Below are 69884 nucleotides of genomic sequence, written 5' to 3' on the forward strand. Positions count from 1 at the left end.
GGGTGTTATCCTTGTGCACTGCCCCACAGACCCCCTCACTTGGACCCCACATTTGCTCAGCCCTGCCTCCCACCAAGAACATGCTGTGCAGGGGGGCAGGGACAGGCCCAGCCGATGGCTGGCTCCATGCTGGTTTTGTGGGCCCCTGGGCTGGAGCAGGCTGCAGCTGCCCCTTGCCGGGTCTGAGTTTTGTTTGTGAAGAGCAGCTGAGCCCCGACTTGTGGCCTCCTGCGTGAATCCATGTGGTCCGGGGCCAGCTGGGCAAAGCTGTGGCAGGAGCGACCGCTGGGCTCTGGCACTAACCCCATGAGCTCTGGGCAGACGCATGCACTGGGCTGGCTGCTCGCTGCCCTCGGCTCCTGGACGCCCACTGTGGGGGGCAGGCGGGTAGCTGAGGATCTGGGACGCACAGACGCAGCCTCAGCCGGTGTAAATGCCTACCCTCACCTCTGTGTCACCAAAGCCCTGCATCAGCTGGACCCAGGCTCTCGCTGAGTGGGCGCAGGCCTGGCCAGGCACCTGGCTGCCAGAACCCCCTGCGAGGCACGGGGCCCACTAGGGTGATCCAGTTCCGCCGAGGGTGCAGCCCAGGTGGGTTGTTTTACCGCAGGACTCGGCCTTTGTGTCAGTTCAAACCCAAGAGCTGGCCTGGCGGAGAGGCCACTTTGGCCAATGCTGAAGCTTCTCCCCTGCCCGGGGAGGGCGCAGCCCGGCAGCCCCTGGAAGGGCCAGAGCAAAGGCAGGGTCCTTGGGTTCTGTTCCCAGCTCTGCAGGGAAGTGGGGTCCAGAGGGTTGAGTTTGGGGCAGGGTCTTAGGAGCCAGGACTCCTGGGTTCTGTTCCCCCCTCTGCTACTGGCTTGCTGGGTGACCTTGGGAGTGTCACACTAGGTCTGATACAGATCACTGACTCCCATGGAAAGACCCCACTGGCCCTGCTCAGGGCCCCGCTGCCTGGCTCCCCATGGGGCTGTGTGCAGAGCACCTGGAGGCCCCGAGCTGCCCCGAGATCACGTCAGGGTGTGGGCAGGGAGCTGGAGCAGCAGCGCCCCCAAGGCTCAGGAGGGTTCCTAGAACCTGCTGGGGGCCTAAGCTCATCGGGCTTGAACTTGCTTCCCTGCCCGGGCTGGCAGGCAACAGTCACACAGGAGCTGCTCTGCTCGCGGGAGCACGTGTGCCAGGTGACCAGCCCCAGGGTTCAGCGCAGCCCCAGCAGCTCCCTTCCTGCAGTAATGCCCTGGGCCCGACTCTCCCAGGCCTGCAGAGGGCGGTTACGCTGCAAGGAAAGGGAGCCAGAGCCCAGCTCCCACACCTGGCTGGCCAGGAAGGGCCTCTCCATGGGGCTGGACTCTGCTTGCCAGGGCCCTGCTCAGCTTGTGTGTTCTCGCCCTGCCGCTGCCTTGTAGGAAAGAGACCAGCAGCCGCCCCGTTTGTTTAAAAATAGTGTATGAGAGAGAGTCGGGTACAGAGCCGACCCCTCCGGCAAGGGTTCGTGTTTCAATGCCCACAAACAGAGTACAAAAACAGCTCCTCTTAACAACACTAATGCCAGGGAGCTGGGTCCAGCTGCCCCACAGGGCTCAGTTCACAGCATTTCAGTGCCACACCAAGGCCAGCTTTTGCAGACCCACCTGAAGCATGGGGGAGGGGAAAGGGGAGATTATCTGAACCGCTGGGAACCTGCAGCCCCTCTGAAGATCGGGCCCCAGGTGGCTCCAGCTGGCTCCCAAGAACAGCTGCTTTCAGCTCAGATACTACCTCCTGGGGCCTCTCCGAGGCTCAGGCCCCACTTACAGAGCCTGGGGGGTGCTGCTGCGCCGCCCAAGAGGGTCTTGTCTAACACAAGATCCTAGTCCCCCCCCCAAGAATCCAGAGCAGAGCAAAGGGACATTCCCAGCTGTGCTGCCCTCTGGGGACGGGGGAAGGAGCCCAAAGCACGTGATCCCAGTGGGGTTCTTTGCTCAGGCTGAAGGTAGGCTGACGGGTTGCGGGTCAGCTTCATGGCACGTGGTGGGAGTGCTGGAGGGGGAAGGGTTAATGTTACAATAGAGGGAATGGAGGTAGCTACTGCAGCTGATGGAGAGACACCAGTTTACACCAGCTGAGGATCTGGCCCAGCTTTCACAGATTTGTTTCACACACACACACACACACACGCGGATGTTTTGCTGGGTTGGTAAAAATAACAATGACCTGGGGCCAGATTCTGCCGCCCGCTGGATTTTCATCCCCACGCTGGGACCTTTATGCCCGTGCAATGTAACGTAAAGGGAACAAGGCCCTTGGGGCGGGAAGGATGATCCAGCCCCACTGCAATCCTGGAGACGTGCTCAGAGGAAGGAGCCCACAGCGGGAGCAAAGGCAGCCCTGGAAACCCAGCTCATTTGTGGGCCTAAGCTGCCCGCCAGGGCCAGCTGCCCAGAGCCCGCTCCTCTGTCCGCCAAAAACAATGTTGTCAGACACTCGAGTTTTCAGCTACAGGAATTTGGGGTGAAGTGTCTAATTTCCAAATAAATTTTCCAGTTTTTGTTGAAAAACTCACCCCAAAACTAAATATTCTGATTCTGAAATGCAGTCGCGGGGCCTCATGCACCTGGTCTCCTCTATTGCCTGGGCTCCCTGGCAGGGCTAAGACCATGAGAGCGGCCAGACGGGGTCAGACCAAGGGTCCATCCAGGCCCCTGTCCCGTCTGCCCACAGTGGCCAGCGCCAGGCACCCCGAAGGGAATGAACAGAACAGGGAACCATCACGTGATCCATCCTGTCGCCCATTCCCAGCTTCTGGCAAACAGAGGCTAGGGACACCATCCCTGCCCAGCCTGGCTAATAGCCATTGATGGACCGATCCTCCAGGAACTTATTTCGTACCCCCTTATAGTCTTGGCCTTCACAACATCGTCTGGCAAGGAGTTCCACAGGTTGACTGTGCGTTGTGTGAAGAAATACTTCCTTGTGTTTGTTTTAAACCTGCTGCCTATTCATTTCACTGGGTAACCCCTGGTTCTTGTGTTATGACAAGGAGTAAATAACACTTCCCTAGTCACTTTCTCCACCCCAGTCATGATTTTATAGCCCTCTACTGTATCCCCCCTTAGCCGTCTCTTTTCCAAGCTGTACAGTCCCAGTCTTATTCATCTCTCCTCACACAGCTGTTCCATGCCCCTAATCATTTTAGTTGCCCTTTTCTGAACCTTTTCCAATTGTAATCTAGCTTTTTGAGACATTTCCCACCATGGTCTCCCCTCTTGGTGAGAGGAGGCCATACATGATGGCAAATGAAGGGCCAGAGCACGTAACGGAGACGTAATCAGGGGTAGCAGGTTTGTAGAAATGGTGGTGGTACCCAGAACCCCCCCCCAACTCCACCCCCCACCTGCCTAAGGCTCTGGGAGGGAGTTTGGGTGCTGGGTGCAGGCTCTGGACTGGGGGTGTAGGAGGGGGTAAGGGGTGCAGGCTCTGGGAGGGAGTTTGCGGATGGGAGGGGGTGCGGAGGGAGGGGTGCAGGGGTGAGGGCTGTGGGGTGGAGCTAGAGATGATGGGTTTGGGGTGCGGGCAGGCTGCCCTGGGGCTGGGGCCAGAGAGGAGGACTCCCCCCAGCCCTCTCCCCACCGGCAGCAGTGAGCTCTGGGGGAGGGGCCCCTCTTCTCCCCTCACCCTACACCACTGTCACTGCACGTGCTCCTAGGGCCCCCTCAGGTCCAGGAAGCCCCCTCTCGCCTCCCCTGTGGTGGGTGCCAGGGAGGCTGCCATCACATGTGTGCCTTCTCCCCGGCTGCTGTCCCTCACTGTAGCCTCACTGGGGGGTGAGGGATGGGGCTGCCCCTTGCCCAGTGTGGGGCAGGAGCGGTGACTGCGGGCGGGGGCGGGCCCTGCCAGAAAAGGGAAGGGTCTGAGGTGGAAGGGCAGGGTAAGGGCAGCCTGCCCTGCCACTAGTGAGGGGGGCACTAGGTGGCAGCTGGTGCGGGGAGCTAGAAGATCCGAGTCAGCATGGAGCTACAGGGGAGAGGCAGGGATGCTCTGGGACCCAGGGGAGATGCGCGGGGGTGGCAAGTGGGACCAGGGGTGAGACCCAGCCCCAAACGTTGGTGGAGCCTGGCCCCCAGGCCCTGAATATTGCTCGAGCCTGGGCACCACAGGCCCATACAACTCACCGCCCCTGGACAGAATCCAATCAGGGAGCCTGGCACACAGATTAGGAGTGTGAGGCACCCAAACTACAATTCCCATAAGGCACTGCCTCCCCTTTCCATGGTGCACCATGGGAAATGTAGTCTGACCAGGGAGCCCAACCTTTAGAGGACAATGGGGACACAAGGCACCCAAACTAAAACTCCCACTAGGCACCGTGGCAGCATTTCAGAATCAAACTATTTTGGAGTTTGATTTTCCAGGGAAGCCCCATTTCCTGGCCCACTGTCTACAACCCCTGAACACGTAGGGATGCAGCTGCCACGTGAGATCAGGCGCAGCCGGTACGGTCCAGCAACCTGCTCAGTCCACATGCACCACGCAAGCTCAGCATTTCCCCCTCCTCGAACTAAAAAACAAAGTAAAACTAACCATGACCACCCCCCGCCCCGAGCAGAGGCTCAAAACCGGGGAGTTCAGGCTGCCCGCCTAGCAGGTGGCGGCCATGAGTTCTCCCGTGTCCTCCAAGCTGACATGTGCTGCTAACGGATGCCCTGCGGGCAGGTGAAGGGTCAGTCCAGTTCTGCCAGCATGAGGAGGATCGGGGTCTTGGCCGAGTCTGGTCTCAAACCGTTTTATCACAGCCCAGCGTCACGGCAGGAAGCCGCGTGAGGCAGGCCGCCGCGTGAGGCAGGCCGCGTGGGCTTGGGGGTGTCAGACATCCATCAATGGGTGCAGATGGCCGGGTGGAGAAGGATTAAAGACCAAAGCCCATGTGCTGGGACGATATGGATCCAGGTTTTCTAGAGAGCTCAGCACCCACCATGCGGAGCCCTGCTGCAAACCTGGCCCAACTGGGGTGCTGGGCCCTTAGTGCAGGGAACAGCCCCAGGCCTGCGGGGAGGACAAGTGGCTGTGGGGTTAATGTACAAGACGGCCACTGATGGGCTGCAGAGCACACAGGGCAAGACGGACAGCTCCTGCCACAGGAGGTGGCTGGTAACCAAGGATGCTGCTCTCACCGACAGGGGCAGCCTTGCTCCTGAAGTGTCCGTGCAGTTACGTAGGAAACCTGCAGACGGCGCCAGCCCTGGGGCAAACAGCTCGCAGGGGTTGCTCTGATCTGCAGCTCTGCTCCCATATGGCTCACACACCACACAGTGGGAGAGCTTTACCTCGGAGACCTGGGCAAGGTCACCTCCCGGGGTGGCTGCAGCCTGCTTCCTGGAGGGGCCGTTCGCTGAAGGCCGGGGCCTGCGGGCAAAGGGAAAAGTCAGCAGGAAGCGCAGCCCAGCCCAGCTGGAGCATCTGAGCCTCAAGGGCACAAGGATACAGGAGGCTGCCGAGATCTCTCATCCAGCACCAGATGGCCTGGGCTAGGTGAGAGAATAGGTTCTGGCAAACCTGGCAGTAACGGGCAGGCAGCGTCACTGCTTGGAGATGGAGATCCAGCTCCAGGTGCCACCGAACAGCATCCTATGGGCATCAGGGCACGAGCCGCCCGCTTAGACCATTGTAACAATGCAGAGACACAGACGCTTCCATTGTCCTGGGGGGAGGGGCAGCCCAGCTAGAGCTGTGTGTGCCCAGAAAGCTCCAGCCTGGGGCAGGACCCCAGGGGTCAGGGCAGGCCACCCCCCCCCGTTCATACTCTGCAAGGGGCTCCAGCTCCCAACAGTCAGAGCAGGACTAGGGGATACGGCCCTGCTCGGGGGGGGGGCGTTGGGCTAGGACAGGCATAGCCGGGCTGGCTCGGCGGCAGGCACTGCTCAGTGGCGTCTATGGGGGAGGTACTAATTGCCCAGGGAAGGGCTGCCTTGCCCCCTGCTAATGCAGAGTCTTGCCCCGCTCAGGCCCAGTGCAAGCAGGACATGGGAGCTCCCCGTGGGTCTGTCCCAGCCCCCACCCCGGGGCGAGCAACGTGCTATTCTTGCACCCGCCGGAGCTCTCACCTCTCCGTCCGGCTGCGCTCGGCAGCACTCTCCTGCCAGCTGAGCCACGGCCTGCGGGCTGCGGCTGGCTGGGCCTCCCGGGCACGGCAGCCCTGCTCAGGACGATGACGCGGCTGGCCAGCTTGGGGATGCTGCTGGGCACCAGGCGGCGACTCGTGGGCACAGGGGCAGCCATACTCCTGGCCTGGGTCTGGTGGGCGGGTGCACCGGGGGCAGGCCTGGCGCTGGCTGGGAGCTGGGGAGCATCGCCCCTGAAGGCCTTAGCTTGACCTGACGGGTCAGAAAGGAAAGCAGGAGCTGATGGGGCTGTATTCAGGCAGGTCCCAAGAGAGCCCCCCGCTCCCCTTTCCTTGGGTGGGGGGGGCTCTTACTCCCACCTCCACTCGCAGTCCCTCAGGGGCTCTGCCACCCCCTCAACCCCCAGTCACTGGAGGGCCCTGCTGCTACCCCTCCCCCCTGCTCAATCTCGCCCAGGGAGATTACCCCTCCCCACCCCGCTCGCCGTCCCTCAGGGCTCTGTCAATAGCCCCCATCACCTGGGGCCCCACTGTTACTGCCCCTGCTTGCAGTCGTGGATGCTGACTGGCTTTTAAAGCCCGAGCCTGGCCCTGGACTCCCCCCACACCCTCCGATCCCGCTCCTGGGCCAGACATCGCTGCGTGCAGATCGCTGCCGGAGGAGCCAGGGGGACTTTACGGGTCTGAACATGTTTGTACTGATTCCACTGCTGCAATCCCCATCTTCCCTTGCCCTCCCTCCCTCAGCTCCCACTCCAGGCAGCAGCCAATCTCACCAGCGGCTGCAGGTGACAGTGATTGGGGTCCGATTCTGCACCCCCTTCCCACCTCTGCAGCCACGAGCCACAGCACTTCAAGGCCCAGCACCCGACAGATCCTCACATCTGGCCCTGGCTGTCTCCGAGCCACGAAACGTGGTTGCCAACAACTGCCAGCACAAAGTGCTGTGGCTGACTCGAGAACGGGGCGACATCCGGGGCTGACTCTTTGGGCTGCTGGAGGGACCTGATTTGATGGCTGGTTCCTGGGAAGTGCAGGCTTGTTCCTGGCTCTGATGGCTCAGCAGCGCTCCTCTGGAGCTGGCCCATGGTGGAGGGCAGCCCGGTGCCAGCCAGCCCGCCCCGCTTGGCATGACAATTATTTTCCAGGCATAAAAACCCATTTCGTTTTCTTCTCCGCACTGGAGGGAGGCCCCTCCCAGAGCAGGGCACTAGAGGGCGCTGCCTCCCTGCTGGAGGAGAAGGGCCGCCCAAGGGTGGGAGTGGATTCCCGGGGACCCTGCGTGCAGGAAGGGCCGAGACACCCTAAGGCCGGCTCTGGCAGGGGCAGCAACAGGGACCTGCAAACACACGGCACAGATCCAGCATGGGGGCCATTCGGGGACACATCCTGCCTGGGACGTCTACACACTGGGATCCCGAATCCTCCCCCACAAGGAGACGGGCAGCAAAGCCGATGGGCTACAGCTGAACCTGGGAGGAGCAGCCCCTGCTCCTCTGCGTGGGGCCACGCTGCCCCCAGTGCCCACTACGGGCTGTACGGTGCAGGGCTCGGTGGCACACAGGGGATGCAGACCCCTGGATCCCCCCACAGATGAGGTGAAGCGAGCAGGATCAGCCCCCGACCCCCATGCTCAGCAGTCTGCTCGCAAGCCCGGTTACCTGCACTTGCTTCCTGGAGGGGCTCCGCTCTCCTGCAGGGTGTCGAGGGCTCTTGGGCAGGGCGGGGCTGGGAGGGAGATGGCCTGGGGCCCATTGGTTCTCTCCTTCCCCGGGCAGGTGATGCACAGCTGGGCGGCCGGTCCTGGAGGCTCAGCTAGTGCGGCAAGAGGGATAAAGGGAGGTGAAGCCTGGGCCGCACTGTACAGCGGAGATCAGCACACCTGCCTCTCCCTGACCGGAGCCTGAGTCTTCACACTGACAGAGCAATAACCTGGGGGTCGGGCGGCCCCCGGGGGGGTGCAGGACAAGGCTCCGCAGCAGACGGGGGAGGGAGAGTATGGTCTCCAGCTGTAGCTCTGTGGGAGGTCAGGAGGCAGCACACAACAACAAGCGTCCCCCGCTGCCATCTGTGCGGGGTGCTGGAGGTCCCGCTCCTGGCGCCAGGCTGCAGGTTAGATCCCATCTGAACGACAGCCCCGTGTAGCAGCACAGGGCCCCTGGCACCAGGCTGGGGCATTGGGGTCAGCACTGACTGCAAGGGGAGATAGCCTCCCACTGAGCTGCGTCCCTTAGGGGCATAGGAGAGAGCGCCCCCTACTGAGCCCCCCCCGCAGCACAGCGCCCTCTAGCCTCACACTGACTCAGATGCCAGAATCCACCTTCCTGCAGCCCCTCGGTGCTCCTGAGAGGTCCCGCACCCCTGTGCTGACCTGGCCCAGCCCCACTCAGCTTTTGGGAATCCCGACAGCCCAGCAGCGATGTGAGCCCAGGGCCTCAGGAGAGCCCACACCCGATGCCCCACACGGGTCCCTGCGCGTTAGCACCTGCTGCCTGCACCATTCAAACAGGTCCCCCAGAGGCTCTGCCACGAGCCCAGCTCCTGCATGGGATGCCCCAGTTCAGCCCCAGGGCCAGCAGGGGGCACCCCAACCTGAGGACACCGAGAAGTGAACGTTTCATGCTGGGGGGCTGGTTCCACTTTACAGGAGGGAAAGCTGACAGCAGTTTGCACAGCGCGAAAGTTGTGACTTGCCACGGGCAAACGGGAGCTCTCCCTCCGGGAAGGGCTGGGCCAAAGCCAATTGTTTAGGCAGAATTCAAATTTTCATTTGTTGAACCAGAGTTTCTTGATCTTATGCTTGGAAGGCCAAACCTCCCTCACATGACCTGGGTGCAGCGTTGCCTGCCTGAGTCTGCAGACAGACGGGGCGCTGCTGCTCAAAGCTCTTTGCAGGCACCTGCCCTCTGAAAGTAGACCCCTCCGGTCAGTTTCATGGCTGCTACTGGGAACCTGGACAGCAGAGAAATTTACAAGCATTGGGTCCTGGCAGGAGCGCTGTGCAGCACCAGAGCAGCACCGGACCCAGACACGGAGCAGCAGATCAGGTGGTTCGTGGTGGATAGGGGAGAATGCTCCTTCCCCCTTCTGGCAGGAAAGGGGGAGGGGGGGCAGGAGGCTGGGTTCCAGACTAACCCCCGCCAGAGCTGGCCATGGAAGATAGAGCCCCGCGCAGGCCCCCCAGCACCTCCCCCTCTCAGGGGCCCATCTACCTTCTCGGTTCTCTTTGTGGGAGACAGAGCGGGGCCCTTGCTGGGGGTGGATTTCTTACGGAGCCGTTCGCTGCCAGCGGAGCAGCTGCCCAGCTTGTGTCGGAGGCGGGGGGGAGTCGGTGCTGCTCTGGCACATGGCGAGGGGCTTTTCCCCGGGGGGAGGAGCGTCCCTGGCTCCACGGTGGGCAGCAGCGCCCTGACGGGGCTGTTCTTCACCACAAAGGTCTCGCGCCGGGGGCTCCGGGGGCTCGCCCGCTCCTTGTGCGGGAGCCGCATGGACACAAGGGGCTCCCCCGCTGGGCCCAGCGCTGTGTCTCCCAGCAGCCCGGCCCTGGCATTCTCCTTCTCCCGCAGGCTGCACCTCTCCAGCTGCACGGCCAGCCAGTTGGCCTCCTTCACGATCTCCTCCAGCTTCTCAGCACTCAGTGGGCTCCAGCGGGCCAGGCACTCTCTGCTCCGGCCCGTGTCCTCCCTCTGCTGCATGTTCAGGTCGAGCCCTTGTGCCACGCCCCTCTCGACATGCTGGACCTCCTCCTCCCGGCTGTGGGGGCAAAGCCACGGTTACCAGAGCCTGGATGGAGCAGAGAGTGCCCAGCTCCACATGGCTCATGCTACAGCCAGAGGCAGGGAAGTATTTTGTCTTTCCAGCTGCACCTTGGTTACTAACTGAGTCAGTCAGAACCTGGCTGACCCGCCTTGGGGAGGGATTTGCCCTGCCCTTCGTATGTATCTGACCTGGCACGTTTACGGCTCTGCAGAGGCCAACCAGATCTACCACTCAAGGGCCTCATCCAGCAACTGTTGGCCACGACTGGCCCCCCGAAGACTGGAGGCCTGCTTCTGCGTTAACAGGCTCCGCGCCCGGGAGCAGCCGGCCCAGAGGGATGCTTGTGGCTGAATGATCTGCGGGGCTGGACCTAGCTTTTTTGGCAAGTTAAGGCTGAAGCACCACAAGCCTGGTTTTCTCGCTCCTCCCGTCGCAGGTTCCCAGAGCCACAAGGCCCAACACCTGCCAGCGCGGAGTGAGGCAGGAGGGACATGGACTAATGCGTCACAGAGCTCTGCCCTCCCAGAAGGCTTTCACGCCACACCATCGGCGTGATCAGAAACCTGGGAGGGCCCTTCAATGCACACAACGACAGAAACCTTTAAGGGAAATGGATATTGGGCCAGACCCTCAGCTGGTGTAATTCAGCTGTTGGCTTCACTGCCAGGTTGCCCGACACCAGCTGAGGTTCTGGCCCTTCAATCTTACCTGTCTGAAGGAGAAGACAGACCAAAGTCAAACTTCTCATCGGTGATAAATTTTATATCTGGAAAGAAATATTGATCCATTATTCATTGGTAATTGGTTGAAACTATAGTAAAGAGCTGAATTATCAGACACAAGATGAACACAATATGTTGGGGGAAGAGTCAACGTGGTTTCAGTAAAGGGAAATCATGCCTCACCAATCTACTAGAATTCTTTGAGGAGGTCAACAAACATGGACAAGGGGTTCCGGGGTACTTGTATTTTCAGAAAGCCTTTGACAAGGTCCCTCACCAAAGGCTCTTAAGCAAAGTCAGCTGTCATGGGATAAGAGAGAAGGTCCTCTCATGGATGGGTAACTGGTTAAAAGATAGGAAACAAAGGATAGGAATACATGGTCAGTTTTCAGAATGGAGAGAGGTGAATAGTGGTGTCCCCCAGGGGTCTGCTCTGGGACCAGTCCTATTCAACATATTCATAAATGATCTGGAAAAAGGCATAAACAATGAGGTGGCAAAATTTGCAGATGATACAAAATTGCTAGTTTAAAGCTGACAGCGAAGAGTTACAAAGGGTTCTCCCCAGTGTTCCCTCTAATTTATGTCCGTGTGGGGAATGAATTTTGTTATGTGCACCACTATGGCGGTGACATGGGACACATCACCTCCATATTGGTGCGCATAACCAAATCCATGTGGCGGGGGTGGGGCCAAGGGGTTCGAAGTGTGGGAGGGGGCTCAGGGCTGGGGATGAGGGGCTCAGGCAGAGGGTTGGGATGCAGGGGGGCGAGGGCTGCGGCGGGGGTGCGGGCTCCAGGGTGGGGCTGGAGATGAGGGGTTTGGGGTGCAGGCTGACCCGGGGCTACGGCAGGAAGAGAGGCCCTCCCCGCTCTCTCTCCCAGCAGCTGCACCTGGGCTGGGGCCGCGGGATAGGCGCCTCTCACCCAGCCGCACAGATCCAGGCCGGGGTTGGGACACCTGGCTGGGTTTGGGTGCCTCTGCCCCAGCTGCAGCAGGCCCAGAGCTGGGTTGGCGTCAGGGGAGGGACACCTCTCCCTGCCGCAGCCTGAGCAACGCTTCATAGGCTGCTGCATGGCCGCACGGCTTAGGGGGAACTTAGGCTCTCACTAAACTGGATGGCTGGAAAACAAAATGGCCAATGAAATCCAGTGTTGTTAAATACAAAGCAATGCAGATCGGAAACCAGAATCCCAGGTCTACGTTCAAAATGATGTCAGCGCTCAAGAAAGATCTTGGAGTCAAGGTAGAGGACAGGGAGGGGGCAGCTGCCGCCCTCTGGCTGTCCAGCTCTGAAGACGCTGCAGAAGCGAGGGTAGCAGAACTGCAACCCACCCTACAATTACCTTGTGACTCCCCCGCCCTCTCCCCCACACAACTCCTTTTTGGGTCAGGACCCCCTACAATTACACCACCAGCCCTCGGTGACTTGTCTGTGCAGAGCTGGGAACTGAACCCCGCTTTCCGCAGGACCCTGATTCTGCTCCCACTTGCACCAGTGTAAACCAGGAGCGATGGTATCAAAGGCAATAGCATTCCACTGAGGAGAGACCAGGATCAAGTCCAGAATCATGACACCTTGGCTGGTAGCGTGCAGTAGTGCTGCACAGTGATCCCAGAGTTGGTCGCTGTCAGGGGACCCTCACATACCTGGAGGTTTTAAATCAAAGATGCCCATCAATCTGATTTCCCAGTAGCCTGTTCTCTCAGTTTGGTGCCACTCATGTTTGTCCCGAGTCTCTCAGGCAGCCCCAAACCGCCCCTCAGTCAGGTTACCGGGCCGGGCCTGCCCCTTTCTGGGTACAAGGACAGCCATGATGAGATTGCAGACACGCTTGCAGCTGGAGAGAGTCGTGTTAGGGGGCTAGCGGGGGGATCAAAACCAAATGAAGCAAACGAGTCACCTCCAGATTTACCAACATGCTAAAAGCTCCCTCCAATGGTGCAGTCGCCTGGCGAACCGCAGCAGGAATAAGTTACCGGAGTTTCTCTGCACAGCAACGAACCTAAAACCACGCCAAACCCACTTTGTCAGTCACGTTCCAGCCCCTACCTTCTTCTTCTGCCATCTCCATCTTTCTAGGGAGCACTGAGCTGGACCAGGGACTATCTGAAAGAGAAACACGCGAAAGGGTGCATTAGATCTACCCCACCCTATGCAAACAGCAAGGTCTTACACCCCAAATTCTTCATAGAAATATGGTTATGATGTGAATATGCAAGATGGGTCTTGTAAGGTCTCATTGGAAAGGTTATGATTTCCTGAATGCAATTATCCAATTTGTGTGCCCGGATCATTTCTGTATCTGCAGTTAGGAATATTGACTATGTAACAATTACAATGGGTGTGTACACAGGCAATTGTGTGACAAAACTTTTGTCGTTCAGAGATGCTAAATTCCCCCCCCCCCCAAAAGACAAAAGTTTGTGCAATTTATAACTGGGGGGGGGGGCAAGAAGCTGTGCACATCTCTCTTCACATTGAGGGAAACGGTGAATTTTTATGAGCTTGCGCTGTGCAGATCTTTCTATACAGCGCAAGACAATATTATCTTGGGTGTACTTTCCAGAGGGAAGCTGCACTTGGTTCAGCTGGGAAATTGCCCAGCACTTATCTCACAGAGAGCTGTTTGCAGCTTCTGTGTGATTCTACAGCTAGTGCTCCCTACCTGTGTGTGTGTGCGGCCAGAGAGCCTGATTCAGCAAAACAGGGAGATAGAGCCCAGGCTAGTGGAGCAGGTGGGCTCAGTGAAATCCCAGTATATCAGAAGACATCCCATAAGGGGGGTTTAACTGGCCACAGGGGCATCTGTATTGCAACCACAGGCTGGTCATTTTGGATCAGCAGTAACAGCTTCCAAGCCGTTACACATATCCACCTGAAAACTCTCAGCCAGTGGACAGAGATACAGCAAGATCCTGGGAGATGCTGTGGTCAAAAGAACACTCTCAAATGAGCCATCACTTCAATCAGGAACATTCCTCACCTGCCACTGTGGCAAGAGGACCCCTTACTAGGGAGCTTAAACATAACCATTTGTCTCTGTTTTTTCCAGCTTGGGCATTTGCCAGCCCTGCGTGTGCATCATCGTTCCTCTGGGCAGACCCTGCAGACGTTTACAGACATGAACAATCGGACAGTTCTCACGGGCATGGAGTTGCTACCCTGCGTAAATCAGTTTCCCCTGCAGTTGTGGGAGCCCTCAAACAGCAACAGAGGAGAGAAAATCACTTGAAAAACCACAAAAATAAGAGGGGCAACTCCCCCCCCCCCCAGAAGCGTTTGAGTCCCACGTCTGCCGACAAGCCTCCCGAAACTGGAAGCGGAGTTCTTTAGGTGCTCGTTCATCTGCAGGCCACCCCCATGCTGCTCGCTGTTCCTGCTCACTCAGGTCAGGCTGGCAGCACCGATTTCCCGTAAGTAAATCGGGCAGAGCATCACAGCATTGATTTGAAATATCCACAATGCTCCTGGCCTTGGCAAACAGACACAAGCTGAGCAAACTGGGATGTTTTCTCTCTGCTGACACTTAGCGCCTCCACAACCCTTCCTTTTACCTCGCCGATACCCACCAGCCCCCAGCCGCTGAGTAGTTCACAGTCACAGCATATTGCCCCTTCCAACGCCCCCAGGAGGCAGGGCAGGGCTGGTAGCACCATTGCACAGAGGCCCACGGAGGCTAAAGGACTTGCCCCAGGTCCCATAGGCAGTCTGTTGCAGGGCAGGGAATTGGATGCAGATGCCCCAAGTCCCAGGGGAGCGTCCTAACCACTGGGCAATCCTGCCTCTCACTGCACAGGTTCACAGCCCTGGACAAACACTGACTAACCCTTTCAGCCTATCAGGTCAGCTTGGGGGGAGCAATTTTTCCAAGGCTAAACAGTGAGTCACTGGCAGAGCAGGGCACCGACTCCAGAACCCCCGACCCTGAGCTCAAACACCTATCGTCACAGGAGTAACCCTGAAAACCAGAGGCATTAAGAAACATGGTGGGAGGTCCCCTAACGAGGGGTGGGTACAGCTCACCCCCGTTCCCTCCAGGGTGCTGAACGCTGCATCTCCTCTACCAGCCTCTGAGTAGGACTCTGGTACATCTCAGCCTCCCTGGCGCCCTGCGGCTGATGGGTGGAAGAAGTGAAATTGACTTGATCCTTGTCACGGTTCCCAGTGCTCACATGGCCGCACTACAAACTGAGCGAAGCACGTCTCATCAGCATACAGCTGCCGAAGCCTGTGCACACACTTGGCCGCTTGCGTTGGTGCTGTATACTCGCCAGGAGCGCTCGCGTCGAGACACCGTGCACCAGGCGCTGCGGCATCCCAGGGCGCTGTGGGACAGAGATGACTAGCCCCGGGATCAGCGGGAGCCCAGGGTCAGGTTCCCAGCAGGCAACATTCTCTAGCCCCATACGCCATCCGTAGCCCCGCACAGGTTGGCACTTTGTAAAAACCCCACGCAGCACTCTTTGGCGTCTGCAGCCTCTGACAGAAGCACGGAGCCCACCCAGCTCTGCCCCGTTCTCATGGACGCTGCACACACAGGGCGCACGACATTCCTGTGATTAACAGGCAACACAAGGGCTTCTCCAAGGGCACTTTGCTAAGGGCTATAATGCAAATCAGATCAAGGCTATTGGGGACATTCATGGAGCAGCTGCAGACAGGGGAGTACTGCTTCTGGGCCCGAGAAGCAGGCACTAACGGACAGCATTCATCGTAATGCACGCTTGGGACAATGAGCAGTGGCTGCAGGACTTTCAGAGGCCCCGGGCCCCCGCACTCCTGGATCTGTGGGGCACTCTGCCCAGCCCTCCAGCACAAGGGCACCAGAACGAAGGCTGCACTGACAGCTGCAAAGCAAGTGGCGATCTGGAAGCAGGCAATGCCAGACTGCTACGAGTCACTGAGAAATCATTTGGGATGTGGAAAATACACAGTAAGGGCTGTTGTCCTGCAACTGTGCAGGGCCATTAATGGTCTCCTGCTATGCAGGACAGGGACTTTTGGCAATGTTCAGGACATAGGGGATGGGGCAATAGGTGGCCAACAGTATGTCAACAGAAAGGGCTACTTTTCTATGGTCACGCGAGCTGGGGTGGATCACCATGGACACTTCTGACAGCTCTGTGGGCTGGTCAGTGACCATGCATGACGCTTGCATCTTTAAGAACACAGGACTGTTCAGAAAGCTGAATGTATGGACTTCCTTTCCGGACCAACAGATTACCAGTGGTGGTATTGAAATGCCAATAGCAACTCTGGGGAACCCAGCCTACCCCCCTGCTTAGAGGAAGCTGCACACTAGCCACCTCAGCAGCACCAGGGAAAGATTCAGCTACCAGCTCAGCTGGTGCAGGAGGACTGTCGACAGGGCTTTGGGTCAGCAGAAGGGCTGCTGGTGCTGTTGACTCACTGCAGGAGATCTCAGTGACAAACCTGCTGCCTGCTGGGGCTGCATGCGATCTGTGAGTCTGTCTGCTGACTCTGAACAGTCAGACATAAGGACCATTGCAAGCGCTCAGTGTGGAGCTGTACTGTTGAAGGACGGCCAGTCACAGTAGTGTTCTGTGCTCGATCGTTCTCAGGGCCTGGAGGTTTGGGTGCTGTTGGAACAGTGTAGTGCTTGAAGTACATTTACAAGTACCGCGCGCTTGGAGTACCACGAGGCAGTCCGCTGTGAACTAATAAAGAATTTTATTCTCTAAAAATAGCAATTTGAGTGGCAACAAACAATGTGCATCAAAAAACAGCAGGAAAGCAAGACAAACTTTAAACAAAGTAACAAGAGGGGACTCTGCAACTGGAAAGACGGCAAACATTTCTGTCCACTTCAGTGCTCAGGTGTAGTCTGTTGTGGCTACGTGTACACCAGCTGTGGTTCTCACAGGTCAGTGCACGTGGAGCTGTGGTTTTCCTTGCTGTCCCATGGCATGGAATGACAGAGGCAGGACTGCAGCCTGGGATGCCATGGGGTGCGTTAGGGGATGTAGGGAACTGCTACTGTGGAGTGCTCCGAGGACTGCAAAGGGTGGTCAGGCGGATTTTTGGACCTGAAGGTCAACATGGGTCAGCTACATTTGGGTTTGCTGCCTGCGAAGACCCATTACGTCCCAGTGCACCTCCCTCTCCTTGTCCTGAGCCTCTCTCCTGTCTCCTCTTTCCTTCTTCAGGCCCTTTAGTCACAGGACAATGCAGCACCAGCATGCAGGATTTGCACAACGTGTCCCCCCCCAGTCCTCTTTCTGCTCGACAGGGTCAGGGGATCTGTGGGTGTGGATGGGGCACCCTTCAAGGCTGCAATAGCAACAGGTGCTGATAGGGGGGACGGGGGATGACACTGGATTTACAGTGACACCGGAAAGGGAAAAACAAGTTTTGTAACTCTCATCCCTTATTCTTATAAACACTTGGAGAGCCTCGGCACAGCCCTGCTCTCCAGCCCCAGTCATGGTGAGTGTTGCCCAGCAGGGTGAGGGGAAGGAATTGTAGCTCTGATTCCATGGGCGTGAGTTTCAGGCAATGGCGTTGCATGCTGGTGCTGGTTTCCACAAGTGCGGGTGGATTTTGCCTGATAACTCGCTGCTGAGGGTTGAGGCTGCGGCCCTTGGCGGTCCGGTGCGAGCTGCACACACAGAGGACGCAGCTCACTGACTCGGCAGACCTCCAAGTCACTCATAAAGAAAGGCCCAGACTCGGGTCAGCAGCAAAAACGCTAGGGCAGGTTTACAGCCAACGAAGCACAGTTCTAGTTCGCCATAGGTGCTCCGGGTACACCAACGCATGTCGGCCCACGGCAATGGTAGTGGTTCAAACAGCACCCCAGGATTCTGTCCCCTAGACCAGCACAAAGATACCCCTCCTGTGACTGCTTCTTTTAGCCACTGATCCAAACAAGTTACCTATTACACTCAAGATGTAGTTAGCAACCCCCCTAACCCTCCTACCTGCTAGTTTGAACAAAACATCCTTATCCATTCTCCTGTCATTGTCCCCTTATTCTCCTACAGGGGGGGATGTGTTTACATAGCTACTCTCCAGACAGGAAGGTGCTTACGTGGTGAGCTGACATCCAGTGGGTTACTATTCTGACAATGCCAGGCCTACTCTGGTTCACGCTGTTAATTATGCTTAGGGCTCCAGCAAGGCCTAAAAGGGTGACACAGCTGCTCCTGGAGTCCCAAAGCTGCCCAGGCCTGCATGCCACTAGCCTGTTTACTGCACGGTGCCAGCTGATCTCATCCCAGATTGGCATGGGAAAGTGTCCTAATGCAGAGGGGAGGCCGCCAGCCCTAGAAATCTTTGGGAGAGGATTACAAAGTCTCTCCATGCAAGTTTCATTAAGGTCTCTCTGGAGGATATAGGGACACCCCTATGCGCATCAAGTGCTCTGCCTACCCCCCCCCCGCCCCCTCTCCCCAAACAACAGGGGAGTGCTACCTCTACTTCTGTATTTCTCCTACGAGCAAACCAACGAAAGTAGATAGCTTTGTCTTGTTAATTCGGGGATGGGCTAGGCCCCCTCTTTACATTTAAAGATTGTTAGGGAAAATCCATGCACACAGACATGCAAAGTCCCTTCCCCTTCATGAGGCTCATCCGCGCTCAGCCTGCGGGACTGGCTAGACTGTGGAGGAACCTCAAACAGATCCTGACTCGCAGCATGGCTGGAGCCCCTGGCCACATCTGCCCTCTCTTCCTCTACCACGCTGTTCATGGCAGGGATCTGTGTCTCCGGCTCCTCCGAGGTATCCGTAGTGGTGAGCAGGATGCTGGTGGGGTCTCTGCCAAGCAGGTGGCTGGTTGTAAAAGCAGCAGGTGTGTGGCTCAACACCAGAATGAGCACGTGCTGCCTGGCCTTGTAGTACAGCTGGGTGGTTCCTTGGCTTTCACGCAGCACTGCTGTGGGTTCCAGTTGTACCCGTGCAATCTGCTCAGAGAGGTCTCCGGCTGCGTCTCCGGCTGGTCCACAGCTGTGACTGCAGAGCCTGAGCACCGCACAGGGCCAGGAGAAGCTGCTGGGTTACTCACCAAGCCAGGCAACCAGGAAAAGGCCTTTCAAAAATAGGCAGGTTGTTCTAAGAGGGGCGGGGGCCTTCTGGTCTCAGCGAGGTGCAGCTCATAATTGTGATCAGGGAATGGGGCACTGTGGGACAGCTGCTGGAGGACTGTTCAGGCCGACAGGTCGCACAGCATCTACACTTGCCCTACGGCTCAGAAGGGCGACCCTGGCTCAAAGCCATTCCAGGAGGTGGTGTTACTGCGTTGCTTATGTTGGCCGGAGACAAATTTGAGAGGAGACACGTGCACAGATGTACATCGCCTTGCATCAACCTAACGTAGCAGGGCAGATCAGGCCTCAGGCAGACAGCGCTGCCCTGGGGCCTGGTCACAAGGTTCTCTGCCAGCAGAGGGGATAGAAGCTTAGGGGTTTCTTTAAAAAAAAAGTTAAATCCCATACAAATCAATGACCCCTTGGTGCCTCTACCCTCAGCTTACCAAGGCCAGATGTCTAGTCATCACCACACAGGGGATTTTGCAAGCCCTACCTGAGCTCACTCCTCTAGACCAGGCACAGCGGTCTGAAGTGCAGTCACACTCTTGAACACCAGCTCTGTTAACTGAATGGCTTTCGCAGGTAGAGCACGATGCCGAGAGCTTCAGAGCACCAGCGACTCCCATCAGTGTCCAAGGGAACTGAGGGATGGTGCTGAGCACTTCCTAGGATCAGGCCTTGAAAATCTCCCACCACTGACATCACATGGTGTTGACGGCCTCAGATAATGACCAGCGGTGCAACTGTCTCCGCGGCTCTGACAATCAGTCTATCCGCTTTGTCTCATTCACCACAATCAATAAAGATCCTGCCTTGTGGGCTTAGGCCCAGCTCCACAAATGTATCAAGGTATTTAGGCACCTATCTCCCATTGATTTCTAACCACTAGCAAGCTCTGATCTCAAAGCAGAACTGTGTTAGAGCTGCAGTTTGAAGGAGGTGGGGTAAATCATGGCTTAGCCTACCCTGACGTGGTGCAGCGTTTGCACAATACGCTTTAGGACACAAATCTGAGGCAATTATAATTTACGGGCACTTATTGCCCTTCCGGCTGCCAGCACTAGCGTATCTACCTCTCAAAAGCTCGTGTGCTGTGGGAACAGCCTCTCTCCACACAATCATTCCGGTCCGTGCGTTTGAGCAGAAGGACGCTCAGCTACCCCCATCATTTCAAAGCTCAATATTTCCACCTAAGGAACCATGAAAAGCAGTTACTCCCTTAGCTGGCTTTCTGTTCTTTCATGCCCCTTCTCCCTCTTGATACAAATCTCTCTCTTTACAAGTCAGCTTAAGTCTTTGACAAGTGAGAGATTCCCTTCCTAAAAAGGGATAAAACATTTATTCCTCCCTCGGGCAAGACACGCCAGCTTCACTCACACATGAATCCTTTCTCCATCATTTGCTGCATCTTACTACATTGGATTTCCAGTGCTCCTCTGGGTTAGCCCATTTCCAACAGCCTCCCAAGCAGCTCCTGGCTGGCTGCTAATGGGCAGGAGGAGCAGATGCCCTCTGGACAGGCAGCATAAGATGCACCTGATTTGTGAGAGTCAGAATAAAAAGCCTGGATTTATGGCTGGAGTGGATAGTTGGGAAGTCACCCCATTTAGCATCTGCAAACACAATTCTTCAAATAAGGGAAAAAAATAGGGCTTCTTGATTATTATTTTTAATTGCCAAAAAATGTCACTGATCCAGTTAAAAATATAGAGTTTAAAAAGAAATTTAAAAAAAGAGTCTTCCTATTTCTGCAGCCGACTCCATGTTTGACCCTGGGAAGGTCATGTCACTGCTCAGTGCCTCAGTTTCCCCAGGGATAATAATATGCAACTATTTGATAAGGTGTGATGAGGCTAATTTCATTAAAGGTTGTAGAAAAATCCTTGGCTAGAAGATGATATAGAACAGGAACATCTAGCTCTTATCTAGCACTTTTCATCAGCAGATCTCAAAACACTTTACCAAGGTGATCAGTACTTTACAGATGGGAAAACTGAGGCACGGAGATGTAAAGTGTCTTGCCCAGGGTCACCCAGCAGGGCAGTGGTTGAACTGGGAACAGACCCAAGTCTCCTGAGTCCCAGCCCAGTGCTCTAGCCCCTAGATTGAGTCCATACATTGTCCAGCCAAGCGCCACCTTCTCAGGAGATCTGTGTCTGCATCTACTTAGCTTTTCCGACTGCCTCTTTGGGCAAACGGAAAGTTGGGAACCCTTAGGAAAGGGACAGATAAGATAGAAAATACCATATCGCCTCTGTATAAACCCATGGCACACCCACACCTTGAACACTGTGCAGATGGGGTTGCCCTATCTCAGAAAAGATATACTGGAATTGGAAAAGGTTCTGAAAAGGGCAACAAAAAAGATTAGGGGCATGGAACAGCTTCCATATGAGGAGAGATGAATAAGACTGGGATTTTTCAGCATGGAAAAGAGACAACTAAGAGGAGATAGTTGGGTGAAATGCCTGCAAGCTGCATGGAGACCATTTAAAAACACCGTAATGGAGGCCCAAACTAAATGTATACCCCAAACACACAAACAGTAAGAGGACCACACACACACAAAAAAAAAAAAAAAGCCACCATCGCTAAACAGGAAAGTAAAATAGGTGGTTCGACACAGAGAGGCCTCCTTTCAAAATCGGAAGTCAAATCCTACTGAGGGAAACAGAGGAGCATAGACTCTGCCACGGGTAAAGCTGTACTTAGGCCGGCCAAAAAAGAATTTGAAGATCAACTAGCAAAAGACTCAAAAACTAACAGCCATTTTTTTTAAAGCGCATCAAACCAGACAGCTGGCCCACAATGAGCGGGGGCACTGAACGCTCGAGCTGCTAAAGAAGCACGCCAGGAAAATAAGGCCTTTGCAGAGAAGCAAAATGAATTTTTTGCATCGGTTGTCACGGCTGAGGATGTGAGGGAGGTTCCACACCTGAGCCATCCTTTTTAGGTGACAAATGTCAGGAATTGTCCCAGATTGAGGAGTCAATAGAGGCAGGTTTGGAACAAATTGATATATTAAATAGTAATAAGTAAGGCTGTCACAGAGCTGGAGGTCATGGATTCTATGATTTTCCGGGACCTCCATGACTTCTGCAGGGGCCAGTGCGACTGACCCCAGGACCACTGGAGAGGCTTGGGCAGTCCTGGAGTCAGCCACTCTGGCTGCTGCTGGGGCAGTCTTGGGCCCCTCTGCCCCGCAAATAGCAGCAGCAGTCTCGGGCTGCCCTGCTTCCCCCCCCCCCAACACACACACCTTCCCCCTCACCCCCACCACCAGCCCAGGACCAACCCCTCTGCCCCATGGCACCTGCAGCAGTCCCCAAGGCACCCTCCCCCCCACCAAAGAGCACTCCGAGTCACCCCGCTCCAGAGCACCCATGGCAGTCCCTGAGGCGCCGCCCTGCCCATGATTTAGTCAAGTGTATATAGTACAAGTCACAGACAGGTCACAAGCTGTGAATTTTTGTTTACTGCCCATGATCTATCCATGACTTTTACTAAAAATACCTGTGACTAAAACATAGCCTTAGTAATAAGTCACCAGGATGGTATTCACCCAAGAGTTCTGAAGCAACTCAGATATGAAGCTACAGAACTATTAACCGTAGTACACTACTGATCGCTTACATTTGCCTCTGTATCAGATGACTGGAAGACAGCTAAGGTGATCCTGGCAATTACAGGCCAATAAGCCTAACTTCAGTACCAGGAAAATTGGTTGAAACCAAAGTAAAGAACAGAACTGACAGACACATAGATGAACACCATTTGTTGGGGAAGAATAAACATGGCTTTTGTAAAAGAAAATCATGCCTCACCAATCTATTAGGATACTTTTGGGGTGTCAACAAGCACGTGGACAAGGGTGATCCAGAGACTATAGTATACTTGGACTTTCAGAAAGCCTTTGACACGGTCCCTCATCACAGGCTCTTAAGCAAAGTGAACAGTCATGGGATAAGAGGGAAGGTTCTCCCATGGATCAGTAACTGGTTAAAAGATAGGAAACAAAGAGTAGGAAACAAAAGGATCTCACAAAACTTCTTGCCTCTGACAAGCATTCCTCCATCGACCTAGCTGTATCTACACCAGGGGGTTAGGTCACTGTAACTACGATGCTCAGGGGGATGGATTTTCCACACCCTTGAGCACTGTAGCTACGTCAACCTAAGTGTTTACCATAAGCCAGGTCTAGGACACAGCTAAGCTGGGCCTAGGGGCTGCTGCTGTCTGCAAAGGGATGACGTGCGCTCACAGGAGCAACTGTGCAGCCCCATTGTCTGCTAATACTCTCGGTCATGCCCCACTGCTGCCAAAGCATCTGCACAGAGGGCAACTGGTAACAGGATGACTGAAAAGAAGGAGTAGGGTCCAACTATGGCACTCTGTACCTCAAAGCAGCACCCTGGAACCCCCATATTCACCCCTATCATATAACTTTAATATATTTCATACAAAGCACATCAAGCAGGATATCGTATGAAAGGTCATGATCTGCTAAAACCCATTGTTCTGTCAAAATACATATATCGTTAGTATGTATCAAGTTCATATATCGTTGGGTGCATCAAGTTCTGAGATTTTGCTGTACGGTTGATACGGAAATATGCTGCAAGTTTGCTAGAGGTATATGAAGGAGGTGATCCCCGCCCAGAGGAGGATGTTCAACAACCATTAATCAGCAGGGGAATTGTAAATAAGGGATTTACAATTCAACAACAGTTGCACAAGACCACAGCAAGCGGACTGCTCAACCCTGTGACTCAACAAAGCCCACCAGGACATGTCTGGGCTAGTATTTTCCAGGCACATGGACTGAGGGTATAAAATAAGGGACAGTGACATCGTGCCTTGGCCTTTCTCCTCCCCCACCTACGCTGGAAGCAACAAGAACACTGAGAAGACAAACATTTCATCTGACGAGACTGGTCCAGGCTTAAGGGAGAGGCCCATGTATTAAGAACTGTAACATCCAGTGGGGTAAGAAAACTGCTTGATCTAAATGCTGCCTAGTGTAATAAGGTTTAAGATTTAGATTGTGCACTTATCTTTTATTTTCTTAAGGTAACTATCTCTGACCTTTTATGCCTCCCACTTATAATCACTTACAATCCATCTTTCTGTAGTTAATATAAAACAGATTTATTTTACCAAAAACAGGGTGTTTTGGTTGAAGTGCTTGGGAAATCTCAGCTCAGGTTACAAAGACTAGTGCAAGACCTCTCCACATTGAGGGAGGGGCAGACTGGGTAACAAACTTACACTGGCCAGGCTTCTGACCAGGGCAAGAGGGTACAGCTCTGGGGTGTAAGGCTCAGGAGCTGAGGGGAACTGGCTGGTGCCTTTCTTTGTGTGATTTGCGAGTCGCTCTGGGAGCATTCATGCAATCTAGCTGGGTGGGGGCTCAACATGCGGCTGTGCTGAGTGATCACAGCGCCTGGAGGGGTTTGCTGCTTGCCACTAGCAAAGCAATGTGAAAGACAGTTGTGGCTGGAGAGTTAAGGGGGCACAGCACGACCCCAGTCCCAGGTTGCACCCTGGGGATCCCAACGCCCCGCCCAGAGCTGTATAAGCTCAGCCATGACCAAGACTGTGATATCTCCACCCAAACAGAGCCAGAAATAGAAGACATTGGACAGCACGGGCCTGGCATGCATCAAATGCCCAAGAGGTGCCAGGCTTGGGTACACGGACATTGAAACCCAGGGGCAAGTCAAACATCTCCCCGCACATTTGGAAGAACAGAGGCCAACTCTGCCCATCTCCAACAAGTTCCAGCATCCAAAGCTAGGAGCGAGCTACTGCTGAGCCTAGGGGCCTGACCTCCTACCGATGCAACATGGCCCCCACGTAACAGAATAACCGAAACACAAATTAACTGAGTAACAACAGCCCCTCTCGCCAGGGCCGGGTCCGCTCCTCTGCGGGCAACGCCCTGCAAAGCTAAAGGGCCGACAGGGAGGCCAAGTCCCTTGGCTGGGTTTTAACCAGGACCCCTGGTGGGTCATCGCAACCCTCCTGGGGGGGTCTCGCCCACCACTGGTGGATGGTGAGAGTGACTCTAGTCCCTGCCCCAATCCCCACCCTCAATCCCAGCCCCCCAGGACCACCCAGCCCCGCCCCCCCAACCCTCCAAGCCCCGCCCCCCCACCCTCCAAGCCCCACCAGCTCAGCCCCCCCGCACCGCCCAGCCCCCCAAGCCCCGCCCCCCCGCACCCCGCCAGCCCAGCCCCAGTCCCCTACCCCCAAGCCCCGCCCCCCCAGCCCCCCAAGCCCCGCCCCCCCGCACCCCGCCAGCCCAGCCCCAGTCCCCTACCCCCAAGCCCCGCCCGCCCAGCCCAGCCCCGCCCCCCCAGCCCTCCAAGCCCCGCCCCCCCCGCACCGCCCAGCCCCCCAAGCCCAGTCCTCTGCCCCCAAGCCCCCCCAGCCCAGCGCCCCACCCTGCATCCCTACGGCTCCGCAGGAGGCGGCGCTGCCCCGCCCGCGGCTCACCCGCTCCCCGGCGCCGCTTCCCCCGTTCGCACCGTCCGCAGCCGAGCCGAGTCGCGGCATGGAAGGGGCGTGGCTAAATTCGAATTCTCCCTCCTGGACGTCACAATAACAACGTTACCGCCCAGCCCGCTGATTGGTGGCCCCGCCCCCAGCCTGTTTCAGACCCGAGCGTTCATTGGCCACTCGGCCCCAAGCGGGTCAGGAACTCGGCGCCCCCGCCCTAAGAGAGGAGGGAGCGGTTTGGCTGTGACGCAGGAAGTGCGTAACACGCTGCTGTTCCCCCCGGCGGAGTGTTTCCGGCGTGGGAGCAGCATGGCCGCGGTGCCCCCCGACTCCTGGCAGCCGCCCGCTGTCTCCATGGAGACCACGTAAGAGGCCGATGGGAGCCCCCGTTCTCCCGGCGCGGCGCGGGGCGCCCGGGTCTCTCCGCTCGGCCCAGCGGGCGGGTCCCGGGCCCCGCGCGGCGCCTCGCAGGCTGGCCGCCGGAGGGGGCCGCGTCCGGGGTCAGAGCAGGGCCCGTGCCCGTCCCCGCCGGCCTCTGGCGGGGGCAGCTGCGGGGTGTCCCGCGTGGGGAGCCCCCCCGGAGCCCGGCGGCGGGGCCGTGTCCGCCCGGGGGTGATCCCCGCGCCGGGGCGGGGGCGAGTCCCCGGGCTCTGAGGGCGGCCCCGCAGGGCGGCCGGACGCCGGGCTCCCAGGGCCTGCCGGTGGGTCGGGTCGCCGCTCCGCAGCTCCCGGCGCTGGGCAGCCCCTGAGCCCTGTCGGTCTCCCCCCCCCCTCCCTCCCGCAGCATGGGCACCCTGGCGCTGGAGCTCTACTGGAAACACGCGCCCAAGACCTGTAAGAACTTCGCGGAATTAGCCAGGCGCGGTTATTACAACGGCACAAAGTTCCACAGGATCATTAAAGACTTCATGATCCAAGGGGGCGATCCCACCGGCACAGGTAAGGCGCCCAGTGGAAACGGCTGGGCTGGGTACCCGCTGGGAGCCCCGTCGGCGCTTCACGGGCGCAGGGCGCGCGAGTGTCTGTGGGAGCGAAAGCCCCTTGTTAGGGGGCGCGAGCAGACCTCAAGGAAGCCTGTGTGTAATCCTCGCGTGTGGTGACACTTCCCGCTCCCGCCTGTGCCCTCGCCTGTGGCCCCCAGGGCTGTCCATCCCAGGGAGGCCAGAGGGCTGAACGAGGTGGAAAGCAAAGAGGAAGGATGGCCCAGTGTTCAGGACACTAATATGAGACTTGGGGAAACCCAGGTTCAATTCCCTGCACCCATAAAGATTTCTTGTATGACACCAACCAAGTCACTTAGGTTGTCAGCCTACACTTAAGGCTACATGTAGAGTACAGATACAGTACGTCCAGCTAGCCTGGGTATAAACAGGAGTGTAGATGGTGAGGCACAGCTTAGGCAAGTAGAGTAGAGTGTCTGACGTGCCTGAAGCCCCAGGGCATAAACCCTACATGCTGTCTAAATCCCCAAGCAGGGCCTCCCACCTTGACACTGGTATTTTCAGCCCTGTCGTGTCCTGCTGCTGCCTCCCACTGCCAGAGTCTTTCCCCATTGCAGTGAAAGATTCCAGCAGCGGAGAAAAGGCTTTGTTGGGGGGAGGCAGTGGGGAAAAGGCTCTGGCAGGGAGGAGCTGCTGGAGCCTTTCCCTGCTGCCAGAGCCTTTCAGTGTAGTGTGCAACTCGATGTGTCATGCCTATACTCTACACCAGGGGTCTGCAACCTTTCAGAAGTGTTGTGCCGAGTCTTCATTTATTCACTCTAATTTAAGGTTTTGCGTGCCAGTAATAAGAATCCATGTGATCCATGCTGAGCTGCTCCCACTCTTGGCCCTGTCTGCACCCTTCACTGCCCCTGGCTGGGGCCAGAGGGCCACACCTGGGGCCGGGAGCAGAGCCCCGGGCCGGCGGCCGGAAGCAGAGCCCCGGGCTGGCGGCCGGGACCTGGCGTCGTCAAGAGGCTGAGCAGGGCCGGTGGCTGGGACCCCAGGCCAGCAGCAGAGCCCCCCGGACCGGTGGCCGGGACCCGGGGCTGGCAGTGGGCTGAGTGGGGCCGGTGGCCGGAACCCCAGCTGGCAGGGGGCTGGCGGCCGGTACTCCAGGCCAGCAGCAGAGCCCCCTGGACCTGGGCCCAGCTGTGGGCTGAGGGGGCCGGCAGACGGAACCCCGGCTGGCAGCAGAGGCCCTGGGACCGGTGGCCGTGACCTGGGGCTGGCAGCAGGCTGAGCGGGGCCGGCAGACGGAACCCCAGGCCAGCAGCAGAGCCCCTGGGACTGGTGGCCGTGACCTGGGGCTGGCAGCAGGCTGAGCGGGGCTGGTGGACGGAACTCTGGCTGGCAGAGGGCCAGCAGCTGGTACCTCAGGCCAACAGTGGAGCCCCTGGGACTGGTGGTCAGGACCCAGGGAGTGTGAGAGCACGCAAGCTGACTTTCAGTGGCAATCTTTGGCACGTGTGCCATAGGTTGCCTACCCCTGCTCCACATGCTACCATTAGCGTAGATATAGCCTTAGTTGTTCTGGGTCTCAGTTCCCCATCTGTAAAATGTAACTAATAGTACAGCCCTACCTCCCGGAGGGTGTGAGGTTAAATATATTACAGATTGTGAGATGCTTCGATTCTATGGCCATCGGAGCCTTATTAGATACGTTACCTGGAAGCAGCGTAAGTGCCCAGTGGCAATGTGAAAGCGGCAGCGGCCTCTAACCACAGTGGTCCCAGTTTCTAGACTTGCAGGTTCCTACAACATGAGTACTACTCTGTTCTTATTGAGACAGTAAATATCAGAATGCCACAATATAAATCCATGGTACACCCAGTCCTTGAACAGTGCAATGCAGCTCTGGTCGCCCCATCTTAAAAAAGATACATTAGAAAGGCAACAGAAACAATGAGGGGCACGGAACAGCTTCTGTGTGAGGAGAGATTAAAAAGACTGGGACTGTTCAGCGTGGAGAAGAGACGACGCGGGGCCTGTGATCGAGGTCTGCACCATCACGACGGGGGTGGAGAGAGTGACCAGGGGTGTGTTGTTTACCCCTTCACATGACATAAGAACCAGGGGTCACCTGATAAACCTGCTGCCTGTTAATTTCAAGACAAACAAAAGGAAGTAGTCCTTCACACAACGCACAGTCAGCCTGTGGAACTTGTTGCCAGGGAATGTTGTGAAGGCCAAAAGTATAACAGGATTCAAAAAAGAATTAGATCAGTTCATGGAGAACAGGTTCTTCAATGGCTATTAGCCAAGATGGGCTCTTGTTATCTCTAAACCTCTGACTGCCAGACACGGGGACTGGATGATGGGATGGATCACTTGATAATTGCCCTGTTCTGTTCATTCCCTCTGAAGCATCTGGCACCAGCCACTGTTGGAAGACAGGATACTGGGCTAGATGGCCCATTAGTCTCATCCAGTCTGGCTGTTTGTATGTTCTTAGTCATTGGCCACCCCACTGTTCCTGTGCTGGCTGATAATTTATGCATGTCTGTCTCCCTAGTCTTTATTGCTGAGCATCACACGTCGGCAATAGAATTGATCAAAGCCCATTTCTTAGACTGTTGGCTGGCACTTGTATGACGGTGAGAGTAGTTCTGAATGGGTACCATGGCTTTCCGAACTGACATATCTGCTTTTCTCTGCTGGGCAGGCAGAGGGGGTGCATCCATCTATGGGAAGCAGTTTGAAGATGAACTTCATCCAGAACTAAAATTTACAGGTAAGTGCCATTTGATGGACTTGTGTGGGTGTTTTTGTTTTGTTAACCTTGCAGGTTGGGCATAGCACCAATTTAGGGCTCAGTCCCACTGTCCTTATGCAGAAGTCATTGGGAGTCTGGGTAGAGTGAGGGCTGCAGGTTTGGTAGCTCTTAATGACAAATTAAGCATTAAAGAGACTGTTGGCAGGAAATGAAAAAGTAACTACTAACTAGGGTCGCCATGCGGACAAATAAACAGTAACATGGTAGCCTCTCCTCTTTAAACGAATGGAATCAAGGAGCTATGACCCCTAAGCCTGCAGAGTTAATGCTGCAGCTGTCCTGTTTTCAGCTAAGTAGTCTCTTCCCAAGAATAGTTAATCAGTGGTCTAACATCAGCAGAACTCCTTGTGCTAAATCACAAATCCCGAGGGCTGAATGATATGTTTGCCTCCTTAAAATTATTTCTGTGAATTAAGGTAAAGGTTGGCTGGGTTGTTACAAACACAATGTTCCGAATTCGGCTGGGAGTGCAGTGTGGCGATAGGCTTCCTGTGTAGCACAGCTAAACTGTTCTTATATTATAATTCAGCTCTTAAAGACCTCAAATGCGAGGGCTCTTGGGCCCCCTTCTGTTGTTTATACAGGAGTTACAATGCACTGGAGTCCGTATGGAAACAAATCACAGTATGGGAGTCTCACTTAATCAAAATTACCCTAGCTGAGCACACAAAGGATGTTTAACAGGAGTAGAGAGTAACTGTAAGAAGCTTTTTGCTGTATTTAAATTCATGTTTGATTCTGGTAATTAAGCCATGTGACTGGATCCTTAGTTGCTACCAGAAGTAATTGGCTTAGGAAGAGTCTGATCTGTTTTTTGGGTTTGGTTTGGTTTTTAACTGAAACTGGCTTCAGATTATCAGTCTAAGGGCAGGTTACTAACTCGTACCCTTTCTTTCAAAGGTGCAGGAATCCTTGCCATGGCTAACGCCGGCCCAGACACAAATGGCAGTCAGTTCTTTATAACCTTGGCACCAACCCAATGGCTCGATGGGAAGCACACTATCTTTGGCCGTGTTTGCCAGGGGATCGGGATGGTGAACAGAGTGGGCATGGTGGAGACAAATGCCCAAGATCGCCCAGTCGATGATGTGAAGATTCTGAAGGCTTACCCATCGGGTTAGACCAGAGTTCTCTGCAGTTAATGTGTTGGCCACTCCCATGTGTTAAATCCTTTATCCCCCATGGGATTGTCCTGTCATTCCAGGGAATGCAAGCCAGTGGCTTAGGCCCAACGTTTACCTGCTTTACAATCTATTTGAGGCAAAGCTTTTGTTCTCTTTTTTTTTTTAAGTAAAGTGGATTTAAAAATATCTACAATTAGTTTGCCCAGGAACTAAAGTGAACCGGATTCTTTTTGAGAGTGCTAGCAGTGCTGTTTCCCTGAGCTGCCTCCTGCCATGCTGGGGAAAGGGTCTCTTGTCAAAACCTCGTGGCCTGAAATCACCCCTGCTGAGCCCTGTTTTGGTTGGTATGCCCAGGGTGCAAGTACCCACCATGCCACCCCTCTGCTGTCTGTTCTGGGAACTGTCTCATGCAAAGGCCCCACAGAGCACATGGCTGGCACGCCATGCATGCTCACAACTGCACGGCAATCCAGTGTGCAGGATGGCTCTTGGGTCTCAGCAGCAAAGGAGCAATAACAGGGTTGCAGCACCCTCTCCTTTGAGGGTGAGGAAGTTGGCATGTTGAGTTAAGGAAGATTCTAATCAGGAGAGTCTGACATTTATTGGTAAACGTTGGGCCTAGCCAGCTTGATGACATCCCCTTTAACGTGCTCTGCGAGCTGGGCAATCAGTGACTTTCTTATTTTTCCACAAGGCAACCAAAAGGCCATGTTAATCTATAGGATCATTTGAATCAAGAGTACAGTGGAACATGATTAATGTGCCAAACTGGACTAGGAGAACAGGCAGTGGGAACTTTTTCTCCAGCTCCCAAGAGTCTACTACAGCAGGTGGGGCTACCTTAAATGTCATTCATTTTTAGAATTAACTTGTAAGGAGAATCTACAGGTTCCTGGAGAAGTGCAGACTCTTCCATGGCCTCTAGGATGGGGATACTGAATCCCCCTCTCTCAGAGAATTGAGTTTCTGTGAAATCTAATTCAGTCCCCCCTTACAGCTCCTTGTTGCAGGAAGACAGGTGTGTGCATGCTTGTGAGACCAGTGTGCTCTTGTATACTCTTTGTAATACATGGATTTTCTTAAAATAAAGGTCTGAAATGCATTCTGTAGAGAACATGGCTGCTGATGTGAAGCAGGAGTCAACAGCGTCAATGGACCTGCAACTCCATTGCTTTAATACAACTTCTTTTAAAGTGGAAGAACATTCCCGCTGAAATAAGGCTTTCAGGATCTGCCTCAAATGTCACTGAAAGCATCTCCTGCTGTGTGCTTATCTGCTGGCAAAACTTAATAGCTTCCAGGGCCTCTGATTGAAGAGCTTCTCTACTGGGGGGACAGCAGTCTCCTGAAGAGAGGCAGGTAAGCAAACAATGACTGGTTTGTTTCAAGGGGACTGCTCTTACACTAGCTGGAGTAGGCTGAGGCAAGTTCACTGCTGCTATGATCTCTGGCCCTGGAAATGCTAACTAGGTAGAGGGGTGTCTGGTTTCACTGGGTGTGCAAAGGTGACTCCTGTAGGGAACTGGTTGCTCGGAAGAAATTTCTCCACTCACCTGTGGTACCCTGCAAATGTATGTGACTCCTTGAACGACCCGATGTCTCGTTGGCAGCTGGTATCAAGCGGAGTGCCTCAAGGGTTGGTCCTGGGATCGGTTTTTGTTCAACATCTTCATTAATGATCTGGGTGGTGGGATGGATTGCACCTTCAGCAAGTTCACAGATGACACTAAACTGGGGGAGAGGTAGATATGTTGGAGGGTAGGGATAGGGTCCAGAGTGACTTAGACAAATTGGAGGATTGGGACAAAAGAAATCTAATGAGGTTCAACAAAGACAAGTGCAGAATCCTGCACTTAGGAAGGAAGAATCCCATGCACTGCTACAGATCAGGGACCGCTAAGCAGCAGTTCTGTAGAAAAGGACCTGAGGATTACAGTGGACAAGAAGCTGGATATGAGTCAACAGTGTGCCCTTGTTGCCAGGAAGCTATTCAGCACTGGTGAGGCCACATCTGGAGTATTGGAGACATCTGGAGACATTCCAGAAGACTAGAAAAGGGGGAATACAGTGCCCAGCTATAAAAAGGGAAATAAGGACAACCCTGGGAATTACAGACCAGTCAGTTTAACTTCTGTATCTGGAAAGATAATGGAGCAAATAATTAAGAAATCAATTTGCAAACACTTTGAAGAGAATGAGGTGATAAGTAACAGTCAGCATGCATTTGTCAAGAACAAATCATGTCAAACCAATGTGATAGCTTTCTTTGACAGGGTAACAAGCCTTGTCGATGGCAGGAGCGGTAGATGTGGTATATCTTGACTTTAGTAAGGCTTTTGATACTATCTCGCATTACCTTCTCATAAACAAACTAGGGAAATACAATCTAAATGGAGCTACTATGCGGTGCTTGCATAACTGGTTGGAAAATCATTCCCAGAGAGTAGTTATCAGTGGTTTGCAGTCATGCTGGAAGGGCCTAATGAGTGGGGTCCCTCAGGGATCGGTTCTGGGTGTGGTTCTGTTTAATATCTTCATCAGTGATTTAGATAATGGCATAGAGAGTACACTTGGATGTGGATGATTCCAAGCTGGGAGTACACTTGGATGTGGATGATTCCAAGCTGGGAGGTTACAAGTGCTTTGGAGGATAGGATTAAAATTCAAAATGATCTGGATGAACTGAAGTAAATAGGATGAAATTCAATAAGGACAAATGCAAAGTACTCCACTTAGGAAGGAACAATCAGTAGCACACATACAAAATGAGAAATGACTGCCTAGGAAGGAGTACTGCAGAAAGGGATCTGGGGATCATAGTGGACCACAAGCTAAATATGAGTCAACAGTGTAACACTGTTGCAAAAAAAGCAAATCTCATTCTGGGATGTATTAGCAGGAGTATTGTAAGCAAGACACGAGAAGTAATTATTCCACTCTACTCCGCGCTGATAAGGCCTCAACTGGAGTATCCAGTTCTCGGCACCACATTTCAGGAAAGGTTTGGAGAAAGTCCAGAGAAGAGCAACAAAAAAGATTAAAGGTCTAGAAAACATGACCTATAAGGGAAGATTGAAAACATTGGGTTTGTTTAGTCTGGAGAAGAGAAGACTGAGGGGGGACATAACAGTTTTCAAGTACATAAAAGGTTGTTACAAGGAGGAGGGAGAAAAATTGTTCTTCTTAACCTCTAAGGATAGGACAAGAAGCAATGGGCTTAAGTTGCAGCAAGGGCGGTTTAGGTTGGACATCAGGAAAAACTTCCTAACTGTCAGGGTGGTTAAGCACTGGAATAAATTGCCCAGGGAGGTTGTGGAATCTCCATCATTGGCGATTTTTAAGAGCAGGTTAGACATCGGGGATTTTTAAGAGCAGGATGGTTTAGATAATACTTAGTCCTGCCTTGAGTGCAGGGGACTGGACTAGATGACATCTCGAGGTCTCTTCCAGTTCTATGATTCTATTGCTTCCAGTTTTGGGCCCCCTACTATAGAAAGGGTGTGGACAAATTGGAGAGAGTCCAGCGGAGGGCAACGAAAATGATCAGGGGGCTGGGGCACATGACTTATGAGGAGAGTCTGAGGAAACTTGGCTTATTTAGTCTGCAGAAGAGAAGAGTGAGGGGGGATTTGATAGCAGCCTTCAACTACCTGAAGGGGGGTTCCAAAGAGGAAGGAGCTCGGCTGTTCTCAGTGGTGGCAGATGACAGAACAAGGAGCAATGGTCTCAAGTTCCCAGTCAGCTCCCAGACTACTGCACTGGGCAGCACAGCATGGGGAGGAGGTGCCCAGCCCTCTGTGAAGAAAGAAGTGGTTCGGGACTATTTAGAAAAGCTGGACGAGCACAAGTCTATGGGGCCGGATGCATTGCATCCAAGAGTGCTAAAGGAGTTGGCGGATGTGATTGCAGAGCCGTTGGCCATTATCTTTGAAAACTCATGGCGATCGGGGGAAGTCCCGGACGACTGGAAAAAGGCTAATGTAGTGCCCATCTTTAAAAAAGGGAAGGAGGAGGATCCTGGGAACTACAGGCCAGTCAGCCTCACCTCAGTCCCTGGAAAAATCATGGAGCAGGTCGTCAAGGAATCAATTCTGAAGCACTTAGAGGAGAGGAAAGTGATCAGGAACAGTCAGCATGGATTCACCAAGGGCAAGTCATGCCTGACTAATCTAATTGACTTCTATGACGAGGTAACTGGTTCTGTGGATGAAGGGAAAGCAGTGGATGTATTGTTCCTTGACTTTAGCAAAGCTTTTGACACTGTCTCCCACAGTATTCTTGCCAGCAAGTTAAAGAAGTATGGGCTGGATGAATGAACTATAAGGTGGATAGAAAGTTGGCTAGATTGTCGGGCTCAACGGGGAGTGATCAATGGCTCCATGTCTAGTTGGCAGCCGGGATCAAGTGGAGTTCCCCAAGGGTCGGTCCTAGGGCCGGTTTTGTTCAATATCTTCATAAATGATCTGGAGGATGGTGTGGATTGCACCCTCAGCAAGTTTGCGGATGACACTAAACTGGGAGGAGAGGTAGATACGCTGGAGGGGAGGGATAGGATACAGAGGGCCCTAGACAAATTGGAGGTTTGGGCCAAAAGAAATCTGATGAGGTTCAACAAGGACAAGTGCAGAGTCCTGCACTTAGGACAGAAGAATCCCATGCACCGCTACAGTCTAGGGACCAAATGGCTCGGCAGCAGTTCTGCAGAAAAGGACCTGGGGTGACAGTGGACGAGAAGCTGGATATGAGTCAACAGTGTGCCCTTGTTGCCAAGAAGGCCAATGGCATTTTGGGATGTATAAGTAGGAGCATTGCCAGCAGATCGAGGGACATAATCGTTCCCCTTTATTCGACACTGGTGAGGCCTCATCTGGAGTACTGTGTCCAGTTTTGGGCCCCACACTACAAGAAGGATGTGGAAAAATTGGAAAAAGTCCAGCGGAGGGCAACAAAAATGATTAGGGGACTGGAACACATCTTATGAGGAGAGGCTGAGGGAACTGGGGATGTTTAGTCTATGGAAGAGAAGAATGAGGGGGGATTTGATAGCTGCTTTCAACTACCTGGAAGGGGGTTCCGAAGAGGATGGCTCTAGACTGTTCTCAGTGGTAGCAGATGACAGAACAAGGAGTAATGGTCTCAAGTTGCAATGGGGGAGATTTAGGTTGGATATTAAGAAAAACTTTTTCACTAGGAGGGTGGTGAAACACTGGAATGCGTTACCTCGGGAGGTGGTGGAATCTCCTTCCTTAGAAGTTTTTAAGCTGAGGCTTGAGAAAGCCCTGTCTGGGATGATTTAGTTGGGGATTGGTCCTGCTTTGAGCAGGGGGTTGGACTAGATGACCTCCTGAGGTCTCTTCCAACCCTGATATTCTATGATTCCTCTGTCTGTAACGCAGCCTCCGAGCCACTGCAGAATTTCAGGGGTTGTTCTAGCCATCGCTATGCAGAAGGCTGGCTTGATTTAAATCACCAAGTGGAAAGCCTCAATTTAAATAATTGATTTTAATCGTCTTTTGCATTTGTCCTTCAGTTCTTTTCTGAAGAAAGGGGTATTCTCATTGGTTGATGTAACCATTAAACCATGTTGATTTACAACTACATAGAGCCTTGACACTAGACTTAGCACACCTTTTAGCTAACTAGGAGGGTATACTATAACGATATACATTTAGTTAAGCAATTACATAACTTAATATTTTCAGATTCTTATTAATTGTACATTTTTAGTATGTTAGAAAGTGGTGAATGAGGTATTGCTTATTTACTAATTAACCTTTTGCTTACAATTTGTCAAGCTGCATTAGGATGGTAATTAGGATTTAAACACTCAAAAGAGAATATGATATTTATTTTTATTAAACAAATCAACCTACATACATTTCTCTTATCCAAACATGTTTCACATTTCCAACTAAATGATTTATTAAAGGAACAGAGGGATTAACTGTAATCAGTGAATTAAACTGATTATTTCAGGTCAACCTGGGAAAATTTTTAAATATGCCCAAATGAAAGTGACTGGAGCTTACATTCCTACTCACCTACATTTCCCGAAAATGAGACAAGTCTCCTAAGTAACTTAGGCTGGCCTTCAAACTTTTAAATCAAGTAGATCTCATGCTGTCCCTCCTAATTTTTATTCATAGACTGGAAGAGGGACAAGTTTTCCTGCCTTTTCAAGTCTCAATTGATTTCTCAACTTGGAGTCAATTAGTCCAAATGAAGAAAATATTCTTTCTGTGCCTGCACAAGAGCTACTGTTGTGAAAAGCTGGTTTAGCACATCAACAAACTCCAGTTTCAGGTGCTGAGCTAGTGACTTCCACCTGTTCAGTGGTGTGATTTTCTTTAAAACATGAGCAAACATATACTGCTTGAACGGTTCACCTCCAGCCTGAGATTTATTGTGGTTGCTACGATTGACGGCTGATTATATGCCCATGTCATAGCAGCAGCATCTACTCTGGTGCTTTGGGTTGAGAATATTGGCAAGGAAATGAGGTGGAGTAAGTGCGTGATCCATCTACCTGCAATTTACCTGTGTTGGTGGGTATTTCTTCAATGTCCCTTGAAGTTTTTTCCAAATTTCGGCAGCATCCACCCTATAGCAGCAATCTTTCGGCAGTTTGTCTAAGGCTGTGGAAATAGGTTTCATTATATTGGGCCCAACACCTACATTTCTCTTTAGTCTGATGGTGGCTACTTTGTCTGTGATAGTTTCATTCATTTGGTCATAATTTTCTTCACAAATTATCATCAAAATAGGCCAGTTCTTACAAACTAACTCAAAACAGTCACCCCCTGAATTCCGTTGTCCACCTCTCAGGAGAATGAGGTTGGATTTGCCTGCTCCTTTCAGTGACGCAAAAGCAAGGCGCTTGTTATGGAAGTATTTGGCAATTTCAACATTTTCCTTTGTTCCTGGACTTGTATTTTAGTCTTTGGCTAAAAGAGGCATCTAATGAGCACTGCAAGTTCCATTTATCTTCTACATTTCTTATCTTTGCTACATTTGCAACATTGTCTTTGACAAAGCTATGCACTTGACACTTGAGTGTTCATAGTTTGTTATAGCTTTTACTGCTACTTCTTCTAAGTCTGTGGTTCTCAGCCCGTGGGCCACTTGTGGCCCAATCAGCACATAGCTGCAGCCCATGTGACATCTTCCGGGTCATAAAGGTAGTGTGTATATTGTGCTGATGTGGCCCATGTAATGCTTAGAGAGCGGCATAGGCTGCACACAATGGTAAATGGGTTGAGAACCACTGGTCTCAGTATTCTGCTGTATGGGCAGTTCATGATGCATCCATTTTTTCTGTAACACAGACAGCCGCACCTTCTGTTGTCGCACAAGCAGATATTACTGGATCATTGTGAGGTGGCGCCACCCATCAACACTCAGCGTAACCAGTTTCCTGTAAAAGGTTTTTGCAGTGATGCAATTTCCTTCTCATGCGCTGTATCCTGCAACCTTCCAGCAGTGTCTGTTCTGCCAGGTGGAGCACAGCCTGGTTCTAATGATTGAACTATGTCATGGAAAAGTTTGTTCTGAACAAATTGAAAGGGAGAATTTGTTTATAAATGAACCAAGCAATCTTTCAGCTGGAATCTTATTGGAATTTGCTGGTCCTGATTATGAACTCATCCTGTAAAACTACGGATGATGGAAAAAAGTCTTTTAAAAAAAATAACAGATGTGTGTTTGGTGGGGCCAGTAAGTGCCTCTGAAGTTGTAGACATTGCATAACCCCTTTCTGTCTAACCTGGACCCTGAAACAAAAGAGTAATGCAAGTCACGCTCAGTGAGTAGTACTCAGTGCATTACTTGAAAAACATGACATTGTAAACGAAAGATTCCTCCTCCTGCAGCTGTTTGTACCACTGCTTAAATGGTTTAATTTATTCTAACCCCAGTTTTAGAGAGAAAATAATTAATGAGGATTATCTAAATCTATTTAAACTCTTATCTCTAGCTAGCAACATCCCAAACAGCTTGAAAGGGAAATTTAAATGATAAAATTCATAAATGCCTAATAAAATGTTCAATAGGAAACCTTCACCTAGGCTGATTATATTGTAGAATAAAAAATCATTTCAGAAGTCTAGCAGTAACAGTAAAAGTGTCATTGATAAACAGTCCCACAGCAAACTAACACCCCATCATATTTTGAAGACATCCACTTCAGCCACCCCTGCACAGCCATAATCCAAGTCACTGGCCTAGGGAGACGTGCCAGGCTTCCCATCAGAATGGTGCAAAGTCAGTTTGCCAACCCCTGATCCAGATGGTTTGGGCGTCTACATCATCAGCTCCAGAGTCACTGCCTGCTGCACAGCATTTCTCAGCTGGTGGTTTTATTCTGCATCTCTTTGTTGCCCTGTGTCCATGTTGCACAGGTTTCTTCTGGCCCCAGAGGTACAGGTACAGGCTTCCCAGGCCTCTTCCTCTAATGACCCAGCATGTGAATCCCTGCTTTTCTTCCCCGGACACATCACAGAGCCAGCGGCAGCGACACCAAGCAGCCCTTCTCTTGGCAGTCTCAGCCAAGTGGCCCCGGGGGCTGTGGCAAGGGGGTCCCTGCTGGGCAGGGCTGCGAAGGCTGCCCTAGGGGTGAGTAGTCAGAGGCCTTTGGTCTCCAGGGCTGTTGAGCTGGCTCCTTTCCGGGCACCCCATTCACTAAAATGTAGCAGACGGTAGGGAGGAGCAGGGGAAGGAGCCCACAGCTCGAGATCGGAGCAGCTTTGTCTATGGAGCCCGGCACAGGCAGAGCCGCGGCATGGCTCACAAATAGCTGAAACACCTGGGCATACAGTCAGTCTCAAATGTGCCCTCGAGGGGCCAGCGTCACTCCACAGCTGCTGTGCTGGGGATGAGGACTGCAGGGGCCCAGGGGACAGCACTGCAGAGAGGAGAGTGGGGCAAAGGGCCCAGGCTGGGTGTCTGGCAAACTTGCCCAGGGACTAATTCCTGAGCCCTCCTAGCTGGACCAGCCCAAGCACGGCCCAGGGGCTAACAGGGCAGCAGTGCTTTCTCTGCCATGGGGACAAGCCCCGGCCTGGCTGTGAGGAGGAGCAAGCCTGAACTGCGGCCAGGCTACTTAAGGAAGATGGAGCAGAGTGTGCTGGGACATGTAGCCTCCATAGGGGCCATGCTGGGACGTGTAGACGCCATAGGGACCTCGCTGGAGCAGGGCATGCTGGACGTGTAGACGCCATAGGGACCCCGCTGGAGCAGGGCATGCTGGACGTGTAGACGCCATAGGGACCGTGCTGGAGCAGGGCATGCTGGGACGTGTAGACGCCATAGGGACCTCGCTGGAGCAGGCCATGCTGGGACGTGTAGACGCCATAGGGACCGTGCTGGAGCAGGGCATGCTGGGACGTGTAGACGCCATAGGGACCTCGCTGGAGCAGGCCATGCTGGGACGTGTAGATGCCATAAGGACTGTGCTGGAGCAGGGCATGCTGGGACGTGTAGACGCCATAGGGACCTCGCTGGAGCAGGCCATGCTGGGGCGTGTAGCTGTGGTGGGCCCAGCTGGTGCACTGCACACAGGATCAGGCAGCCCCCATGTGACCCCCCCTAACGATCATGAGCTTGGCCCTAGAATCTTGCATTTTTTTAAAAAAGACAACACTGTGTTTGGATTAATGAACTGCCCCCTGCCCGCTGGGTGTTGGGGCAACAAGCGTCACCAGCTCCCTCTTGCACAGCGTAAGGGGATGTGCCCTCCACCCCAGCTCTCACTGCTGCCTGATGGGGCAGAGCCGCCAGCTCCTCCCTGCCCCCAACTCATTCATTCTGTGTCCCCCTCCCCCACCCGCTCCTCCTGCAGCGGGCTCCCCTCCCCGCTTCTTCCCCTGCCAAGTGTTGCAGGGAGGGGGAGCAGACTGACCCATTGCTTGTGGAAGGGGAGCAGGGAGCAGACTGACCCATTGCTCAGAGCAGGGGAGGGGGAGCAGGGCTGCGCTGAGCGGCTGAGCTCTTTCTTTCACCTCCCATGAAAATGATGTCAGCTCCTGGGATGGGGTTAGAGCACTTCCTGCAGCCGCCCTGATTGGCTGCTCTTTCCATGGAGACGGGACATTGGGGGTTGCAGCCAATCAGAAGGAGTTTTCCCCCAGGGCTGGAGCTTTGCAAGGAGAGGAGTGTTACATTCACACATGCAGAAGTTAGATAAAAACATAAATGCTGTGACTGGAAGGTTACAACGTAACAAGAGCTGGTGCCCTGGAATTGCAAACGATAGCTCACAGAACCCAAACACAGAGAGAGACAAAGCAGGCTGCTCCCTAAGGCACAAGGCCCTACTCAGCCCACCTTCTTCTAGGCTGGCTGGCTGCAGACTGACCGCTAGCTGCTAGGCCTGGATTGCACACTGCCCTACAGAGCCCGCAAGCCTGCAAACAGGACCAGGAACCCTCCCCCGCTCTGAAAGTGATTCGCTTGCAACTCCAGCACAGTCCTCAATACACCACAGCAGCGATACTGCCCCTCGTGGCTGGCCTACAGAGGACGTGAATCCGATGCCACTCTGCTCCTGCAGCACAAACGGCAGCGGCTCATGTTCTGAGTGCTGGGGTCCCACGTTCAGCTGCCCAGTAACAACCCGCAGTGGTGCTCCTCCCATATGCTGTGACGCCCTGCAGAGGCTGTGCACAGTCAGTGCAAGGTGAGACTGTGTGGGCTGCCCATCCAGCCGGGGGGCGATGCAGCATCGACTGCTCCATTTGGATCCGGATCCAGCACTGCATGGGGGCACTCCAGTCTCCGCGAGCCATCTGCCCCTATTAATACACAAGGCTGGCTCCAATTTGCATCTCTATTCAGTGCCACTCCCAGCAAATGGCCATCATGGCCCTTGGTTGAGCAAAGTTTGGATGCTCCCCACAGGAATGACAGGTTTCAGAGTAGCAGCCGTGTTAGTCTGTATCCACAGAAAGAACAGGAGGACTTGTGGCACCTTAGAGACTAACAAATTTATTTGAGCATGAGCTTTCGTGAGCTACAGCTCGGGAAGGAAGTCCTGCGAACAGTTCTCCACCTCCCATTGCTTTCCGTAGCTGATGCACAGAGGAAACCAGGGACACCAAGCGAGGAATAGACGTAATTTGTAGCTCTAGGTGGGGACAGAGGCAATAAATTGCTTGAGGTTTAAACTAATCTTCTGTTTGTGAATTCGCGGCATGCCAAGCAGAGCTCAGGCACTGTGCTGCAGCATAGGACCGGGAGAAACACACAGTTCACGGCTGTCTCACACCGAGCTCTCATGCTCCAGGTCCCATAAGCACCTGCTGTGCTTTGTGGAGATGCTTCTCTCAGCAGGGAAGCACCTGTCAGTCTCCAAGCAGTGACACAGGGGCTGGGGCTGGCTCAGCCCAGGCTATTTGCAGTGTGGTTTCCAGATGCACTGGAGCTCCCCTTGCAGAAATCAGGGCGAGTCACAGGCGCTCAGCACCTCTGATCATCGGGCTTCGACCAGCTAAACCTGCAATCCAAGCCCCTGGCTGACACCAGCGAGGCTAACTCCCAGCCTTCTTGGACAGGTGTTCCTATGGTGCACATTCAGCTGTGACCCGCGCAGCAGAGAGCCAAATGTCACCACGACTTGGAGAGCTGATGGCCCAAACCTTCTTGTGGCCTGAGCACATCACACAGGGCAGGCTGCAGCCTATCTTCATCTTTCACATGCAGACGGAGCTGCATAAGTCTCTGGGGCCCAGCACGCAATGCTTCCCCTCTGTCCAGATGGAGTAGTTCTTTCTGGGACCTGGAAGGTCTGGGACAGCCCCCTCTGCCTGACTGCACTGGAGAATCCTGTGGAGCACCTTCAGGTCACTGTCCCTGCACTGGATTACGTGTGTGCGCGTATACGTACAGTGCTGAGTGCTACAGCTCGGTGAAGGAGTGAGCAGGGGCTTGCCTACTGGATCAGGCCCCACCCAAAACACAGCCGGCAGGAGCCCCAGCCCCTCTGCCCCACAGCCTACTGGTGGGAGCCTTCGCCTGGAATGGGGTGATCCTGGTTCAAGCCCTCTCAGCCGGATTTGGAGCAGGGTGTGAAGCTAGGTCTCTCCCAGCCCAGCTGACCTGGAAGGGGTTGACCTGGCTCAGGGGAGGGTTATGGGCTGAGGATCCTGAGGGTTGGGCTTAGGCCGCACCCTTCACCTAGGTGTCTCCGATTGCCTTGCTCATGCAGCTCAGTGGGCTGGTGTCTGTGGCTCCCGTTCTTGGGTGCCCGACTCTCCCTGTGCCTAGATGCCGAGCTTGGGGCTGTGATTCCCCTGGGCAGCCGGACAGCCCAGGCATTGCACCTTGGAGCCCAAGTCCCCTTTGTGGATCTAGTCCAGCGTGCCTATGACACACAGTTGGGCCATTCAGACTGTGACCACCAGAGGACAGTGTTGACAGAGACACCAGCCAGCTCATGACACTATTCTCCTGCGTCCCTTCTTCTGGGACCTTCAAAGAACCCAACCCAACACGGAGCCTGGCACCCAGGAGACCATCGGCCCAGACAGCAAAGGGCGCTGCTACTTATTGCCTTACAGCTCCCCAGCCCTGGGCTGTGCAAACGCCCATTGCACGAGGCGACGTGACACCAGCTGGCTGATCACAGGGCCGGTTTGGCAAAGGTGGGACCCGAGCGCGTCTCCAGCAGCTGGGATGTGTCCAGGCTGCAAGGGTCCATAAGTAGGAGGGAGCAGTTCTCAGTAAATCTCCTCCCACCGCAGGGGTAGTGGGTGGGAACTCACTAGCTCAGCAGCATGTGCTGTCCCTGGCTGAGGCTGATCCAGAGAGCCGGGTGCTAGACTAGCAGTAGCTGAGAGCTGGTGTTTACAGATTAACCCTTTCATGGGAAGCCACGTGTTCCTCTCGGGTCTAAGATGTGAGGTGGTGAAACCCAGTGACATCACCTAAGCATCTGTGTCATGGCCCGAGGGAGGAGAGGGAATGGCAAATCAAACGCCTGCCCCCTTCCCGTTCACACGGCGGGGCCTATGCTTTCAGCAGTGGCTAGTGGCTGTGGGTGTTCAGCTGCAGACAGTACTAATCCCCTGCTGGTAGCTAGTGCTAGTCATCTGTCGCCTCCTGGTGCTTTACAAAGGAGGTCAGTATTGTTTTACAGATGGGGAAACTGAGGCATGGAACAGTAACAGGACTTGCCCAGCAGCAGAGTCAGTAACAGAGTCCATATGTTCTGAGTCCCAGTCCAGTGCTCTATCCATTAGGACACCCTGCCTGGAAGGGGCCTGGTTTTTCAGAGGGTGGGGCTCCTCACTTTTGGAAAATCTGGCCCCTGAAGGCCCTAGAAAAAGCCCAAGGCCCAGAACCACAAAAGGACTTTGGGCACCAACTCCCACTTCAGGTGCCGAGATTCTCAACCCCCCCGCTCAGCTGCTGCCTGGCTCTGCAGCTGCCTCCATGTTGGCTATAAAAGTCCCCTAGGTAGCTGCATTTCTGCCTCCGGCAGGTGCCCAAACACCTATTTACACCTATGCCCCAGCTCAAGCCTCACCCCAGGCGAGGCCAGATGCTCTCCTGCCTTGCTTGCCGCTGGGCCCCACTGGGTTGGATTCACAGCGCACACCCAAAGCCGCACCAGGGGGGTGGTGACTCCCATATCAGAGCTGAGGGAACTCCCCAAGGGATGGGAGACCCCAGTCCAACTGCCCTTGCTGCCTGATGAGGAGGGGTTCAAACAGGGGTCTCCCAGCCAGGGGCACCCCCAGGCCTGCCCAGCGCTGAGCTTGTGTGAATGCCCAGTGTCACAAACTTCTCCCAGCCCTGACAGCTTCACCCCCAGCCAGGTACTGCCCGGGCCCTGCCCAAGCTCAGCCCTGTCCATATGGCTGTGGGAGTCGCCCCTCTCCACTGGCCATTGCCCATCCACCGGGAGTCAGGGCTCCGTGACATGTCCACTCCTAGCTGTGCCACGGCTCCCGCCTCTCCAGGGGGGTCTCTCTCGCGAGCTGCACGCCAGGCACAACGGCAGGAACCGGCTGTTTTCACACGTTTTGTTTTTTCTCTCTTCTGCGTTCCTGTCACTAACGGTAACAACAGCAACATTTCCACTGCTCTTACGCTACAGTTTCCCCTTCCCAGGTGTTTGGGTCACGTGGCTCGTGCCAGTCGGTGTGGGGCAGGTCCGATTTGTGCCACAGGGTGGTATTTCCTTTCATAAACCTGCCCTCCCCCCAAGCCCCTGAATGAGTCAGTTGGTGAAGGGTTCTGCCCAGAAAAGGAACCGCACCGAGAACCGCAGGGCTGCTGTGGGCAGAGCTGTGCACGAGGGCTAAGCGGATGCTCCAGAAGTAGGGCGTAGTAGTTAGAGCAGAGGCCTGGGAGTCAGGGCTCCTGGATTCTACCCCTAGCTCTAGGGGAGGAGATCAGCTGCTTGAGGGGCGCCTGCGTGGTCTAGTGGATCAGGGACTAGATTAGGAGACTTGGGGGTTCTACTCCCAGCACAGCTAATGACCTTGGGTGATTCTGTGACTTTGTTTCTCCTCCCCCCGTGCTGGGTTCCTTTGAAAACCTAGCTGTTTACGTTAGTGATTCCAGGGGATCTGTGCTCTTTTGAAAGTTCTGACCTTCAGGCTCCCTGTGACTCAGTTCCCCACCTGGGGATAATAGCGCCTCCTTTCTGTCACTCTGGGTGTGTCTACCCTGTAATTAAACACCCACAGCTGGTCTGTGGCAGCTGACTCAGGCTCATGAGGCTCGGGCTAAGGGGCTGTGTAACTGGTAATTCGCATTTGGTCCCTGCCGTTTCTCTTTATAATTTACAAAGCAGAGCTGAAAGGTCTTTGCATTTTTATAAATGGTTCATTTGCCATCAGGGAGCTATCAGGGCTCTCAAGTCTTCTCCCTTTTGCTGGAGGGAAGAACACAGAGAGGTGAAGCGGCAGCTTCATCACACTTTAACAAAGAGTTCATTCCTCCCAACTGGTTCCCAGGCCTTTGAGTTAAAGTGATGGCTCCTCTGCTTGTGTAAATGGTCTTGAGTTCAACCGAGCAATGGTGATTTACGCAGCTGAGGATCGGGCATAAACTGACTCTCTTGATTTAGGGAAGTGTCTCTTGGTCCCTATGAACTTTGACTGATTATTATCAATAATTATTGTGCTAGCACCTGGAGCTCTCAGTCTGCATTGGGGCCCCGCTTTGCTGGGCGCTGCACAACAGACAGATAATCCCAGTTCCAGTGATACAATCCTATTAGGTCTCCAGGCACCCATAGAAAAACAGGGTTAACACACCTGATTTCTAATGTGAATGGAAGCAGAATTCCCCTTGCCTGGCACCCATTCTATGTAAACAGTAAAACCTTCCGGGCCACCCTTAGAGAGGTCAAAGAGGAAACTCTTTTCCCCCTTTGCAGGTCGCGTCCAGCGCTGCTACAGGTCAGGATCTGTTCTATAGCTCCATAAAGCAGCAGCACAGCGCCCCCTAGCACCAAGCCAGGGCATCGGGACGCAGGGTTCCTGGATTCTCTTCCTGTTTCTGGCAGGGGAGTGCTGTCTAGTATTTGGAAGACAGAGATAGTGTTTAGGGTGGGGAGATCTGGCTGGGAAGCTGAATTTCAGTCCCACAAACACTTTGGAGTTTTTGGACATTTTTCCATCTTGCATCAGTTGATGAGAGGCTCTGAGCCCAGCCTTAGACCTTCATCGATCCCAAACTGTTTCTACAAGTTCAACAAATCAGCACATTCCAATAAAAAAATGTTTTGGTTGAACTTTTCCATCGAGCTCTCCTTTGGGGTTCTGTATCCAGGCCGGAGAGGGGAGTGGGATGGAGCACTTAGTGGTGGGAACCAGCGTTCTCTTCCCTGCTCTATCACTGACTCAGTAGGGAACTTTGCTCAAGTTACCGCCCCGCTCTGTGCCTCAGTTTCCCCATCTGTAATATGGGGTTAATAAGACCAAGCTCTCTCCTTGGGTATTAGTGAACCTGAATTCACTTACAAAGGGCTTTGAGATTCCTTGAGAGGTTCAATAGAAATATCATTTATTACATCCCTGCCTGGAGACCTTCGCCTCATGACAGGGCATCTTTAAATACCAGCTTAAAATAAAAAAAAAGGTGCCAGATTCAACAGTGCAGAAGAAAAATGAAGCACCTGGCTCTGTTCTCCTCTCCCAAAGGGAGGAAACTCTGAGCTGGGGATAATAAGGATCGTGACAATGACGTACTTTTATATTCATCCAGAAGGCTCTGAAAACGCTCTCCTACTTTATAGACTAAATATAGAAATCACTTCACCCATCGCTGAAATGCAGCTTCCTCTGGGGGAACACAGCAGTTGTTTTGATGGCACACTGACACTCTGCACAGTGATGCAAGGCTGGCGGAGGCTGGCAGGGGGAATTTAAGAGTCAGATCCAAACTCCCTGCTTTAGACCCAGGCCACAGTGTAAACCCAGATGCACAATGTGAATTCGGAGCGAAGCATCACCACAGATTTCAGCCTGATCTCAGCACTCTCATGGGTTGGCAGGTTGAACTGCCGTTTTAACATGCACCTTTACAGGGGATTTGCCCAGGTAAACACCAGCTGGGCCATGGGAGTGGGGATCCAATCCAAATTTGGGTGAGGCCAAAGCTTGAGGCTGAGGGTTTGTGTCTGGAAGGGTCAAGCACTGATATCTCCCAGGCTGTCCCAGCCAGATTGCCACCATCTTGGGCGGAGGATGGCTGGTCTCATGGCATTTTGGCAATAGCCAAAACAGAGCCTGAAAACTGGTTTCTTCTGGTGTTGAATCTAATCCCAGGGGGAGCAGAATGTGACCCAAACCTCCCCAGCCTCACGAGATTCAAAGTAGCTCAGGTTCAAAATCTTACTGTTGGCTCCACTATCATACTTGTAAGTGACCAACCCCCTGTGTAGAGGTGCAGAGCTGCTCTGCTGACTCACCCTGGCAACCAGATCAGATGGCTCTCATGAGCTCCAATTCATGAGTATAAAAGGTTGACAGTCTTGCTTCTACACTGGAGAGCTGAAGTAGGTAGGGCCATGTCCCATCCCATACCTGGATGTCATGTCATCTGTTGAGCGATCGGCACAGGATCATTCCTGATAGTGTATTCTCCATTCCACCTTCGAGAGGGTGGCCGATTTCCCCCTCCTCTTAAGCTGAATGTCAACTCTTGCTATTGGATGTGATATTCAGTCCAAATGTTCTTGTTCTCCATTCACGCCACTGCTCCCAGTTAGTTCCAGCCCCTTGTGCCACCCTAAACAGTTCCCCTCCCCTCTCCAGCAGAGACCTGCAGCAAGTTAATCATCCTAGAGACAAAGCCTGGGGAGAATAAAGGCTTTTGGTAAACAGAACAGCCATTAGCTGGAGTAATTGTTGGAGTTATTTTAGGCATTGGTTCAATTAAATAATAGGGAAAACACAAGCAAAGGACTTCAAATGCCACATATGGCTGGGCACTGGAGTCTGAATGTAACTGATTCCTCACTTGGGGGATTTGGAAGGATTGGGAGGTGGTGATGGGCCAGGCTTACCCCTGTGTGCATGACAGCCGTGCCTGGCGGAGTGCTGCAAAGTGCCAGGGGAGCTGCTCAGCCAGGGCACCAGGCCGCCAGTTGGTCACAGCAAGGTCGCCAGCCTGCTCGTTCACTCTGCTGCTGCCAAGCTGGGTCACAGTTACGGGTGACTTAGTGCTAATTCAAGGTATGGTCTGGAAAAGGGCTCTGGGCCCGATGCCTATCTCCCTGACCCTGGTGTAAATTTGGAGTAACACCACTGGGCCCGATTCCCCTCTCACTGACCCTGGTGTAAATCAGGAGTGACTCCCCTAAAGTCAGTGGAGTTACATTGCTGTAAAGCTGGGTTGACAGGAACACAGGCCGGGTGTGTCGGGATCACCTGGTGATGTGGCAGGGATGGGCGGGGCATGTCCAAAGTGGGGCACCATGGGGCAGGTCACCAGGGCACACTTCAGGCTAGTTGTCAGGAGGCCTGGGCTCTTCCACAGGGTGTCCAGCAGGAAGATCAGGGTGCGTTTGGGGAGGACTCACTGACGGCAAAACCCACCCCGACCCCAGCATACCTGACCTGGCCGCACTCAGCTGCTGGCCAAGGGCCCCCCCACAATCCACCCTGTGTCCCAGGGTTGGACCGTCTGTGGGCAGTTCCGAGGGCCTGCTGTGAATCCTGCCCGTGTCAGCCTCTCCCCAGCGCAGAGCCAACTGGGCGGGTTTCCCTCTCTCCCCAGGCTCCTGCCCTGAACGCTGGCCTGTTTCCTGCCCGGTGGGGAGCTGCTGCCCAAGCCGAGGAGAGCAGATGCTGGCAGTCAGTGGGTGCAAGTCTCTTTCACCATTATTACAATGCAAACTCCATTCTGCCACTAATCGTTGTCATCCCCCCTCAGCAGTAGGTCAGAGCAAGGTTCACTGGGCCAGATCCCGAGGTGTAAATAGGTGCAGCTCCATTGTCTTCCCTGGAGCTCTGAGGGTTGGGGTCGCTCCAGCACATCGATTCCTCCATCCAACTCATTGCAGTCGAGCTGGTTTCTCTGAGTGCTGATGCACAGCCGTGCTGTGGATGGAAGTACTGCTCTCCGCAGACATTTTACCTCAAGTTACGGACCAGCTCCTCAGCGGATACAAACCCGCACAGGTCGACCCCTCTGGCTTCCCCGGAGCTCAGCAGATTTACACCCGCTGAGGAGCTGGCCCTTCTTCCCACAGCGGTAAGGTCTGGAGGGCTCTAGTTTGTAATCCACATATATGCATGCCAGAGCCTCTTGGAGCCTGGAGACCAGCCAGCCCCAGAGACTGAGTGTTTTCATTTCATCCAATGAATAATGCATGGGACGGCTGACACCACATTGCTTCTCCTTACACAGCAGAGCCAGCTCCACCATCCGATCTGCATATGCAGAACATCACAATAATGGTAGCTGCAACATGTATGAGACTGTCCCTGGGCATCCCTGGAGCTGGCATTCACCCTACCGGCGCATCCAGCCGACCTTCAATCCCCGCCAGCTGGCTTCTGACTAGGGAGGGCTCATGTAATTGCAGATCAAAAATAATTCATACCTAGGGACCATTTTTCATAGAGGAAGGATACACACATACCCACATCAGACGGATAAGCACATGGCCCCAAAACCAGAGACTGCATTCCACAGGGGAGGGATCCATGCATGGCCACAAACCCACATTCTATATTTCATAGTGGAAGGCCACAATGCCCACAGAATTAAGGGCTAGTATTTATTATTCAGATTACAGCCACGGCCAGGGGTCCAACTCAAGGATCGGGCCCCAGGGAGCCAGCCCTGGCTGTGTACACAGATGTATTGGGCAGAGGCTGCCTGTCCTGGAGAGCTCACAGGCTCGGTAGAAATAAGGTTGGTCACAGACAGGGCAGGAGAAGGGCCCGGTTCTGCTTGCCGGCCCCACTGGACTGCTCCGAGGAAGGGCCCAGATTATCCCAGCCCAGTGAATCCAGTGACACAACAGCCATTTGCCGCTGCCCACACCTGGCCAGGACCTATAGAGTGACCGCAAAGCCAGGGCTACGCCGAGCCGCAGGGCGGCACGTTAGTGAGAAAGATCTGTTATACTCAGAGGAGAAACCTTCCCCTTCCCGCCCCACTGGGGAACTGGGGGGTCTTTTTGGCCCTCTCACACTTCTTAGTGCTTTGTGGCACTTCTGTTATCCTCAGCTCTAGAGACCAGGAGTGGGGCCCCTGGAGAGGGTGGGAACAGCCAGAGCACGAACCCACTTTGAGGGGTGCAGCAGCCCTCGAGAGCAGCCATGGCCAGGTTTGCCTTGCCCTGCACATAGCTGGGTTAGAGAAGGGGCCTCACCCAGCCCAGCCCCCAGGCTGCCCCTAGTGCCAGTCCTGGCACAACCCCCCTGTTTGGGCCCAGAGTGAGACTGGAACCGGGATCTCCAGGACCGAACGCATGCTCCTGAGTGCTAGAGTCACCAAGGGGCCTTGGCTTTGCCCAACTCCTAGGGGCTCGGCTGCCCCGTCGGATTCACAGCCCCCGTCAGGCACGGAGGCGCCGTGTGCAATGCATGGGGAGAGCCAGCCAGGCACCCAGAACAGGTTCCATAATGCCAGGGTGCTGGGCAGGGAGCCGGCCAGGGGTGACAGGCAGAGGGAGGGGATGGGGCTCAGGGCCCAAATCTACAGAGACGCAGACAGGCAGGAAGGAGGCACCAGTCTCTGCTCGGCCTTCTCAGCCGCGAACCGTCCTGGAGTCAGCTACCTCCCCCAGGCCAGCCCTTTCTGTGAGCAGCCAGGGCCCAGTGCCCAGCCAGCAGGCGCCCAGCTGGGATCAAAGCCCTGCTCTGCCTGATCCGGAGCGGGGACTTCAGTCTCCCACCTCCCAGGAGAGGGCCCTGCCTGCTGGGCGGGGGGCATCTCTCCAGTGCTCCTGCTGAAGCTGATCTGTTTGTATAACGAATGACACGCTCATTGGGCCAGCGGCTCTGCAGCTGGGTGACGCAGGCACCCCCGGGCATCGGGGGCGAGTCAGGTTCAAGTTCCTGAAGGTAGGGTGCCCCTGGCCAAAGCAGGCAGAGCAGAGATCTAAGCCTGGGTCTCCCACATAATGTGGGGGAGTGCCCCAACGCTGCACCCCTGATCTGTCCTTGTGTAACACCGACAGACCCTGGTCGTCAGTGGGATCGAACCTGGGATCTCTGGAGCTTAGCGCATGTGTTATACCAATAAAATAAAAACCAGCAGGATCTTATTAAAGGGGAAAAGGCAAAATACCACATTTATTGTGAATACAGAACGAATCGTAGTAAGCAGTTAGTTATAGCTATAACATTCCATTCAATTTCCTATTTATTCACACATTCGTTCACACACACACACACACACACACACAGGTTCTGCAAGGTTGTTATCATAGTTACCAGCCGTAGAGTTGCTCACGCCAAGCCACTGGCCAGGTGGTCTGGACATGAGGAGGGAGCAGGGCCTTGTCAGATGCTCATCTGATGCTCCTGGAAGTTGGTTTGCAGAATCTGAGCCCAAAGTTCTCGCTTTCTAGAGTCCATTTTTATAGGAATTTCTTCCTATGCCAGTCTATGGGAATTGCTTCATCATGCTGTTGCTGAATCAATCAGCAGATGGTACATTCCTGATGGCTCCGAGCTGCCAGATGTTATCTTGTTCTTTGGTTCTCCCATCCTTGAGGCTGTTGGGTGGATTCCAGTCTGCCCTCCGGGGGTCCTCTGGTTATTTCCACTTGACGCCTTCTTCAGCGGATGGACACTGGATTCTTAGGCTGGCACCTCCCTGATCATTCAGTTATTATCCACACTAAGCATCCATCTGCATACATCCTCTATCTCTATTTTAATCACAATTGTTAATACAACAAAAGGGCGGGGAGTCTCTGGGTGCTGTTTCTGTTGTTACAGAGTATTGCTTTGAGTCTCTCTCTGTGCAAATTGCTTTGAGAACAGACTCTGTCTTAGAATGTACTAACGCAATTAGCAGCTTGCAAGTTTCACACATAGAGGGAGAGAAAGAGTACCAAAAACCAAGAGACCTCTTAATTAGTAATACCCTGGAATTTAAACTATGGGGAATCAAATTCAATTGTGATTTTAATACAGAACTTCTTTAATATGATCCAACACATAAGCCTCTACCGCATGAGCTAAAAGCCACCTGGCTGTTCTGTAAGCTGAGGCTGTACAGTAGACTCATTAATCTCTTTCTCTCTCTAAGTGGTCTTGGTGCCACTAGATGGGACAGAACCCCACCCCCAGGAGGTGTGTGGGTTACACTTGGCCAAGCTCTGAGCGCACCTGCTGGATAGGGGGCCACTGATGGATCCCTACAATACAGGACTTCTGGAGCAGCATGACCCCGCCCCTGGCAGTATGACTCCGCCCCCAGCAGCATGACCCCGCCCCCGGCAGGCTGGTCTCACACATACGGGGAGCAGGGACACATAGAGACATGCACGCTGCACAATGGGGCCCTCAGTGTGTACCCTATGGTACTGGTCAAAGCCATGTTGAGTTTTAGATCAGTACCGGACAAGGACAAACCATAGGAAATCGGGGCTGTCTGGCTTCAAACCGGCCGCAGGGCCTGGGCCTGCTCCTAGCTGGACCCCATCCCCCCGGCGAGACAGACGGGCGATGCCCGGCATGAGAATCCTGCAGGCTGGGTCTAGGCACGAGCCAGGCTGCCAAGGAGCTCACTGCTGGGGGGCAGTGTCAGGACTTAGGCAGCTCTGCCTGGCTGCCGGTGGACACTGGGTACCCATGGGTCAGGCAGCAGCTGGCGCGGATGTGAGGGTGTCCACGGTGCCACAGGTTGGACGTAGGCACCTCAGGAGGCCGTGGGCAGAGTCCAGAGTCCAGTGGCCTGTGTCCAATGACGGCCAATGTCAAATGCATCAGAGGATGGCATAGCTAGCGAGCCCCTACCCTCTCCTGTAACACACCTGGCTGGGCACACGATCCCCGGGCAAGGGCATCTCCTGCTCCTCTTCCTGGGCACGGGCCGGTGCCCTGGGCCTAGCAGGGGAGGGAAGGACCCACTTGTGCAGAGCAGCTGCACACAAGCAGCAGCGGGGGGAAGAGATGGTGCCACCCCGAGTGTCCTGGCCATGGCGTGGCTGCAGGTCTCCTTCAGGCTCTCTTTGCCTTCCCATCCTGGCGCCTTGCCCGTCCCGCGTCTCTGCCGTGCTCTGGCTGGGGCAGAAGGGCGTAGGAGAGCAGCGCAGCGATGCAATACGCCAGCATGCCGGTGTAGCCGCCCACGGCCAGGCAGACGGGCTGGACAATGGCAAAGAGGCAGAAGACATTGAAGGAAGCCCTGGAGTCCAAGACCAGCCGGTCACGCTGGGTCCCCCGGGACACCTGGTAGAAGTAGCACAGGACGATGGCAGGGTAAAGAATAATGCCCACCATTGCGGCTCTGCTTCCTCCGCCTGGGAGCCGGGGAGCTTCTTCCTCACTGGGTCAGTGGTTGATGGGCGCCGGCCCCACCGCGGGTGCAAATCAACGCGGGTGCAAATCAACCCCGGTGTGCGCCAGCTGAGGATCTGCCCTGGAAGCTGGGGGTGCAAAGGGCTCTGTGCGGAGGAGAATGCAGCCTGCAATTGCTGGGCAGGAGGGAAGCAGGCTCTGGATTAATCCTCTTATCTGGACGGACTCTGCTCCCTGAAGGCTGGTGCTGCACTGTGCTGACTGCTTCCTGCTGGGGACCGGCCCAGCTTCACAAGGCCAATTGCAATGCCCACTCTCTGGCACGCAGGGCACGTCTCAGCCCCGGGCACCACCCCAGGGATTCTCAGACACCAGTGGCTGAGCGGGCAGCGAGCTGCCTACACCAGCTACTAGGAGATGCCACAGAGAGATGTGGGGCTTGGGCCGGAGCCTCAGAGATATGTGGGCACTGAACTCCCATTGATCTGGGCCTCAGGTGTCTGATTGACCAGAGCCAGCTGCCTCTCTGGCACTGGGAGTCTCTGCCCTGACCCCTCTCCTCAAGCCGACCGGCAGCCCTTCTCGCGACAAGCACTGGCGAGAGCCCCCAGACCACTAGGGGCCAGGCTGCTGCTCTGGCACAGGTAGTCCTAGGTCCAAAAGCCCCGGGGAGTCGAACCAGGTCTCCTAGATCCAGGTGAGTGAGCTCCCCCTGCCCAGCTTCCCAGCCTGCGTGGCCCCGGCTATATTCGGGGGGTGAAGGGCTGTGTGCCCCCCACTCCCTTCAGTGGCCTGCCTCCAGTCTGTCTGCTGTGGGGCTGAAAGGTGTAGGTGGGCACTAAGCAGGACTGCGCCCCATAGGTGAGCTGCACATCCCCCCACCTAGCCTGAGCATCCCCCTGGGGGGCCAGCTTGTGCGAGGGCTCGGAGCAGCTCCTTCGCTGCGGGCAGTGTTAGCATTGGGTCAGCTCTGTGAGCGCTGCCTGGTGGGGGCTCGGCCCCTGGGGGCTTTGGGGGCAGCCAAGCTGGGTCACTGGCGCGTCCGTTTTGGACCTAGGACTACAGAAGCAGTTGGAGCCTGCAACTCCCTGTGAGCCTGGCTGAGTGCCGTCAGCAGGGACGCAGGCTCAGAGGCTGGGAGGCATCAAACAGGCAGGTCACCTCCTCATGGGGTTGCCCTTGATGTGGTTCACTGGGGCTTCCATAACTGGGATGTTCTCCCAGGTCAGAGGCAGAGCTCGGGTGAGGATGCCAGGCCGCCAGTCCCCTGCTCAGAACACCAGGCCACGCTCTTTCCTATGTCAGGAACAGAACCCAGGAGTCCTGGCTCCCCTATTCCCTGCTCCGACCGCTAGACAAACTGCCCCAGAGAACGCGCTCCCATTGCCAGTTCTTCCTCCATCCCTAGGTCAGGATCTCTGACCCATTTCCCACTCCCAGCCAGGGCCTTCTCAACCCGCTGCAAAGGGCAGAGGATGGGACCCAAGTGAGGGCAGCTGAAGGAAGAGAGAGCTTGGCAGGGCAGCCCTATGGCAGGAACTGCTGGGGAAATGCAACCAGGTGCTGATCGCTTGCCGCCAGAGGGCTGTCACCGCTGCTTTCCCCTGCTGCGCACTCCCGCCTTAGCCAGTCACCCACTCACCACAGCAGAGGGGAAGCTGCAATCAGCACAGCAGCCCATTAGATCCCCTCACTGAACCCAGGTTAGCAATTCGGCTGTGGCAGCCGCTCATCACAGAGATCCAGGTGGGTAGCGCAGAGTTCCCCACATACCCAGGTCAGAGTCAGATGGCTGGGACCAGAGGGGGGCTGTTTAAGTCTCTCCTTCCTTCCTGTTTCTCTATCCCCATGCATCCACCTACCCAGGCCGGTCTGCCTCATCCAGCCCCTGGAGGTTTAATACTAGGGCCCACCAAATTCACGGCCGGGAAGAACGCATCATGGACTGTGAGATCTGGTCTTTTGTGACCCAAAAGGGGGTCCCGGGGGGGCCGTGATATTAGCATCAGTCCTTCGGCTCTGCCTTCCGAGCTGGGAGGCCGGAGAGCGGAGGCTGCTGGCCAGGCGCCCGGTTCTGAGGCAGCCCTGCCCCCAGGCGTACTGCTACCCTGACTTCTGCGCTGCTGCTGGGGGGCGAGGGGGGGCGCTGCCCTCGAGCTGGGCATCCACACAGCTGCTCTCTGGTCACCTGCTCTGAAGGCCGCGCAGAAACAAGAGTGGCAGAACTGTCCCCACCCTACAACAGCCTTGCGACCCCTCTTGGGTCAGGACCTCCACTCTAAGAAACGCCGGCGTGAGGCATTTAATACGTCGTCCTGCTTTGTTACAACCCCCTGACATTTATGAGGTAAATATCTGAAACTATGAAATTCAAGATTTTCAAGATGCTATGACTGAAATTTACAAAAATGGATGGTGAATTTGGTGAGGCCCTATTTCTAACAATATGGGAAGGGCAGGGAGGTCACGATCCCCGATTGCTGGTCATGACCCCCAGCTTGAGAAACCCTGCCCTTGCTTGCTTTGACAATCTCAGCCTGTGTTTGTAGTGGGGATGGGGTCACTGCTCCGAGACCCCCCAAACTCTGGGCATGCAGGTAGCTCGAAAGCCACCAGAGGGCAACAGCATCCCTCACATCGCCAGCAACCTGGCCCAGAACCGCACCTAGGTCTGGAAAGCCCCCGCTTCCCTGCGCCAGCTAGTCGCTTTATTCAGTGGAAGTGAAGTGCAATATTTCTCCTTGCTCAGTGACGCTGGTGCAATCAGGGTCTTTGTAATACATTGCAACAGCCTTCAAATTGCTCTGTAACGATGTGAAAATTACCATGTAATTACCTCTTATTGGCTTAAGCTGTTACAGTGTCTTATAGAAAATGTAATTATTTTTCTGTGAGCTTCCAGTTGCCGATTATCCCCAGAAACTAACTACAGTGCAGCAGACCACCTGCTACATCCAGAGACCTTAGTTAAGTGCCTTCCTCTGATCAGGACCCATTGCCCCAAAACACAGCTCCAGGAAAATAAAATCCAGCTGCCCCCACTCCAGACAGCCGTATGGGAAGCAAGCTGGAGGCTCCACTCATGCCACCAGAGAGCAGTTCAGTGCAAGGGCCTCCTCTGCATCGCTGCAAACCAGGAGATCTAGTGCCGGGGCTGCAGGCCCCACTCTGGCAATCCCTGCGTTGCACCCGGGGGCTTGTCGATGCTTCACCGTGCACACGACGTGCGCGGATGGAAGGGGTTCTCCTGTCCCATTGCTGTAGTTAATCCGCCTCCCCGAGAGGTAGGGTAACCATATTTCCCAAAGGGAAAACAGGACACCTGTGTGGGGCTGGCCCAAGCCCTCCCACTCCCGCCCCAGCATGGGGCTGGTGTCTCTGCTCGCCCCAGCCCTGCCCCGCCTGGGCCCTGCCTCCCACCCCATGCGGGGCTGGCATTGCTGCTCGTCCCCCCGCACATTCCTCCACCCCCTTGTTTTTGACAAAACGATGTGTTTCTCCCATTTGCTCTTACCCACTGATCAAGCTGGCGAGAGCAAATGGGACAAACGCCCACTTCTGCCAAAAACGTTGGGACAGCCGGGACAGGGCGTAAAAACGGGACTGTCCCGGCCAAAACGGGACGTATGGTCACCCTACCAAGAGGTGGTAGCGAGGTAGGCAGAACAGACTTAGGTGGGTTAATACGCTGCTCAGGGAGGGGTGGGGATTGTTCATACCCCTGAGCGACGAGGTGAAGCTAACGAGTGTAGAGTGACATGAAGCTTTCTGATCACCTAGGCCAGTGACTGAGGTACATCAGGACGTATGGCAGGATGTGATGCTGAGACACACACTGCAGGGCTAACGAGAGGGAAGGGGGGCCAGTGCTTAGGGCATGGCCCTAGGGCTTGACAGTGCTGGTGTGAGTCTCCGTTCTCCCCCAGCCTTTCTGTACGCCTTAGGGCTGGATCCAGAAAGGAGCATGGGTGTCACCGTGAGTAACTCCTAGGTGCCCTGTCCTGGGGCGTTCAGGCCCGAAATGGGTCCCTAACGGCCCCTTCAGGGACCTAAGACACAAGTTCAGCTCCTGAGCGCTCCCTCCCCCCCCCCTTGCCATGCAGGCTTCTGCTTTCCACCGAGTTAACCGCCGGCGCCTAACTCACCTCCAAGCCAGCAGCACTCACGCTAGGTGCTCCCCGGCCATCGCACCTGACCTGGAAGTGGGGCTCAGTGGATTGGGTCCTGCACGAAACAGAGCTCCCCTACGACACACCGATTAGCGCAGGCACCTAGCAGGTCAATTACCCAGGTTCAAAGCCCCTCTGCCTGATCTGGGCCAGGCCGTGAACCCAGGTCTCTTACATCCCAGGCAAGTGCCCTAGCCCTGGGCTCAATCTGTCCCCCTTTGAGGATGTTCCACGTTGTGTGACTATTTCGCGGTGCAGGGCCTGAGCCCCGACTGCCCCACGCCCAGGGGATGTGCTGGGACCACGGGCACAGAGTCATTCACTCTCGCTGGCCCAGGGAATATCTCCCCGCTGTGACCTGGCCCAGGTGCTGACTCCAGGAGATGGGTGAAGTTGTGAGTCCCATCCTGTTGTGACAGCCTTCCCCCCCATCCCCCTGGACTTTGGCCCCTTTAAGGGGAGGGGCTTAGGCATCCCCTCTCTCTGCATTTCCTCTTGGCTGGCTCAGGTGCCTCCCCACCCAGTGGGCTGGCATCTGTGAATCCCACTCTCAGGCTCCGTCTCTCCCCGAGCATCGTGCAGGGAGCGGGGGCGCCTGGCTCAGGGTGGCACCGAACGTTCAGCTTTGCACCACTGGGCCGACTTCCCCTTGGAGACCGAGTCCCCCAGCCCCCAGCCCCCAGCCTGCAACGTGCTGCACGCAAGCACCTGGCCGCACTCGCCCACAGCTTTGTGGACTTTTCTGGGACTCCGTGTGGGCTCAGGGGCCTGTCCTTACACCTCACATTGCAGGACGGGGGCCTGTGGTCCCAGTCCTGCCCTTGGACCTGCAGGGAGCTGCTTATGCTTGTGAGAAGTCCTGTCAGTGGGGCAAGCACCTGCTCACGTGGCTCTGGCTGCAGGATCTAGGCTTGGGGGTTAAATGACAAGGGAGGAGGAAGAAGGGGGGTTGGGATTTCTAAGTGCCTAAGTGATTTAGAATCATGAGCCAATGGGACTTGCCCTCGCATGCAGTGCGGCCAGCTCGCCCCTTCTTATGGCAGCCTCACAGCGTTTGGGGTTTTCCTGAAGGCCCAGCTCCCGGAATCAGGTGACTGCAGAGACTCAGGCCTTATTTTAACAAAAACGTCAGTTTCTAACCTTGGCAGTTTTGGAGGAAAGCTTGAGAATGGGACCCTGACTGAGGCCTCAGTGTGCCCCTGTAAAACCACGAATAAATGACAGTGACCTCTGAGACAGATGGGTGTGAGCACTGCGCTTAGCCACCAAGCCAGAGGGTGCAGGGAGCCCCTCCCTAGCAGGCAGCTGGTTGCTGTGTATAGAGACGGAGCCTAGACAATCATAGAATCATAGAATGTCAGGGTTGGAAGGGACCTCAGGAGGTCATCTAGTCCAACCCCTTGCTCAAAGCAGGACCGATCCCCAATTAAATCATCCCAGCCAGGGCTTTGTCAAGACTGACCTTAAAAACTTCTAAGGAAGGAGATTCCACCACCTCCCTAGGCAACGCATTCCAGTGCTTCACCACCCTCACAGTGAAAAACTTTTCCCTAATATCCAACCTAAACCTCCCCCACTGCAACTTGAGACCATTACTCCTTGTCCTGTCATCTGCTACCACTGAGAATAGTCTAGATCCATCCTCTTTGGAACTCCCTTTCAGGTAGTTAAAAGCAGCTATCAAATCCCCCCTCATTCTTCTCTTCCGCAGACTGAACAATCCCAGTTCCCTCAGCCTCTCCTCATAACTCATGTGTTCCAGTCCCCTAATCATTTTTGTTGCCCTCCGCTGGACTCTCTCCAATTTTTCCACATCCTTCTTGTAGTGTGGGGCCCAAAACTGGACACAGTACTCCAGATGAGGCCTCACCAATGTCGAATAGAGGGGAACGATCACGTCCCTCGATCTGCTCGCTATGCCCCTACTTATACATCCCAAAATGCCATTGGCCTTCTTGGCAACAAGGGCACACTGCTGACTCATATCCAGCTTCTTGTCCACTGTCACCCCTAGGTCCTTTTCCGCAGAACTGCTGCCTAGCCATTCGGTCCCTAGTCTGTAGCTGTGCATTGGATTCTTCCATCCTAAGTGCAGGACTCTGCACTTGTCCTTGTTGAACCTCATCAGATTTCTTTTGGCCCAATCCTCCAATTTGTCTAGGGCCCTCTGTATCCTGTCCCTACCCTCCAGCGTATCTACCTCTCCTCCCAGTTTAGTGTCATCCGCAAACTTGCTGAGGGTGCAATCCACACCATCCTCCAGATCATTTATGAAGATATTGAACAACACCGGACCCAGGACCGACCCTTGGGGCACCTCCACTTGATCCCGGCTGCCAACTAGACATGGAGCCATTGATCACTACCCGTTGAGCCCAACAATCTAGCCAACTTTCTACCCACCTTATAGTGCATTCATCCAGCGCATACTTCTTTAACTTGCTGACAAGTATACTGTGGGAGACCGTGTCAAAAGCTTTGCTAGTCAATGAACAACACGTCCACTGCTTTTCCTTCATCCACAGAGCCAGTTATCTCGTCATAGAAGGCAATTAGATTAGTCAGGCATGACTTGCCCTTGGTGAATCCATGCTAACTCTTCCTGATCACTTTCCTCTCCTCTAAGTGCTTCAGAATTGAGTCCTTGAGGACCTGCTCCATGATTTTTCCGGGGACTGAGGTGAGGCTGACTGGCCTGTAGTTCCCAGGATCCTCCTCCTTCCCTTTTTTAAAGACGGGCACTACATTAGCCTTTTTCCAGTTGCCCGGGACCTCCCCCGATCACCATGAGTTTTCAAAGATAATGGCCAATGGCTCTGCAATCACATCCGCCAACTCCTTTAGCACTCTCGGATGCAACACATCCGGCCCCATGGACTTGTGCATGTCCAGCTTTTCTAAATAGTCCCAAACCACTTCTTTCTCCACAGAGGGCTGGTCACTTCCTCCCCATGCTGTGCTGCCCAGTGCAGTAGTCTTGGAGCTGACCTTGTTCGTGAAGACAGAGGCAAAAAAAGCATTGAGTACATTAGCTTTTTCCACATCCTCTGTCACTAGGTTGCCTCCCTCATTCAGTAAGGGGCCCACATTTTCCTTGACTTTCTTCTTGTTGCTAACATACCTGAAGAAACCCTTCTTGTTACTCTTAACATCTCTTGCTAGCTGCAACTCCAGGTGTGATCTGGCCCTCCTGATTTCACTCCTGCATGCCAAAGCAATATTTTTATACTCGTCCCTGGTCATTTGTCCAGTCTTCCACTTCTTGTAAGCTTCTTTTTTGTGTTTAAGATCAGCAAGGATTTCACTGTTAAGCCAAACTGGTCGCCTGCCATATTTACTATTCTTTCTATACGTCGGGATGGTTTGTTCCTGTAACCTCAATAAGGATTCTTTAAAATACAGCCTGCTCTCCTGGACTCCTTTCCCCCTCATGTTATTCTCCCAGGGGATCTTGCCCATCAGTTCCCTGAGGGAGTCAAAGTCTGCTTTTCTGAAGTCCAGGGTCCGTATTCTGCTGCTTTCCTTTCCTCCTTGTGTCAGGACCCTGAACTCGACCATCTCAGGGTCACTGCCTCCCAGGTTCCCATCCACTTTAGCTTTCCCTACTAATTCTTCCCGGTTTGTGAGCAGCAGGTCAAGAAGACCTCTGCCCCTAGTTGGTTCCTCCAGCACTTGCACCAGGAAATTGTCCCCTACACTTTCCAAAAACTTCCTGGATTGTCTGTGCACCGCTGTATTGCTCTCCCAGCAGATATCAGGGTGATTGAAGTCTCCCATGAGAACCAGGGCCTGCGATCTAGTAGCTTCTGCGAGTTGCTGGAAGAAAGCCTCGTCCACCTCATCCCCCTGGTCCAGTGGTCTATAGCAGACTCCCACCACGACATCGCCCTTGTTGCTCACACTTCTAAACTTAATCCAGAGACACTCAGGTTTTTCTGCAGTTTCTGAGCTCTGAGCAGTCATACTGCTCTCTTACATACAGTGCAACTCCCCCACCTTTTCTGCCCTGCCTGTCCTTCCTGAACAGTTTATAACCATCCATGACAGTACTCCAGTCATGTGAATTATCCCACCAAGTCTCTGTTATTCCAATCACATCATAATTCCTTGACTTTGCCAGGACTTCCAGTTCTCCCTGCTTGTTTCCCAGGCTTTGTGCATTTGTGAATAGGCCTTTGAGATAACCCGCTGATCGCCCCTCTTTCTCAGTATGAGGCAGGAGCCTTCCCCTTTCACGTTCTCCTGCTCGTACTTCCTCCCGGTATCCCACTTCCCCACTTACTTCAGGGCTTTGGTCTTCTTCGCCCAGTGAACCTAGTTTAAAGCCCTCCTCACTAGGTTAGCCAGCCTGCGTGCGAAGATGCTCTTCCCTCTCTTCGTTAGGTGGAGCCCGTCTCTGCCTAGCACTCCTCCTTCTTGGAACACCATCCCATGGTCAAAGAATCCAAAGCCTTCTCTCCGACACCACCTGCATCGCCATTCATTGACTTCCATGATTTGACGGTCTCTACCCCGGCCTTTTCCTTCCACGGGGAGGATGGACAAGAAGACCACTTGCCCCTCAAACTCCTTTATCCTTCTTCCCAGAGCCACATAGTCCGCAGTGATCCGCTCAAGGTCATTCTTGGCAGTATCGTTGGTGCCCACGTGGAGAAGCAGGAAGGGGTAGCGATCCGAGGACAGACACTTGCGGGGTGAAACCCTGGTCTTGTGAAGTCAATTTGCCATTGGCTTCAATGGGACTATGATCTTGCCCGGTGCAGACAGAGATTGCAGATAGATACTGGGAATATACCCTCCTGCTCACATACCGTGCCAACTCCTGGCGTCTACCAAAATGCTATAGGCAAAGTATCCCACATGGCAAATCTTGTACTTTCATTCACCGATTCTTTCCGTTGCAGGTGTCATGCTGGTTTTCACTTGACCCAGCAATGCAGAACAACAGGGGGCTGAGCAGCCTTTGTGCACAGACAGCGTTTTTCTGTCAGTGGATTCATTTCAAATATATTTGCTCAGGGACTTTCATGGAATGAGCTTGGGGGATACAGTCACACAGAACACACTGATTCCAGCAATGGCTTAGCAGGGCAGAGAATCACTATTTGATCAGTTTGTAATGCAAGATCTTTATGGGCATCACAGTGCCGCTGGCTGGCACCTCTTGGGGGTTGTTGGTGGTGAAAGGGTAAGTGGGGGATGGAGCATGAAATGGGAATGGACAGAGACAAGCTGAGGTGTTTGCAGGAGTGTCTGGGTTCACACAGTATTGCTAATCATGTTGCAGGTGGGGTGACACGTCAGTGAAGTGGTGGGTCTAATGGCCGCCCCCGGTAAGACAGCTGTAAGAAACAGCGAAGCTCCTTTATGAAACAGCAGCAGCCTCCACCCAAAGACAGGCACAGGTGGACCACGCAGGACCCTGGACTGTGTGGGAGTGGGGCCCGGCTGGGTATTGTCTTGAGCAGAAGGGTGTGTGTGTGAGAGAGACCGGGGAAAAGAGACACGCCAGAGACGCTGAGAGAGAAGGCAGCAAGGAAGTGCCAGACACAGCACGGAGTGTGTGGTCCTGGATAAAGCACAGAGAGAGCTTTTGGGCTGGGTGCTGCTGAGAGCTCCCAGTTCAACTCCTGTCTTCCCATCTGGCAGAGAGGGGAATTGAACCTGCGGCTCCCATATTCCAGGTGAGGGCTCGAACCACTGGGCTACAAGTGACCAGGTGGGCAGACACCACCACCTCCCCGGGGGCTTCATTTTGAATGGGCCACTGAGCACCCCTACTGGATCAGGGCCCTCACATGGTGTAGGAGGACAAATGCCTGTCTTCTCCCAGACTGTGAACTGCTCTGGGCTTAGATAGAATCATAGAAATGTGGGGCTGGAAGGGCCCTTAAGAGGCCAGCTAGTCCAGCCCCCTGCGCTGGAGGCAAAGCTAGGTAACCCTAGACCATCCCTGGCAGTACTTTGTCCAACCTGCTCTTAAAAACCTCCAGTGATGGGGATTCCACAGCCTCCCTTTGAGAGCCTGGTCCAGAGCTTAGCTGTCCTTAGAATTGGACAGTGTTTCCTAATATCTAACCTGAATCTCCCTGGCTGCAGATGAAGCCCATTCATAGACAATCCAGGAAGTTTTTGGAAAGCGTAGGGGACAATTTCCTGGCGCAAGTGCTAGAGGAGCCAACTAGGGGGGAGCTTTTCTTGACCTGCTGCTCACAAACCGGGTAGAATTAGTGGGGGAAGCAAAAGTGGACGGGAATCTGGGAGGCAGTGACCATGAGTTGGTTGAGTTCAGGATCCTGACACAGGGAAGAAAGGTAAGCAGCAGGATACGGACCCTGGACTTCAGGAAAGCAGACTTCGACTCCCTCAGGGAACGGATGGCCAGGATCCCCTGGGGGACTAACTTGAAGGGGAAAGGAGTCCAGGAGAGCTGGCTGTATTTCAAGGAATCCCTGTTGAGGTTACAGGGACAAACCATCCCGATGAGTCGAAAGAATAGTAAATATGGCAGGCGACCAGCTTGGCTTAATGGTGAAATCCTAGCGGATCTTAAACATAAAAAAGAAGCTTACAAGAAGTGGAAGGTTGGACATATGACCAGGGAAGAGTATAAAAATATTGCTCGGGCATGTAGGAATGATATCAGGAGGGCCAAATCGCACCTGGAGCTGCAGCTATCAAGAGATGTCAAGAGTAACAAGAAGGGTTTCTTCAGGTATGTTGGCAACAAGAAGAAAGCCAAGGAAAGTGTGGGCCCCTTACTGAATGAGGGAGGCAACCTAGTGACAGAGGATGTGGAAAAAGCTAATGTACTCAATGCTTTTTTTGCCTCTGTTTTCACTAACAAGGTCAGCTCCCAGACTGCTGCGCTGGGTATCACAAAATGGGGAAGAGATGGCCAGCCCTCTGTGGAGATAGAGGTGGTTAGGGACTATTTAGAAAAGCTGGACGTGCACAAGTCCATGGGGCCGGACGAGTTGCATCCGAGAGTGCTGAAGGAATTGGCAGCTGTGATTGCAGAGCCATTGGCCATTATCTTTGAAAACTCGTGGCGAACGGGGGAAGTCCCAGATGACTGGAAAAAGGCTAATGTAGTGCCAATCTTTAAAAAAGGGAAGAAGGAGGATCCTGGGAACTACAGGCCAGTCAGCCTCACCTCAGTCCCTGGAAAAATCATGGAGCAGGTCCTCAAAGAATCAATCCTGAAGCACTTGCATGAGAGGAAAGTGATCAGGAACAGCCAGCATGGATTCACCAAGGGAAGGTCATGCCTGACTAATCTAATTGCCTTTTATGATGAGATTACTGGTTCTGTGGATGAAGGGAAAGCAGTGGATGTATTGTTTCTTGACTTTAGCAAAGCTTTTGACACGGTCTCCCACAGTATTCTTGTCAGCAAGTTAAGGAAGTATGGGCTGGATGAATGCACTATAAGGTGGGTAGAAAGTTGGCTAGATTGTCGGGCTCAACGGGTAGTGATCAATGGCTCCAGGTCTAGTTGGCAGCCGGTATCAAGTGGAGTGCCCCAAGGGTCGGTCCTGGGGCCGGTTTTGTTCAATATCTTCATAAATGATCTGGAGGATGGTGTGGATTGCACTCTCAGCAAATTTGCGGATGATACTAAACTGGGAGGAGAGGTAGATACGCTGGAGGGGAGGGATAGGATACAGAAGGACCTAGACAAATTGGAGGATAGGGCCAAAAGAAATCTGTTGAGGTTCAATAAGGATAAGTGCAGGGTCCTGCACTTAGGATGGAAGAATCCAATGCACCGCTACAGACTAGGGACCGAATGGCTAGGCAGCAGTTCTGTGGAAAAGGACCTCGGGGTGACAGTGGACGAGAAGCTGGATATGTGTCAGCAGTGTGCCCTTGTTGCCAAGAAGGCCAATGGCATTTTGGGATGTATAAGTAGGGGCATTGCCAGCAGATCGAGGGATGTGATCGTTCCCCTCTATTCAACATTGGTGAGGCCTCATCTGGAGTACTGTGTCCAGTTTTGGGCCCCACACTACAAGAAGGATGTGGATAAATTGGAGAGAGTCCAGCGAAGGGCAACAAAAATTATTAGGGGTCTAGAACACATGACTTATGAGGAGAGGCTGAGGGAGCTGGGATTGTTTAGCCTGCAGAAGAGAAGAATGAGGGGGGATTTGACAGCTGCTTTCAACTACCTGAAAGGGGGTTCCAAAGAGGATGGCTCTAGACTGTTCTCAATGGTAGCAGATGACAGAACAAGGAGTAATGGTCTCAAGTTGCAGTGGGGGAGGTTTAGATTTGATATTAGGAAAAACTTTTTCACTAAGAGGGTGGTGAAACACTGGAATGCGTTACCTAGGGAGGTGGTAGAATCTCCTTCCTTAGAGGTTTTTAAGGTCAGGCTTGATAAAGCCCTGGCTGGGATGATTTAACTGGGAATTGGTCCTGCTTCGAGCAGGGGGTTGGACTAGATGACCTTCAGGGGTCCCTTCCAACCCTGATCTTCTATGATTCTATGATTCTTGTCCTACCTTCAGTGGTCATGGAGAACAGTTGGTCACCGTCCTGTGTAACAGCCTGTGATGGGGTTTGCTCCCCACACAGGCCCGGAGAGAGTGAATTAGGACAAGTAGCCCCAATCAGCCAATTAAGCAGCACAGGAGGGAGATTTAGGCTGTGTAGAGGGCACTAATTAGAAGGAAGCTCACCTGTGACATACCAGGAGGCTGGCCCCAGTGCAGGGGTGGCAGGGAGGAAGTCTGCAGTCTCCCTCCCTGAGGAAGGTTTTCCTAGTGGGCCTAAGAGAGGGGCCTGAGGAAGGCTGATGGAGGGGAAGCTTAAAGAAGCATGGCAGGAAGTCGTCCAGGCAAGAGAGCAGTAAGGTTGGGGTAGCTGCAGATCTAGGGCCCTGGCTGGAGCCCAGAGGAGAGAGGAACCTGGGCTGCCATGTGTAAGGGCACACATTATTGCCCCCTTACTAACATTCCGTGGGGGTGTTTTAGTTGCTAGCTCCCAGTACTCAAAGGGGGAAGGGTCGATGGGGAATCAGGACCCTGAGACTGACAGTCCCCAGAACAATGGGGAGAGGCCAGTGCTCCAGGTCAGCCTGAATGACAGGGTGGGCAGGCTAATCAGGAGGCCAGGGGGGGTCCCGTCCTCGTCCTGTCCTCCGTGTGAGCTGGATTTGCCTGGGTCAGACCGAGCTAAGGAGAGTGCAGGGGCCCAAGCTGAGCTGGGGAGCAGAGCTGGGCCAGATCCAGAGGGACCAGAAAAGCAGCCCAGAGAGAGCAGATCCTGTCCTGGGAGCAGAGCTGAAGGGAGCAGAGCCAGAGGGGCCAGAGAAGCAGCCCAGGGAGCTGGAGGCAGCAGCAGCCGTGCAGAGACCGAGTGGTGCAGCTGGGGCTGGAGCAGTCCGGAGCTGGGTGCGGTGAGCAGTCGGGGAGACCGAGGGGGACCCTGGGCAGCGGGCCCAGCCCAGGGAGACGTCTCAGCCAAGGGGCTCTGCAGGCCAGGCTTGGATCATAACCCCGACAGGGCGGGGGCCACACTGGGAAGAAGGGTCCCACCACCTAGAGCCTGAGAGCGTGTGGCCACCACCAGAGCAAGTGTCCGACCCGCAGCATCCCTGCAGCACGGCCAGGGCCAGAGCAGGGGGCCTGGGACTTACAAGGAGCAGACTGTGAACTGCCCTGACGTTCCAGAGACACTGTTTGTGGTGTTCCCTGCCACAGAGCGGGGTGATGTGTTTCCTTTCACCTTTCCCATTTTTCCTTATTCTTTTTAAAATTAATTGTTGATTAAATAACTTGCATTTGCTTTAACTTGTATGTAATGGGATAACTCACATGACTGGAGTACTGTCATGGATGGTTATAAACTGTTCAGGAAGGACAGGCAGGGCAGAAAAGGTGGGGGAGTAGCACTGTATGTAAGGGAGCAATATGACTGCTCAGAGCTCCGGTACGAAACTGCAGAAAAACCTGAGTGTCTCTGGATTAAGTTTAGAAGTGTGTGCAACAAGAGTGATGTCGTGGTGGGAGTCTGCTATAGACCACCGGACCAGAGGGATGAGGTAGATGAGGCTTTCTTCCGGCAGCTCACGGAAGCTACTGGATCGCATGCCCTGATTCTCATGGGTGACTTTAATTTTCCTGATATCTGCTGGGAGAGCAATACAGCGGTGCATAGACAATCCAGGAAGTTTTTGGAAAGCGTAGGGGACAATTTCCTGGCGCAAGTGCTAGAGGAGCCAACTAGGGGGGGCGCTTTTCTTGACCTGCTGCTCACAAACCGGGTAGAATTAGTGGGGGAAGCAAAAGTGGACGGGAATCTGGGAGGCAGTGACCATGAGTTGGTTGAGTTCAGGATCCTGACACAGGGAAGAAAAGTAAGCAGCAGGATACGGACCCTGGACTTCAGGAAAGCAGACTTCGACTCCCTCAGGGAACGGATGGCCAGGATCCCCTGGGGGACTAACATGAAGGGGAAAGGAGTCCAGGAGAGCTGGCTGTATTTCAAGGAATCCCTGTTGAGGTTACAGGGACAAACCATCCCGATGAGTCGAAAGAATAGTAAATATGGCAGGCGACCAGCTTGGCTTAATGGTGAAATCTTAGTGGATCTTAAACATAAAAAAGAAGCTTACAAGAAGTGGAAGGTTGGACATATGACCAGGGAAGAGTATAAAAATATTGCTCGGGCATGTAGGAATGTTATCAGGAGGGCCAAATCGCACCTGGAGCTGCAGCTAGCCAGAGATGTCAAGAGTAACAAGAAGGGTTTCTTCAGGTATGTTGGCAACAAGAAGAAAGCCAAGGAAAGTGTGGGCCCCTTACTGAATGAGGGAGGCAACCTAGTGACAGAGGATGTGGAAAAAGCTAATGTACTCAATGCTTTTTTTGCCTCTGTTTTCACTAACAAGGTCAGCTCCCAGACTGCTACGCTGGGTATCACAAAATGGGGAAGAGATGGCCAGCCCTCTGTGGAGATAGAGGTGGTTAGGGACTATTTAGAAAAGCTGGACGTGCACAAGTCCATGGGGCCGGACGAGTTGCATCCGAGAGTGCTAAAGGAACTGGCGGCTGTGATTGCAGAGCCATTGGCCATTATCTTTGAAAACTCGTGGCGAACGGGGGAAGTCCCGGATGACTGGAAAAAGGCTAATGTAGTGCCAATCTTTAAAAAAGGGAAGAAGGAGGATCCTGGGAACTACAGGCCAGTCAGCCTCACTTCAGTCCCTGGAAAAATCATGGAGCAGGTTCTCAAAGAATCAATCCTGAAGCACTTGCATGAGAGGAAAGTGATCAGGAACAGCCAGCATGGATTCACCAAGGGAAGGTCATGCCTGACTAATCTAATCGCCTTTTATGATGAGATTACTGGTTCTGTGGATGAAGGGAAAGCAGTGGATGTATTGTTTCTTGACTTTAGCAAAGCTTTTGACACGGTCTCCCACAGTATTCTTGTCAGCAAGTTAAGGAAGTATGGGCTGGATGAATGCACTATAAGGTGGGTAGAAAGTTGGCTAGATTGTCGGGCTCAACGGGTAGTGATCAATGGCTCCATATCTAGTTGGCAGCTGGTATCAAGTGGAGTACCCCAAGGGTCGGTCCTGGCGCCGGTTTTGTTCAATATCTTCATAAATGATCTGGAGGATGGTGTGGATTGCACTCTCAGCAAATTTGCGGATGATACTAAACTGGGAGGAGTGGTAGATACGCTGGAGGGGAGGGATAGGATACAGAAAGACCTAGACAAATTGGAGGATTGGGCCAAAAGAAATCTGATGAGGTTCAATAAGGATAAGTGCAGGGTCCTGCACTTAGGACGGAAGAACCCAATGCACAGCTACAGACTAGGGACCGAATGGCTAGGCAGCAGTTCTGCGGAAAAGGACCTAGGGGTGACAGTGGACGAGAAGCTGGATATGAGTCAGCAGTGTGCCCTTGTTGCCAAGAAGGCCAATGGCATTTTGGGATGTATAAGTAGGGGCATAGCGAGCAGATCGAGGGATGTGATCATTCCCCTCTATTCGACATTGGTGAGGCCTCATCTGGAGTACTGTGTCCAGTTTTGGGCCCCACACTTCAAGAAGGATGTGGATAAATTGGAGAGAGTCCAGCGAAGGGCAACAAAAATGATTAGGGGACTGGAACACATGAGTTATGAGGAGAGGCTGAGGGAGCTGGGATTGTTTAGCCTGCAGAAGAGAAGAATGAGGGGGGATTTCATAGCTGCTTTCAACTACCTGAAAGGGGGTTCCAAAGAGGATGGCTCTAGACTGTTCTCAATGGTAGCAGATGACAGAACGAGGAGTAATGGTCTCAAGTTGCAGTGGGGGAGGTTTAGATTGGATATTAGGAAAAACTTTTTCACTAAGAGGGTGGTGAAACACTGGAATGCGTTACCTAGGGAGGTGGTAGAATCTCCTTCCTTAGAGGTTTTTAAGGTCAGGCTTGAAAAAGCCCTGGCTGGGATGATTTAACTGGGAATTGGTCCTGCTTCGAGCAGGGGGTTGGACTAGATGACCTTCTGGGGTCCCTTCCAACCCTGATATTCTATGATTCTATAATGGTCAGTGGGTCAGAGAAGTGCCCAGTGCAGAGAGAGTACCCTGGAGTGGGGACACCCTAGCCCCTGTCCTAGGTGACCACAGCAGAGTTGGGGGTCGAGCCCCCCCAGGAATCCTGGGCCCAGCCTTGTTGGGGTTGCGAGGACTCTGCCAGACAGGAGAGTGGAAGGGGAGTCCTCAAGGGCAGGGAGGCTTCTGGGTAAAGGAAGTGGGAGCGA

General features: G+C 53.9%; 2 protein-coding genes across 4 annotated transcripts; one reads left to right on the plus strand and one right to left on the minus strand.

Moving 5' to 3' along the window:
* Positions 1-1426: 1426 nt before the first annotated feature.
* On the minus strand, positions 1427-25361 carry PSRC1 (proline and serine rich coiled-coil 1). 3 transcript variants are annotated; one of them, XM_075122068.1, is made up of 7 exons: positions 25128-25361; positions 12629-12685; positions 10562-10619; positions 9307-9847; positions 7756-7909; positions 6078-6347; positions 1427-5379 (listed from the first exon to the last, which is right to left on the minus strand). In XM_075122068.1, the coding sequence occupies exons 2-7, from the start codon at positions 12648-12650 to the stop codon at positions 5297-5299; spliced, it is 1128 nt and encodes a 375-aa protein (XP_074978169.1). In that variant the 5' UTR covers positions 12651-12685; positions 25128-25361; the 3' UTR covers positions 1427-5296. The 3 variants fall into 3 exon arrangements, with proteins under 3 accessions (XP_074978169.1, XP_074978170.1, XP_074978171.1); XM_075122069.1 differs by lacking the exon at positions 25128-25361 and adding an exon at positions 13563-13756; XM_075122070.1 differs by lacking the exons at positions 12629-12685; positions 25128-25361 and adding an exon at positions 10759-10913.
* An 8-nt stretch (positions 25362-25369) lies between these two features.
* On the plus strand, positions 25370-31112 carry PPIL1 (peptidylprolyl isomerase like 1). Its single transcript, XM_048826685.2, has 4 exons — positions 25370-25495; positions 25915-26069; positions 28776-28844; positions 29787-31112. Exons 1-4 carry the CDS (start codon positions 25440-25442, stop codon positions 30005-30007), a joined length of 501 nt encoding a protein of 166 aa, XP_048682642.1. The 5' UTR covers positions 25370-25439; the 3' UTR covers positions 30008-31112.
* The last annotated feature ends 38772 nt before the right edge of the window (positions 31113-69884 follow it).

Source organism: Caretta caretta, chromosome 21, assembly GCF_965140235.1.
Source record: "Caretta caretta isolate rCarCar2 chromosome 21, rCarCar1.hap1, whole genome shotgun sequence".
Lineage (NCBI taxonomy): Eukaryota > Metazoa > Chordata > Testudines > Cheloniidae > Caretta > Caretta caretta.

Bases quoted from the DNA above. Each gene is read 5' to 3' on its own strand.
- PSRC1 (XM_075122068.1), bottom strand. From the start codon at position 12,650: ATGGAGATGGCAGAAGAAGAAG. The intron at 7,910-9,306 runs GTAGATGGGCCC...TTGCCGCACTAG, and splicing joins CCACAAAGAGAACCGAGAAG to CTGAGCCTCCAGGACCGGCC. The intron at 6,348-7,755 runs GTAACCGGGCTT...CTGACCCGTCAG, and splicing joins CCTCCAGGAAGCAAGTGCAG to GTCAAGCTAAGGCCTTCAGG.
- PPIL1 (XM_048826685.2), top strand. From the start codon at position 25,440: ATGGCCGCGGTGCCCCCCGACTCCTGGCAGCCGCCCGCTGTCTCCATG. The intron at 26,070-28,775 runs GTAAGGCGCCCA...TCTGCTGGGCAG, and splicing joins GGGCGATCCCACCGGCACAG to GCAGAGGGGGTGCATCCATC. The intron at 28,845-29,786 runs GTAAGTGCCATT...TTTCTTTCAAAG, and splicing joins TCCAGAACTAAAATTTACAG to GTGCAGGAATCCTTGCCATG.